The sequence below is a fragment of the Triticum aestivum genome, chromosome 3B (genome assembly GCF_018294505.1).
Source record: "Triticum aestivum cultivar Chinese Spring chromosome 3B, IWGSC CS RefSeq v2.1, whole genome shotgun sequence".
Taxonomy (NCBI): Eukaryota; Viridiplantae; Streptophyta; class Magnoliopsida; order Poales; family Poaceae; genus Triticum; species Triticum aestivum.
Window position 1 is genome coordinate 240,713,853 of NC_057801.1, and position 72,089 is coordinate 240,785,941.

Here is a 72,089-nt window from a genome sequence, read left to right on the forward strand (position 1 = left end):
AACTCTTTATCACCTCCATAACCGAGAAATACTTCCTTGGGCCTCTTAGGTAACTAAGGATAACTTTGACCGCTATTCACCTATCCACTCCTGGATCACTATCGTACCCCCTGCCAAACTCATAGCAAGGCACAGAACTGGTCTGGTACATAGCATGGCATACTTTATAGAACCTATGACTGAGGCATAGGGAATGACTTTGATTCTCTTTCTTTCTATCTTCTGTCGTGGTCGGGCTTTGGGTCTTACACAACTTTACACCTTGTAATACAGACAAGAACTCCTTCTTTGACTGGTCCATTTTGAACTCTTGCAAAAACTTGTCAAGGTATGTACTCATTAAAATTTTTTATCAAGTGTATTGATCTATCTCCATAGATCTTGATTCTCAATATGTAAGCAGCTTCACCGAGGTCTTTCTTTGAAAATCTCCTTTCAAACTCTCCTTTATGTTTTCCAGAAAAATTTATGTCATTCACATATACTTATCAGAAAGGTTGTAGTGCTCCCACTCACTTTCTTGTAAATACAGACTTCATCGCAAGTCTATATAAAACTATATGCTTTGATCAACTCATCAAAGCGTATATTCCAACTCCTAAATGCTTGCACCAGTCCACGGATGGATCGTTGGAGCTTGCACACTTTTTTAGCACCTTTAGGATTGACAAAAACTTCTTGTTGCATCATGTACAACTCTCCTTAGATATATCTATTTAAGGAATACAGTTTTGACATCCATTTACCAGATTTCATAAAATACGGCAATTGCTAACATGATTCGGACAGACTTAAGCATCGCTACGGTTTGAAAAAATCTCATTGTAGTCAACACCTTTGAACTTGTCGAAACCCTTTTGCGACTAGTCGAGCTAGATAGTAACACTACCATCAGCGTTCGTCTTCCTCTTAAAGATCCATTTATTTTCTATGACTTGCCGATCATCAGGCAAATCCACCAAAGTCCACACTTTGTTCTCATACATGGATCCCATCTCATATTTCATAGCCTTAAGCCATTTCGCGGAATCTGGGCTCATCATTGCTTACTCATAGTTCATAGGTTCATCATGGTTTAGTAACATGACTTCTAGAATAGGATTACCGTACCACTCTGGTGCAGATCGTACTCTAGAAGACCTACGAGGTTTGGTAGTAACTTGACCTGAAGTTTCATGATCATCATCATTAGCTTCCTCACTAATTGGTGTAGAAATCACTATAACTGACTTCTGATGATGAACTACTTTCCAATTCGGGAGAAGGTACAATCACCTCATCAAGTTCTACTTTCCTCCCACTCATTTCTTTCGAGAGAAACTCCTTCCCTAGAAAGGATCCATTCTTAGCAACGAATATCTTGCCTTCGAATCTGTGATAGAAGGTGTACCCAACAGTTTCCTTTGGGTATCCTATGAAGACGCATTTCTCTGATTTGGATTTGAGCTTATCAGGTTTAAGTTTTTCACATAAGCATCGCAGCCCAATACTTTTAGAAACGATAACTTTAGTTTCTTGCCAAACCATAGTTCATAAGGCGTCGTCTCAACGGATTTTGATGGTGCCATGTTTAAAGTGAATGCAATTGTCTCAAATGCTTAACCCCAAAATGATAGTGGTAAATCGGTAAGAGACATCATAGATCGCACCATATCCAATAAAGTGCGGTTACGATGTTCAGTCACACCATTTCGCTGTGGTGTTCCAGGTGGCGTTAGTTGTGAAACTATCCCATGTTGTTTCAAATGAACACCAAACTCGTAACTCAAATATTGTCCTCCACGATCAGATTGTAGAAACTTTATTTTCTTGTTACAATGATTTTCCACTTCACTCTGAAATTCTTTGAACTTTTCAAATGTCTCAGACTTATGTTTCATTAAGTAGATATAACCATATCTGCTCAAATCATCTGTGAAGGTAAGAAAATAACGATACCCGCCACAAGCCTCAACACTCATTGGACCGCATACATCGGTATGTATTATTTCCAACAAGTCAGTAGCCCGTTAAATTGTTTTGGAGAACGGAATTTTAGTCATCTTGCCATAAGGCACGGTTCGCAAGCACCAAGTGATTCATAATCAGGTAATTCCAAAACTCCATCAACATGGAGTTTCTTCATGTGCTTTACACCGATATGACCCAAACGGCGGTGCCACAAATAAGTTGCACTATCATTATCAACTTTGCATCTTTTGGCTTCAATATTATGAATATGTGTATCATCACTATCGAGATTCAACAAAAATAGACCACTCATTAAGGGTGCATGACCATAAAAGATATTACTCATATAAATAGAACAACCATTAGTCTCTGATTTAAATGAATAACCGTCTCGCATCAAACAAGATCCAGATATAATGTTCATGCTCAACGCTGGCACCAAATAACAATTATTCAGGTCTAAAACTAATCCCGATGGTAGATGTAGAGGTAGCGTGCCGACGGCGATCACATCGACCCTGGAACCATTTCCCACGCGCATCGTCACCTCGTCCTTAGCCAATCTTTGTTTAATCAGTAGCCCTTTTTTCGAGTTGCAAATATGAGCAACAAAACCAGTATCAAATACCCAGGCGCTACTACAAGCATTAGTAAGGTACACATCAATAACATGTATATCAAATATACCTTTCACTTTGCCATCCTTCTTATCCGCCAAATACTTGGGGCAGTTCTGCTTCCAGTGACCAGTCCCTTTGCAGTAGAATCACTCAGTTTCAAGCTTAGGTCCAGACTTGGGTTCCTTCTCTTGAGCAACAACCTTTTTGTCGTTCTTCTTGAAATTCCCCTTCTTTCCTTTGCCCTTTTCTTGAAACTAGTGGTCTTGTCAATCATCAACACTTGATACTCTTTCTTGATTTCTACCTTCGTCGATTTCAGCATCACGAAGAGCTCAGGAATAGTTTTTGTCATCCCTTTCATACTATAGTTCATCACGAAGTTCCAGTAACTTGGTGATGGTGACTAGAGAACTCTGTCAATCACTATCTTATCTGGAAGATTAACTCCCACTTGATTCAAGCGATTGTAGTACCCAGACATTCTGAGCACATGCACACTAGCTGAGCAATTCTTCTCCATCTTTTAGGCAAAGTATTTGTCAGAGGTCTCATATCTCTTGACACGGGCATGAGTCTGAAATACCAATTTCAGCTCATGGAACATCTCATATGCTCTGTGGCATTCAAAACATTTTTGAAGTCCCAGTTCTAAGCCGTAAAGCATGGTGCACTAAACTATCAAGTAGTCATCATACTGAGCTAACCAAACGTTCATAACGTCTGCATCTGCTCCTGCAATAGGTCTGTCACCTAGCGGTGCATCAAGGACATAATTCTTCTATGCAGCAATGAGGATAAACCTCATATTACGGACCCAGTCTGCATCATTGCTACTATTATCTTTCAACTTAGTTTTCTCTAGGAACATATAAAAAACATAGGGAAGCTACAACGCAAGCTATTGATCTACAAATAACTTGCAAAATACTATCAAGACTAAGTTCATGATAAATTAAAGTTCAATTAATCATATTACTTATGAACTCCCACTTAGATAAACATCCCTCTAGTCATATAAATGATCACATGATCCATATCAACTAAACCATGTCCGATCAACACGTGAGATGGAGTAGTTTTCAATGGTGGACATCTCTATGTTGATCATATCTACTATATGATTCATGCTCGACCTTTCGGTATCCAGTGTTCCGAGGACATATCTGCATATGCTAGGCTCGTCAAGTTTAACCCGAGTATTCTGCGTGTGCAAAAACTGGCTTGCACCCGTTGTATGTGAACATAGAGCTTATCACACCCGATCATCACGTGGTGTCTCGGCATGACGAAATGTAGCGACAGTGCATACTCAGGGAGAACACTTATACCTTGAAATTTAGTAAGGTATCATCTTACAATGCTACCGCCATACTAAGCAAAATAAGATTCGTAAAAGATAAACATCACATGCAATCAAAATATGTGACATGATATGGCCATCATCATCTTGTGCTCATGATCTCCATCACCGAAGCATCGTCATGATCTCCATCATCATCGGCAAGACACCTTGATCTCCATCGTAGCATCGTTGTCGTCTCACCAACTATTGCATCTACGACTATCGCTACCGCTTAGTGATAAAGTAAAGCAATTACATGGCGATTGCATTGCATACAATAAAGCGACAACCATATGGCTCCTGCCAGTTACCGATAACTTTGTTACAAAACATGATCATCTCATACAACAATTTATATCTCATCATGCCTTGACCATATCACATCACAGCAAGCCCTGCAAAAACAAGTTAGACGTCCTCTACTTTGTTCTTGCAAGTTTTACGTGGCTGCTACGGGCTTCTAGCAAGAACCGTTCTTACCTACGCATCAAAATCACAATGATTTTTCATCAAGTGTGCTGTTTTAACCTTCAACAAGGACCGGCCGTAGTCAAACTCGATTCAACTAAAGTTGGAGAAACAGACACCCGCCAGCCACCTTTGTGCAAAAGAACATTGGTAGAACCAGTCTCATGAATGCGGTCATGTGATGTCGGTCCGAACCGCTTCATCCAACAATACCGCCGAATCAAAGTAAGACGTTGGTGGTAAGCAGTATGACTATTATCGCCCACAACACTTTTGTGTTCTAATCGTGCATATAACATCTACGCATAGACCTGGCTCCGATGCCAATGTTGGGGAATGTAGTAATTTCAAAAAAATTCCTACGATCACGCACAAGATCTATCTAGGTGATGCATAGCAACGAGAGGGGGGTGTATCTTCATACCCTTGAAGATCACAAAGCGGAAGCATTTATCAACGTGGTTGATGTAGTCATACACCTTCACGATCCATCCCAATCAAGTACCGAGCGTACGGCACCTCCGCGTTTAGCACACGTTCAGCTCGATGACGTCCTTGCCTTCTTGATCCAGCAAGACAGACGAAGTAGTAGATGAGTTCCGGCAGCACGATGGCGTGGTGACGGTGTTGGTGAAGAACAATCTCCACAGGGCTTAGCCTAAGCACTACGGAAACTATGACGGAGGATAAACTAGAGGGGATGGGGTTGCCGACACACGGCTTGGTGTTTCTTGATGTGTCTTTGGTGCTAGCCCTGCCCCTCTATTTATATGTTGAGCCTTGGGGTCGAAACTTGGAGTAAAAGCCTCCACAAAGTTGGTTTCACCCGAAAGGCAAGAGTCCTTCTCGGACTCTAGGGACAGACGCTAGGGTTCCCAACGTTTGGAACCCAGACGCCAGGGACCCTGGCGTCTGGCCCCTGGACTTCGCAAAACTTCCTTTTGCGCTTTCCAAAAACCTTATGGGCTTTCCCTTTTGGCCCAAATAAAGTGTTCTCGTACCCAAACATTTTGGGAAACATCCAGAAACCCTTCCGGTGAATTCTGAAACCCTATATATCAATCTTTATCTTCGGACCATTCCGGAGTTCCTCATCATGTCCATGATCACATCCGGGACTCCGAACAACATTCGGTCACCAACATACATAACTCATATAATACTATATCGTCAACGAACGTTAAGCGTGCGGACCCTACGGGTTCGAGAACTATGTATACATGACCGAGACACTTCTCTGGTCAATAACCAATAGCGGAACCTGGATGCCCATATTGGCTGCTACATATTCTACGAAGATCTTTATTGGTCGAACCGTTATGACAACATACATTATTCCCTTTGTCATCGGTATGTTACTTGCCCGAGATTCGATCGTCAGTATCTTCATACCTAGTTCAATCTCGTTACCGGCAAGTCTCTTTACTCGTTCTGTAATACTTCATCCCACAACTAACTCATTAGTCACATTGCTTGCAAGGCTTACAGTAATGAGCATTACCGAGAGGGCCCAGAGATACCTCTCCGAAACACGGAGTGAAAAATCCTAATCTTGATCCATGCCAACCCAACAAACACCTTTGGAGACACCTGTAGAGCATCTTCATAATCACCCATTTACTTGTGATGTTTGATAGCACACAAAGTGTTCCTCCGGTATTCAGGAGTTGCATAATCTCATAGTGTGAGGAACATGTATAAGTCATGAAGAAAGCAGTAGCAATGAAACTGTAACGATCATAATGCTAAGCTAATGGATGGGTCATGTCCATCACATCATTCTCCTAATGATATGATCCCGTTCATCAAATGACAACACATGTCTATGGTTAGGAAACTTAACCATCTTTGATCAACGAGCTAGTCAAGTAGAGGCATACTAGGGACACTATGTTTTGTCTATGTATTCACGCATGTACTAAGTTTCCGGTTAATACAATTCTAGCATGAATGATAAACATTTATCATGATATAAGGAAATATAAATAACAACTTTATTATTGCCTCTAGGGCATATTTCCTTCAATTCGGGGCTCTTCGGAGAGATAATATCCTGCTCCTGCATGTCTGTATATATGTGGTATATGTGAAGTACAGAGTGCTTCTGGAGCTGTATCATGGATGAAGCAGTAGCAGAGAGCTAGCTAGCTAAAGTGGCATGTGAGCCTAGGTGCCTGATGGCCGAATGGCTCGTGGCCGTGGGAGTCCATCCTCCTAGATGGATGGATGTGTGCTAGTATATATAGGTGTGGGCATGGGTGGCTTGAGATGTAAGTTACAGTGAGTAGGTTACATCTCAAGTCATGTGTAGCTTGAGAGCTAAGCTATGTGTGATGCAGGCTACAGTATGACACTATTGCTCAATAGTGTCGGGTACATCCATCTTGTCCGTCTTGTCGGTGTCTTGTCGGATGGGACGTCGTAGTTGACTTCGCATAGCAGGTTGGCTGGAGCAGCCGGACGGGGAGCCGGCCGGGCAGCCGGGTGTCGAGCCGGCCGAGCCAGTCGGACAAGGGGCCGTCTGAAGCGGCCGGATCAATCAGACTGAGGGGCGTTGGCCGTCCCGGTGTCTTGAAGCGTTGTTTCGCCGTCTTTGGAGTACTTGGGGTCATTCCACCGACAAGAAGTACAATGGAATTAAAATTTCAGAGAAGAGGACAACATTTCATAAAGTAGAAAGGCAAGTTGGTTTCCGTAACTAATATTGCATTCTTTTGCTAAAAACATTATGCAACACACCTAATTAGAGCCAGGTAAAACCTGCTAAGGGGCCAAGGCTAAGACATGAGTTTTTGATGGTGCAAATTGCTAAAAAAAATATCTCATCCAAGCCCTCCCTCAAAAAATTCCTTCACGTTCAAATTTGGGAGAGGAGGGCGGGGGGCACAGCCCCAGAGTTATACATAGCTCCGCTAGTGCGCCCAATATTCCACCTCAACAAGGAACAACCATTGTGGCAAATTAGGTTGACATGGATATATTTGGACCAAAAATGAACGGTTGCCAAGGTCAGTGATCCGCTTTTCATGATTTGCCAATTGTTGTACATATATAGCTACCATTTTAAAAGGACCGACGATTCAGTTTATTCGCAACGGCAAGTACGACATTTTTCTAATGCATTTCACACACCAAAATAAAATAAAGTTTCATCCATTTGGTGAGGTTTTGACCAGAGTAGTTGCACAAGGGGGGGTGCTATTTCGCCTTAGTTGCGACTCAAGGGATTTACCATGCAGAGTTTTTGTTCTTAACGAGGTGGAGGGGAGGGCATTATTGAAAAGTCACAAAAAATGCTTTTGGAAACATTCATATCTTTAAACCCTAATTTCAAATCTAACATATTATATATGAAAATGCCACACAAAAATATGTACATTCCAAATATGCCATTTATCTTGCATGTTAATCATTTTTAAAATTACGATTTGGGTGCAACCTTAATTAATAGTTTAATACCTTCTTTATATGGGGTACTTAGGAAATGTCTATTATATATGTTTTGAGTAATTTATAGCAACTTCCGAGGTATTTTTTTGAACGGACGAACAGAAGCACTATTTGCTTTATTATTAGGGGTAGAAACAAAAAACAACTCGTACGTCAGCACCTTGGCCCATTGCTGTAATGGCCACATCAATGGGCCTCCTTGGCTTCCAGGCCAGCGAAAAATAGTTTCATGGGAGGGGATGATCGGTTTCGCTTAGCAGTTAAATGTACCACGTTGCTCCATCATAGCAAGTCACATAGGTTTATTTACGCTCCAAGTTGTCCAGAGAATCAACAAGGTGCCTTTGACAAATAATAAAAGAAGAATGAGGCATGGGTTCGGTGGCTGCATTTGCAAATAATTAAGAGAACCAAGGTTAAGTGCCTTGAGAAATTTATATAAATAACAAAAAGGGGATGCTACGTTGGTTCGATGGTTGCACTTGAAAATATAGGGAAATAAAGAGAGTCGAGGTCTCTCAAGAGCTGAGGCACAAAGGCCCATGACGTTGTGTGAGGATGTGCAGCCGTTGCAACACACGGACATTTTTGCTAGTATATATGTAAGTATGTAACATCTGATCTTTGGGTTTATGAGATGCGGGTGTTATTTTGGCATGTCAACAATTTTCTCATGTGTGATCTCCGTATGGCAATTTTTATGACTATCGGTTCTAAGGTTTCTAATTTTATCTTGATGTAATAGATTTGTTCTCGTTCTCAAAGAGATATAATACAACTTTATTTTTCTGGATTTGTTTTAGTCTTTTCAGTGATGTTCGTTCAATGGAAGGAGATGCTTCCGTCGACTATGAAGGCGTCTGAGATGACTTCGTCAGCCTCAAGATGATGTGCTGGTTCAATCTCTGAGAGGTGCTCATAGGATTAGGGTTTGCATACATATGTTTACAGGGATGAGTGCATATATGTGCGTATGCATGAAGGTGCTCATAGGATTAGGGTGTGCATGCATACTTTCACAGAAATGAGTGTATGCGCGTATGTATGAGCGTGTAGAAGATGAGGTTTGGGCCGTGCAACTCTCAATGCATTAATCGGGTGCACTAGGCACGTATATATGATGTACAAGACAGGGCCACAACCTCAACTATACATGAAAACTAGGAGGTGGGCCTGCGACTCAATATACATGCACAATATATTCAACGCCCCCCCCCCCCACAGTCGAAGCGTCGCCAGAGACATAGAGACTGGAACGAAACTCCTCGAAGGTGGAAGTAGGTAGTCCCTTAGTCATCGCATCAGCGAACTGTTGTGCGGTCGGAACATGAAGAACCCGAATGCGTCCAAGGGCTACCTGTTCGCGCACAAAGTGGATGTCCAGCTCGATGTGCTTCATCCGGCGATGATGAACGGGGTTGGCGGAAAGATACACCGCGGAGACGTTGTCACAGTAGACAACCACGACCTGTGAGATGCCGTGATGCAACTCCTGAAGTAGTTGTCGAAGCCAGGTGCACTCGGTGACTGCATTAGCCACTGCTCAGTACTCGGCCTCCGCACTAGAGCGCGACACTGTAGGTTGTCGCTTGGATGACCACGAGACGAGGAAGGGACCGAGGTAGACGCGGTAGCCGGAAGTGGAGAGACATGTGTCGAGGCAGCCATCCCAATCAACATCAGAATAGGCCACCATATCCATAGAAGTGGACGCCGTGAGGGTGAGTCCGAGGGACATTGTGCCACGGATATAGCGGAGAATCCGTTTCACGAGCGTCCAATGAGAGTCATGAAGGGCATGCATATGGAGACACACCTATTGGGCAACATACTGCAAGTCTGCTCGGGTGAGCATCAGATACTAGAGAGCACCAACAATAGGCCGGTAGAATGGAGCATCCAACGCTGGTAAAACCTCGAGAGTAGAAACATTGGCCTTCGTGTCAACAGGAGTAGTGACAGGATGATAGTTGAGCATGCCGGCACGCTCAAGTAGCTCATGCGCATACTTCTGCTAATGAAGAAAGAAGCCGTCGGGTTGCCGAGCAACCTCAATGCCAAGGAAGTAATGGACAGCACCTAGATCCTTGATGTCAAACTCATCACGTAGCCGGAGGGTAATCTGCTGAAGAAGAGTTGCTGAGGAGGCCGTCAGGATGATGTCATCGACATAGAGCAGCAAGTAAGTAGTCATGTCGCCATGGTGATAGACAAACAATGAAGCATACGAGCGAGTGACACGGAAGCCCAGTGTCTGAAGAAAACCGGCGATACGTTGGTACCAGGCACGAGGAGCTTGCCTGAGGCCGTAGAGAGACCGAGACAACAAGCACACATGGCCAGGATGAGTGGCGTCGACAAAACCAGTGGGTTGCTCACAGTAAACCCGCTCCGCAAGGTGACCATGGGGGAAAGCGTTGGAGACGTCCATCTGATGAACCAGCCATCCACGAGAGACCGCCAGTTGGAGAACAGTGCAGATCATGCCCGGTTTGACAACCGGTACAAATGTCTCGGTGAAGTCAACACCAGCACGCTGCCGAAAACCACGGACCACCCATCGAGCCTTATAGTACTCAAGAGTGCCATCCGAGCGGGTCTTATGACGAAACCCACTTGCCACTGTCACTGATGACATTAGCGCGAGGAGGCTAGGGAACCAGTGTCCAAGTATGGTTCCATGTAGAGCATTGAACTCTTCCTGCATCGCAGGAAGCCAGTGAGGATCACGTAGGGCTACTCTGGCGGATGCGGGAATAGGTGACGGCTCAGCGGTGGAGGCAGCGAGGAGGTACTCGTCGCTGGAGTACCGCAGGCTCAGACGGTGGACGCCGGCCCTGGCCCGTGTGAGAGGGCAAGACGGCAACTCCGGGACTGCGACGGGCATAGGTGGTGAAGATGAGCCAGCTGCGGGGGAGGAGGCCACACCAGAGGCCGAGGAGGCGGCGCCGGCCCTGCCCGAGGTGGCGCTCGAGGGGGCAGCCACGCCTGAGGCCGAAGCAGCCGGCGACGAGGCGGCCGACGCCTGGCGTAGTCGACGAGGAGGGCGTGGGGGACTCCGAGGGCGTCAAGGGGGCACGACCTGAGGCAGGAGGCACAGCTCGTCTCACGGCACGAGGAGTGCCAAATCCTGGGGGCAGTCCGAGGACCGAGTGGGGCCGTCCACCAAACGGGGTCGCCGGTGGCGACAAGACGGCAGAGAGTACCTCTGAAATGGAAACACCTTCTCATCAAAGTAAACGTGTCATGAGATGAAGACACAATGTGAGAAGGGATCGTAACAGCGGTATCCTTTGGTGTTAGGTGAGTAGCCGAGGAAGATGCATGCAACGGAGCAAGGTGCATGCTTATGAGGCGCGGTAGCGGCGATCCTAGGGTAGGAGAGACAACCGAAATGCGAAGCTCATCATAAGAAGGTGGTGCACCGAAGAGAATATGATGGGGTGCAAAGTTCCCGCGAGTACGACATGGGCGAAGGTTAATGAGGAGTGATGCAGTGGCGAGGGCGTCAGGCCAAAAGCGCTGAGGCACATTGGCATGAAAGAGAAGCATACGAACGCAATCATTAAGAGTGTGAAGAACGCGTTCAGCGCGACCGTTCTGTTGCGAAGTGTACGGGCAAGTGAGATGAAAAGTTGTGCCATGTGTGGTGAGGAGAGTGCGAATAGCTATGTTGTCGAATTCCTTCCCATTATCTGTTTATAATGCGAGGATGGGACACCCAAGCTGTGTGAAAACATAGGAAGCAATCTTGGCGGGACGATGCTCCAATTGCTCCTCAAGAGAGAGTTGAGGAGCGGTAACTTGATCATCATGAGCGTCGTCTTGAGCTTGTTCTTGATCTTGAGCTTGTTCTTGATCTTGAACTTGCTCGGTAGCAAGAACTTACCTTGGGCATCAATTGGTGGATCACCACCATCTTGAGGTTGATCTTGCCCTTGATCTTGTTCATTTGGTTGAGGGCCTTCACTTTGTTCTTCGGAAGCGTGTGGGTCTTGGGTTGGTGATGGTTCCACTTGAGTAGAACATTGTCCTTCTCATTCGGCCACAAGGGGTTCCTCAATGGGTAGGATATGGCCAACACCCATTCTTCTTATGGCTTGGGGAGGAATTTCATCACCTACATCACAGTACCACTTTGCTCCTCTTGGGAGCCGTTATTCTCATCAAACTCCACGTTACACGTTTCCTCAATGAGTCATGCGGACTTGTTGAGGACACGGTAAGCATGAGAGTTTGTAGCATAACTAACAAATATGCCCTCATGAGCTCTAGCCTCAAATTTAGACAAACGAACACCTTTCTTGAGAATGAAACACTTACAACCGAACACCCGGAAGTACTTGAGGTTGGGCTTGTTGCTGTTAAGTATCTCATATGGAGTCTTGTTCAAGCCTTTGCAGAGATAGAGCTGACTGGATGCATGACAAGCAGTGTTGATGGCTTCGGCCCAAAAGTTGTACGAAGACTTGAACTCCGCCATCATGGTCCTTGCCGCATCCATCAATGTTCGGTTCTTCCTCTCTGCTACACCATTTTGTTGAGAGGTGTAAGGTGTGGAATATTGATGCTTGATCCCCTCATCACTAAGAAACTCATCCAAGGTGTAGTTCTTGAACTCGGTGCCATTGTCACTTCTTATCATCAAAATCTTTGTATTGTGTTGATGTTGAGCTTCATTTGCAAAGTCGATCACGATTTGTTGGGTCTCACTCTTCCTCTTGAATAAATACACCCATGTGTATCTTGAATAATCATCCACAATCACCAAGCAATACTTTCTACCCCCAAGACTATCAAAGTATGGAGGCCCAAAGAGATCCATGTGAAGGAGCTCCAAAGGCCTCGTCGAGTAGATGACAGTCGTGGGAGGGTGAGCCTTCTCATGTAGCTTTCCTTTGATACAAGCACTACAAGCACAATCTTTGGCAGAACTAACATTTGTTAGTCCATGGACATGGTCCTCCTTGAGAAGACTTTGCAAAGATATCATATTGACGTGGGCTAAACGGCGATGCCAAAGCCATGCCACGTCAACTTTAGCCATTAGGCATGTCGCGGTCTTAGTGGGTCGCTCCGAAAAGTTAATCACATAAAGACCATTCTCGACATGCCCAACAAAGGCTACTTTAAGAGTCTTGCTCCACAAGAGGGCCAAGAAATCAATATTAAAGAAAGTGGCAAAGCCCATGAGTGCAAGTTGACAAACGGAAAGTAAGTTGTATGCAAGGGACTCAACAAGCATGACTTTCTCGATCGTGAGATCATGAGAAATGACAACCTTGCCAAGACCCAATACCTTATAAGATGAGGCACCACCCCATTCGACATTGGTGGGCATAGATGAAACCTTGTGCACGTCCACCACCAAGTCCTTGCTTCCGGTCATATGATTTGTGGCTCCACTATCGAGCAACCATGATCCCCCACCGGAAGAAAACACCTACAAGAGATCAATCCTTCATTTTAGGTACCCATTTTGTAATGGGTCCTTTGATGTTAGCAACAAGGGTCTTAGGAACCCAAATAGACCATTCAATGCACTCATAAGAAGAACCAACAAATTTGGCATAAACATGCCCATCACTAGCACGACATAACACATAAGAACGGTTAAAGTCGTCAGCTTTGTTGGAAGGAGTGGCATTGCCCTTCTTGACACCACCACCCTTCGCATTGTTCTTCTTCTCCTTAGGAGTAACCTCTCCCTCCTTCACAAACGTTTACTTGAGAAGAGGAGGTAGTTTGGTCTTGTCATTCTTCTTCTTCTTCCTGGACTTGGGTGCGAACCCAATCCCCTCCTTGCCCACAACTTCCTTTTGATTGCTCAAAATGTCCTTGAGGTTCTTCTCACATTGAATGCAAGACACAAGGCCTTTCTAAAGTTGCTCCTTCAACTTGGCATTCCCTTCCACAAGATGCACATGCTCACAACATGGGTTAGTAGCATTTGCAGAAATGTGGCTTTCTCCTTGGTTAGCTTCACTTGGAGTTGATCATGAGACTCTTTGAGGCTAGCATGAGCACTCTTCAAGGCCTTGTGAGCCTTGTCAAGTAGATCAAACTCCTCCTTGAGTCTAGCATGGTCGATCCCAAGTTCGGCCTTCTCGGAATTGAGCACACGAGAGACAACAAGAGCATGATCAATATCTTTATTTAATTTATCATGATCATCATTGTGTGACTCCTCAAGAGCCAAACGATGACCACACTCTTTATCAAGCGCATTAGAGAGATCCAATATCTCATCGGCTTTGTCATGACTATGCCCTTCCATCTTAGAGATGGTCTCTTCATGAGCCTCGATCATGTCATTGGCTTCACCAAGTTGTTCCAAGAGAGCAATAAAGTGCTTCTTGGTTTTATCTTTGAGCTTACTTATGAAAGACTCAAATTCATTCTCCTCCTCCTTCGCCCCCTCACTTTTGTCAATGCAATCCACCAAGGAAGGATTAGTAGTGATGGTAGACTTGATGTTGGGGGTTACCTTGTTGGTGGCTTTAGCCACGAGGCACTTGGCGGTGATGTTCTCGTTGGGTGAATCAAAGAGGACCCGTGGAGTTGTTGCAATGACAAAGCAGGCCATGACAACCATCTCACCATCTTCATCATCATCATCATCCTCATTGTACTCTTCTTGTGCCACCAACCCCTTGGGAGGAGTCTTCTTGGTGAAGTTTGTTCTTGTTGGGGAAAGACTTGGCCTTGTCTTTTCGGATAAGCTTGCCACCACTGTCTTCCCTCTTCTCGTAAGGGCAATCCGCAACAAAGTGACTCACATTGCCACAATTATAGCACTTCCTCACACATTGCTTGCCCTTGGCGCCACTTGAGTTGTTCTTGTTGAAGTTGGGCCTTGAGTTCTTCTTGTTGCCCCAAAATTGCCATGAAGCAAGAGCCATGTGCTCATGATAGGCATATTTGGTGTCTTCGGGGCAACTCTCCTCTTCTTCCTATTCATCCTCTTCTTCCACACTAGCCTTGGCCTTCAAAGCAAGGTTGGGCTTCTTTGATCGTTGAGCAGGCAACATCGCATTGTCAGCGGTCTTGTCCAAGATCCTCATTGCAACAAACTCATCCAACACTTCACTTGAGGACAAGGCGTAAGTCTGACTGTCGGTGTCAAAACCGGCGGATCTCGGGTAGGGGGTCTCGAACTGTGCGTCTAGGCGGATGGTAACAGGAGACGAGGGACACGATGTTTTTACCCAGGTTCGGGCCCTCTTGATGGAGGTAAAACCCTACGTCCTGCTTGATTAATATTGATGATATGGGTAGTACAAGAGTGGATCTACCACGAGATCAAGGAGGCTAAAACCCTAGAAGCTAGCCTATGGTATGATTGTTGTAATGTATGTTGTCCTACGGACTAAAGCCCTCCGGTTTATATAGACACCGGAGGAGGCTAGGGTTACACAGAGTCGGTTACAATGGTAGGAAATCTACATATCCGTATTGCCAAGCTTGCCTTCCACGCCAAGGAAAGTCCCATCCGGACACGGGACGGAGTCTTCAATCTTGTATCTTCGTAGTCTTGGAGTCCGGCGGATAATGATAGTCCGGCTGTCCGGACACCCCCTAGTCCAGGACTCCCTCAGTAGCCCCTGAACCAGGCTTCAATGACGATAAGTCCGGCGCGCATAATGTTCGGCATTGCAAGGCGGGTTCCTCCCTTGAATAATCCAGAGAAGATCATGAACACCAAGATAGTGTCCGGCTCTGCAAAATAAATTCCACATTCCACCATAGAGAGAATAAAATGTACACTTAGTTCAATCTGCTGACGTATTATGCGGCGTGACATCACACCGCTACCAGCCACTGTTTGAATCGTTTTTTACTATACCACCTCAGCACGTTTAGCGAAGCGGTTTCCTTGGCACGTCTTGTCGAAGCAGAGATCGTGTTCCCCTTATTCCGGGATTCTCATCAATACGTGCGTGGGTAACCCAACCGTTCCCGTCGCCACGCCTCCTCTATCGAAGGTGAATCCCAAACGGTCACGGAGACGGCTCTTGGTATTTTTTCCTCTTTATAAGAGGACCAAGGCTTGTCCTTGTTCTTCAATCTCGCATCGAATCTCCTCCTCGCTCCCAGTTCCAACACCCAGAGCCTCAGATTCGAGCGCTTCGGATCCTCAACCATGTCCGGCTCCGACCTCCAGGGCCGGTGGATGCCCTCCTCCGTCACGGAGGAGGACATATTGAAGTTACGTGAGGCCAAGTACCTGGCCTACGAGGTTTCGCACAGGTTGCCCGCCCAAGGGCAGGCCGTGCCCGCCCCCGAGCCCGGTGAGTTCGTTGTCTTCGTATCCCACCTCCGTCGGGGTTTAGGCTTCCCGACGGACCCCTTCGTGAGAGGGCTCATGTTCTACTATGGGCTGGACTTTCACGACTTGGCTCCGGAGTCCATCCTCCACATCTCCGCATTCATTATCGTCTGCGAAGCCTTCCTCCGCGTCACTCCCCACTTCGGCCTGTGGCTGAAGACCTTCAAGGTGGAGCCGAAGATGATCGGGGGGCATCAAGCGGAGTGCGGCGGGGCGGCCATAAGTAAAAAGGCCGATGCCCCGTGGCCCGAGGGTTCCTTCCAAGAGGAACTCGGACTGTGGCAGCAGGAGTGGTTCTATATCACCGCTCCGAAGGGCAGCAGGCAAAAGCCGCCGCCTTCATTCCGCCCGGGACCTCCACGCCAGCTGATGTCGTGGGTCAACCAAGGGCTCAATTGGGGGCCGTCCGAAGACGTGCCCTCACTGCAGGGCCGGATTCGAGACCTCCAAGCGAGGGAGATCGACCTGATCGTGGTGATGCAGGTTATGCTAATCAGGCATCTTCTGCCCTGCAAACGCCGTCCTCTCCGTCTATGGGAGTTCAACCCAGAGGGACCTCGGATTCTCCAACACTTTATGGGTGCGACACCCGTGGAGATGTACAAGTTGTTCTTCGGACCGCAGGTGGCGTGTCCGGAATTAGCCGAGGACGCAGGCCTAAGCCGCAATCGCCCGGATACTCAGGTAAATAGCTCAGAGTCCGGACATTCTGTTTATACGCCTTTTTAGAGTTCGCCTCCTGACCCATCACTCTTCACAGGAATGGGTGGCGTGATCACGGCTGATAAGGTGTCCGGCCCCCCTCCCAGAGACCGCACTGGAGCCCGTGCTGGTCAGAATGTTGGAGGTCGCACCCACAGAAGGGGGCGAAGGGGAAAATAGAGGGGCTAATATTTTGCCCAAAGGGGCATCGGAGGGGGGAGTCAAGAACCCCTCCCTCTAGGGGGAGAAGAGGACCGCCTCCGAAGATCCGGAGGCCAAAGCCCCTAAGCGTGGGAAGAGATCTTCACCGGGGGGTCTGGCGTCCGGAGAGAATCCGAACGCACAATCATCGCCAAAGGATCAGCCCTCCAGCGAGCCATGAGTATGAAAAAGGGAATTAATTAGTAAGGAAATACCTTCATTTTGTGCTTCTGTGGGTAACCGAAATATTTATATTGCAGTTCGGATCTGCAGCCTTCTCAGATGAGTTCATCTTCGGGAGACCTTCTTCCGGAGATGATGGAGAGTGAAATGCCTCCGTTTGCAGCGCCGTCAGATAAGGCGGGCGAGCCTGAAGTATCGTCACGGAGGGTATCCCCAAGTCCGGAGGGGCCAGAGAGTTCGGCACCCACTAGTATCCGGCCGGGAGAACTAAAGAATCTGCTTGAGAGGGCGTCCATTTCAGAAGATCACCGTGCGTTGATGCGTATGGTGATTGGAAGGATTTCGTCCGCCGAGAGCGGATTGCGCAATGCCGCCATGAGTTTGCTGGTGGGATTTGAGGTATGCGAGAATGACGCACCCTTTTGTCTTTTAACAGCTTTGCACATAAAAATGCGCCCTGTATAGATAGTAGCCCCTGGGACTCGGTAGGCTGTCGGGAATGACAGTGTGCCGAGGATCGAAATCGCAAGTAATGAATGTCGCCGTTCCTATGCAGGTGGCGGATAGTCCGAGGGATAGCCGGACTAATGAGTTTGCCGAGTTAAGTCAGCAACTTGACATGGCGGATGCGGACATCGCACTTGTCAACAGGCGACTTGACGAGTCGCAAGGTAAATGAGTTCTCCGTAGTCGCTTTATTTAAGGGGGTCGAAGCCCTCCTCTGATAAATTTTACGCTGTTGTGCAGACGGTGCTGCTGCTGTGGAGAGCCTTCGGGCCGACCTTGCTCAAGCTAAGGAGCAAGCCCGAAGGAGTGACGCGGCTGCCTCGAGGGCGGCCGAGGAGTTGAAAGCCGAGAGGGCTGCGCACTGCCGAAGCAGGGCAGAGGTGGCCGAATTGGCCATGAAAGTAAAGGATGCTGCCGACCGCAATGAGGCTCTTGAAAAGGAGCGCTTATCGGAGCGGGAAGACCTGAAGAAGGCCACCGCCGAAGCCAAGGATGCCCGCTCTGCAATGCGGGCTATGAAGGAGGAACTGCGCCAGGCCGGAGATATCGTGGCTGGCAAGCCTTTTCTGCTGCGTCGCCGGTTTATGGATGGAAAGTATGCTCAATTTGAGCGGCTGTGGAGTCCGAAGGATCCGTATATGGACTTAGCTGCAAGTGCGGCTGATGCCGTTGAGCACTTCCGGAGCCAGGAGGATCACAAGACGGAAGAGCTATACTGGTCTCAATTTCATAGTCCGGATCGCTCACTTTCGTTGACAGACCGGTTGGCCGAATGGGCCGAGCTAAATAGATTGTCCGGACTTGCCATGACTGACATCGTGGCCCATGTCTGGCCAGAGAGGCCCAAGGCGACGAGCTACTTCGGCTTACTGCAGCAATTCCTTGGAGCGGTGCCGCATATAAAGGAGATGAAGCGGTCGGCCTGCATCGAGGGCGCTCGGATGGCTCTTGCCCGTGTGAAGGCGCACTGTCCGGAGATGGATGCCACCGCTGTTGCCGCCCAGGGTTCGGATGAAAGCCGGCTCCCCGCCGAGCACTATTTCGGGGAAGTTATGCGTGGCGCTCGTGTAATAGAGTCGCAGTGCTCGAAAAATGTCACGTTCAAATGAACGTATTAGCTTGTAAAACGATGATTATGCTATAACTGCTTTTTATACTTGTGCGTCCCAAGTAGTAAAACTTCTCCTGTGCGGCCGTTTACGTATACATTTGTATAACTTGAAAGATTGCAGTCTTCGGCTTCAGCCCCCACGCACAGGGTGCGGGGGTGTTCGCAAAAATAGCGCGTTTCCACACTTAATCCGACGTCTCGGTCCTGTTTAAGGAGGTGGTAGCGTAGCGAACGAGGCAATCCGGACTATAATGCTTTATCACTTTCACTTAGCCAGTGGAGCTCGAGGGTGGGGCTACGATATAGCCCCTGGTGGCACCGCACATCTCCGAATTCGGGGTGCGTATGTGCCTGACCGGGAAACGGTCCTTCGTCAAAGCGGGGAATTCTAAACATTCCGGTAGTCGATCGAGTGGTTGACCAGTCTCTCGCTGTATCATGACAGTCAGTTTTCGGCTTTCTCTACTGAGGTGCTCGCCCAGCCGAACTGGGGCACAATCGCAGTAGTTCTCCTGGTGCCGCGTTAGCCGGTGATACGGAACGTAAGGCAGCAAAACACAGGAGCCGGGCAAACCCAACATTTGACCAAAGACATGATTCGGAGCTGATGCATATAATGCCTAACTCGAGACGCCGAACACTCCCTAAGGTGTTCGGTCTTTATAATAATGAGCAGAGATGCCCTAAGCCCCTAGTGTCCAGGTACGGGTATGGTCTTCTGACGCGGCCGATGCCAAAACGTCAGGCTCCGCTTTGGCTATAGGAAGAAACCAAGGGAGAATAGCAACAAGAGACAGTAAAAAAGGTTTACGCAGGGTCTTAATCTGAAAAGAATCCTCACAACGGGTCCCTACTGCACGTCTGCGCCTGTGTCTCCGTTGTGCCGTTTATCTTGGACGGGTATGCACGTTGTTCATCTGTAGAAAGAGGGGAACGTTTAGTTTGAAAATAAACGTGCGAAAAATATGTGTAAAAGAAGAAATATAAATAATTAAAGCGGGGTTTTGTATGAACCCGCGGCTGTTTGTGCGCGCAGCCCCCTGTGAAGAGGTATGCGGCTAGGGAGCCCCTAGCCTGCTGAAGCCGGATTCGTCTATCCGAGTCCGGGGTCTTTAAGTGACGCTCGCACTGAAATGACGCCACGCGGACCGGGCATCTTGAGTGTAAGAGACGCGTAATGCGGTATTGGCGTTGAAGCGGACAAAAGCCTTTCGTCCCAAGAGTGCTTGATATTCACTTTCAAATGGGACGATGTGAAAAATTATTTTTTCGCGTCAAAAATTGTTCGGCGATCCGAACACGACTTCTAGTAATATAGAGCCTGTGCACTTGGCGTAAGGGCCTGGCGTCACTCCTTTGAGGGAAGTGCAGCTGTGTCGGATTTTGGCAGGGTCTACCCCCATCCTTCGGATTGTGTTTGAATACAGCAGGTTTAAGTCGCTGCCTCCGTCCATTAGGACGTTAGTAAATTGTAATCTGTCTATTATGGGATTCAATATCAGGGGAGTCCGTCCCGCGTTTCGAACGCTTCTGGAATAGTCCAGGTGGTCGAAAGTGATTGGCTTTGATATCCAATCTCTATGGTTTGCTGGGTTGGACCGCGCGAAGCTCTTTTTAGAAAGTGCCGCACTGTTTTTCCGTATTATCACATGAAGTGAGTTTACTATTTTGACCCCTTGTGGGAAAGTCTTTTGTTTTCCGGTGCTCTGCTGGTGGGGTTTATCTTCTTCGCTTGACGCGTCGAGCCCCTTGTGTTCGGCATTTAGTCGGCCGGACTTTTAAAAACCCAACAATCCCTGTGGGTGTGATTTGCAGGCCTTCCGGGGGTACTGTGGATTTGACATATCCGACCCAAAATCTTGTTTAAGTTGGACAATTCGTCGCTGTCATCCTTAAGAGGCTGTGTTTTGTTGTTGGGCCGCGAGCTTTTGAATCCGGCGTTGACTGCCTTGCTCTTTGGGCTTTTCTCTTTATTCCGGCGCTGCTCTTTTCTGCGCCGTGATTTTCCGTTGCCATCTCTTATCTCGGATGTACTTGGGTCGCTGGTGCTGCATCTTGCTAGCCAGCTATCTTCTCCCGCACAGAAGCGGGTCATGAGGCTTGTTAGTGCGGACATTGTCCTCGGTTTCTCTTGACCGAGGTGCCTGGCAAGCCATTCGTCTCAAACATTATGCTTGAAAGCTGCTAAGGCTTCGACGTCCGGACAGTCGACTATTTGGTTCTTTTTGGTAAGGAACCTGTTCCAGAATTTCCGTGCTGACTCTCCGGGCTGTTGAGTTATATGACTTAGATCATCTGCATCCAGAGGGCGGACGTAAGTTCCTTGAAAATTCGCTCTAAACGCATCCTCGAGCTCTTCCCAACTTCCAATAGTGTTTTCTGGGAGGCTTTTAAGCCAATGACGGGCCGGCCCTTTGAGCTTGAGGGGTAGGTATTTTATGGCGTGGAGATCGTCTCCTCTGGCCATGTGTATGCGCAGTATATAATCTTCTATCCAGACTCCAGGGTCTGTTGTTCCATCGTAGGCCTCTATGTTTATGGGTTTAAATCCTGCTGAGAATTCATGGTCCAGCACCTCATTGGTGAAACATAGTGGGTGTGCGGCGCCCCTGTATTTGTGTGTGCCGCTATCATCGGACACTTGACGTGTTGCCTTGCTTCTTGGGGTCTTCTTCTTTGGCCCGTAGATTGACCTGGCTGGTTTATGTGTGGCGCCGCTGTCAGAATTTGGCCTATCATCTGGCCGTCTATCCAACCAGGCAGCCTCTTTATTTTTGGACGGCGGAGGCTCTATGGCCTCCTCGTCGAATTCTGGTAGCAGCTTGCGCTTCGGGTAGCTCTTTGATTGGTGGCCATTGCCGTACTTATCTGCGGTTTTGAGCACTTTGCTCCATCTCATTCTGAGTGTGTCTTTCGCTGTTTTGAGCCTCCGTTTTTCCTTCTTCAGGCTTCTTGCAGTACTGACGAGTCTTTTCCGAAGGTTATTGCTCTCCGGCGGCGTGTCCGGCATGAGGTCGTCCGGGCTGTTGTTTTTACCGGGCCTGGACTGATTATCTGACTCGTCGTGTTCGGACGGTTGCCTATCTGCATGTTCGTCGTCCGCTTGTGATCCCTGCCGTATTGCGGGCTCCTTGGGAGCGTTGTTGTCGTCGAGTGGGACTTAGGGCGGCGTCTGCGCCGCCGTTTTGGTCATTTATCGGCGGGGTCGTCTTCTGCCGCAGCCCTTTGGTCCTCGTTACCGCTCTCCTTTGGGGTGTCCACCATATATATGTCATGCGACGAGGTGGTCCTACCGTGCTGTATAAGCTCTGTTTTTTGTTCGTCTCCGGCATCGTCGTCCATAGCGTCGATGTCTTCGGAGTCGTAGTCTAGCATGTCGGTTAGATCGTCGACAGTTGCTACAAAGTGGGTGGTGGGTGGGCTCTGAATTTCTTCGTCGTCCGTACCCCAACCATCCTGGCCATAGTCCGGCCAGGACTCTCCTGATAACAAGAGATGCTTTAGTGAATTCAAGATATCGCCGAAAGGCGAGTATTGGAAGATGTCCGCGGCGGTGAATTCCATAACCGGCGCCCAATCCGGATCGATTGGTAGGGGCGCGGGAGGTTCGGAGTCCGGCGCCTCGGAATCACGAGTTTCGCAGGGGACAAGATTAGTGTTCGGCTCCATCGCCGTGGATGTTGAAGCCTCCAGGGCGGCGTCTATCCACCGGCCCTCGATCTGGGCGATCGGCTCCGGGCTAATGGCCGAAGCGGATCCGTGTGCGGCCACCAAGGCACTATTCGGTGGCAGAGCTAAGTCATGCCCATCGTCACAGTGCGGCGCGCTTGGCTGTGGCTCGAGTCCGTCGAAGATCAAGTCTCTGCGGACATCGGCCGTGAAGTTTAAGCTTCCGAATCTGACCTGACGGCCAGGGGCGTAGCTTTCGATCTGCTCCAGATGGCCAAGTGAATTGGCCCGCAGTGCGAAGCCGCCGAATACGAAGATCTGTCCGGGGAGAAAAGTCTCACCCTGGACAGCGTTGTTGGTTGAAGATGCCATCAAGCCTATCGGTGACGACACAGAGGAACTCTCAATGAAAGCACCAATGTCGGTGTCAAAACCGGCGGATCTCGGGTAGGGGGTCCCGAACTGTGCGTCTAGGCGGATGGTAACAGGAGACGAGGGACACGATGTTTTTACCCAGGTTTGGGCCCTCTTGATGGAGGTAAAACCCTACGTCCTGCTTGATTAATATTGATGATATGGGTAGTACAAGAGTGGATCTACCACGAGATCAAGGAGGCTAAAACCCTAGAAGCTAGCCTATGGTATGATTGTTGTAATGTATGTTGTCCTACGGACTAAAGCCCTCCGGTTTATATAGACACCGGAGGAGGCTAGGGTTACACAGAGTCGGTTACAATGGTAGGAGATCTACATATCCGTATTGCCAAGCTTGCCTTCCACGCCAAGGAAAGTCCCATCCGGACACAGGACAGAGTCTTCAATCTTGTATCTTCGTAGTCTTAGAGTCCGGCGGATAATCATAGTCCGGCTGTTCGGACACCCCCTAGTCCAGGACTCCCTCACTGACCTTTGACGGATGACGAAGGACATGGCCTTATGGTAAGGCATCATGGCCTTGAGAAACTTGCGCTTGATCCAAGTGCCGTATCCTTGCTCACATGATCTAGGAGTGAGACCCTGAGGGTAGTTAATCTTCGATAAATCTCTCGAGGTTCTTCATCTTCAATCATGGCAAACTCATCGGCTTCATCTTGCACCACTTCAAAGTTTGAGCGTTGAATGCTTGCGCTTCCCTTGAACAATGAAACAACATGCTCCCATGCTTCCTTGGCCACGGTGACAGGTCGGAGATGCGCAATATCTTCGGCAGGAATAGCTTCTTGGAGAATGAAGAGAGCGGACTCGTTGAATTGATGATCCGCGACTTCTCTAGGAGTGAAGTTGCTTGGATCGTGCGGGTAGAAACCTTGCTCAATAATTCTCCAAAGATTAGTAAAACTATGATTTAAATGACGTTTAAAGCGATACACCCAAGCGGCAAAATCCTCATTTTTCACAAACTTAGGAGGAGGACCAACATGATTCATATGCGTGGAGGGAACCGGTCCTCCATAGGTAAGGGGAGGTTCAACATGGGCAAAGATGCCACTCCCACTCTTACCAGTAGGCAAAGGAACTTGGCCACTACTAACTTCCTCATTGGAGTTAGCATCCGCCACCTTGTTAGCGGGATCAACCATTTCCAACAGTCCGGAGGATAATTTAAGGCCTTCAAGAAACTCCTTAAACATGCCTTTAACCTCGGTCATCATGGAGGTTTTCAATGTGTCCAAAGCCGCATTGAACTCCTCATGAGAGACCGAGGATTCCCCCATCGACCGTAGACAAGGACGGATTCACACCGGAGTGCTTCTCCCCCTCGTCTACGGTGCCAACCATACTCTTCGAACGGTGAAGTCCTTAATAAAGAGACGAGGCTCTGATACCAATGGAAAGGATCGATATGGTTGACTAGAGGAGGAGGGTGAATAGGCAACTAACAATTTTTAGCTTTTCTTGACCAAATTAAACTTAGCATCAACATAGGTTGTCTAGACGTGCAACTAGGTGAGCAACCTATATGATGCAACAACAACAAGCTCACAAGCAAGCAAGGGATACAACACAATAAAAGCTTGCACAAGTAAAGGTAAGAGATAACCAAGAGTGGAGCCGGTGGAGACGAGGATGTGTTACCATAGGTCCTTCCCTTTGAGAGGAAGTACGTCTCCGTTAGAGCGGTGTGGAGGCACAATGTTCCCCAAGAAGCCACTAGGCCCACCGTATTCTCCTCACGCCCTCACACAATGCGAGATGCCGTGATTCCACTATTGGTGCCCTTGAAGACAGCGACTGAACCTTTACAAACAAGGTTGGTGCTATCTCCACAACTTAATTAGAGGCTCCCAATGACACCACAAAGCTTCACCACAATGGAATATGGCTCCGAGGTGACCTCAATCGTCTGGGGTGCTCAAACACCAAAGAGTAACAAGATCCGCAAGGGATTAGTGGAGGGAATCAAATTTCCCTTGGTGGAAGTGTAGATCGGGGCCTTCTCAACCAATCCCTAGAAAAATCAACAAGTTTGATTGACTAGGGAGAGAGATTGGGCGAAAATGGAGGTTTGAGAAACAATGGAGCCTAGGCAGGGAAGAGGTGGTCTTCTTGGGGGGAAATATGCCCTTACACACATGAATGAAAAACTTCAAAGTATATGACGAAGGGTGGTGGGGTTGGGATGACCCAAGCGAGCATGGCAAAGGTCCACACAAGTGGCGAGGGCAACAGGGAGCTGCAGAGGTGGTGGAGGCGGTGGAGTGGACTGGGCAGGCTCGTCAGGGCTGTCACATCGTTGGAGCACCATTAGGGTATGAGCATCCTTAAAATAAAAACCACACTCGTCAAACTCAACGGTAACAGGATTTTCACGTGTAAAAGAACGAACGGAAACAAGATTTGTAATAAGATCAGGAGAGACTAAGATGTTAGATAATGACAGTGGAGTAGACGTAGACGGAAAAGATGCATGTCCTATGTGAGTAATGGGAAGTGAGGAACCGTCGCCGACGGTGATGCAAGTGGAAGTGTACACGGGATAGGAGGTGTGGAGGTTACCGGGATGAGCGGCCATATGCGCGGTAGCTCCGGTGTCAATGTACCAGTCGCCGCCGCCGGTGTAGGTGGATGGAGTGAGAGCAGAGTGCAGGGTCGGGTCCCAAGGCACGGCGGGGAAAGCGGGACCCGACGATTGTGGCGGGGCCGTCAGGGGCAGAACGACAACCCTCCTGGCTGCGACGACTGTCCATAGGAGAGAGGCCCATAGGGCGCCGCGTAGGGCTGCAGCGCGGCGTATAACGCCTGATGCGAGGGAGGCCGCGGCCAAGGATGCCAGGAGTAGGAGCACGAGGAACCAACATGAATATGCATGCACAACACTGTTTCCACGGATTCTGGCCGGCGTACCATGGGGCCGGCTAAAGCTGCTGTTGAGGGTGGGCGGCTCCTCCCTGAGCACCGTTGGCCTGCTACTGCTTGCGCCCACCACGGCGATCCCCGTTGGCAGCCGACTACGGTGGCGGGAAGGGGACCGGAGCCTGCGGGAAGGCTGGCGGGGGCGGGAGGGCCAGCCGGGGCGCGGCTGAGGCGGTGCCGGGCTCCCGCGGGTGCCGGTGGTATGGGCGGTGTGCGTGGCCCAGGTCCGCGCCATCTTCATCCGCCTCTCCTCCAGCTTGAGGTACGCCACCACCTTGGCGAAGGCCGGCTCCGGGATGAGAGTATGGTTGGAGGCAGCGTTCCCAAAGTTCTCGTTGAGATCGGCGGTGAGGGTGCTGATGAGGAGCTCATCGCCGACCGTCTCGCCGAGATCACGGAGCTCATCGGCGAGCTTTTTGAGGCGCATGCAAAAATCGTCAATGGACGAGTCGAGCTGCTGGCACCCATAAAACTCGCCGTGGAGGAGGACCTTGCGCTAGAGCTTGTTGTCGGTGAAGAGACCGTTGAGTTTGGTCCAGACGGCATAAGCATAGCCGTCGTCGTCCACCACCGTATGGAAGAGGTCCTTGGAGATGGTGAGGTAGAACCGGCGGATGATGGTGGCATCGAGGATCATCCACTCCTCGTCGTTCACCATGAGGCTGGAGTCCACGGTGCCATCAACGTGGCCATGGGGAGCAAGTACTCACGAAACACCAAGGAGAAATATCGCTTCCAAGCGGAGTAGGAGGCAGTGGATCGATCAAGAACCACCGGGACACGCTCGTGGACGTTGAGATCACGAACGAGGGTGACATCCAGACCGGCAAATGGATTGGAGGCGGTGGAGACAGAGGAGCTCATGGTGATAGTTAGGGTTACGGGTAGGATAGTGGTGGCAGAAGCGGGAGAGGGAGGATGGCGGTTGTAGGGAGCGGCGGCGGCTGCGACGCGCGGTGGCGGCTAGAGGGTAGCGGCGGCGGCTATGTGTGGCAGCATGGGGGAGCGACGGCGGCGGCACAGTGGAGGCGCAGCGGCGGCGGCGGCTAGAGTTAGGTTAGGATCATGAGCAAAACTAATACCACGTAGAATATGAGGTTTGGGCCGTACAACTCTCAATGCATTGATCGGGTGCACTAGGCACGTATATATATGATGTATAAGACGAGGGCACAACCTCAACTATACAGAAAAACTAGAAGATGGACCTACGACATACTCCCTCTGTTCCAAAAAATATGACCCAACTTTGTAGTCGAGGAAGTAATATATATGTACAATATATTCAGCAGAGCGTTTGCGTTTGTACTTTTTTTTTGACGTTTTATAAGGTGACACGAGTAGTAGACGCGAGAAGCATGGAAAACACCTTCAGCATTGAAGAGAGCAATTCAATAATTGTTGCAGGTAAGCATGAATCTGGCGTGTTAGAAAAAGAGTTAAAAATATGGGCGTATTTCAGCCTTTTTATTGAACCTGTATTTAAAATTTCTTAGGGAATTTAAAAGAGTTTTTCAAAAGTATTTCGAACTTTTTCTCAATTTACAGCGTGCCGTCGTCCCCACTCCCCCACTAACCTCCCACCTCCCCCATCCACTCCCCGCATCGCGGTCGCTCTCGGTCTCAACCAAAGGCAAACCAACCAGCACCCCAGCAGCGCGCGCGCGGCAATGGCGGACCCCGTCGAGCTCGTGCGGCGCCTCTGCCTCCGTTTCCCGCCGCGTCGCTCCAGAGTGCCGTCGCCACAGCCGCGATGCCTCGTCAGGGCTCGCCTCCGCCTCCCGGGCTCTGTCCTGTCGCTCCGGTGCCGCGCGCTCGACGCCAGCAAGCCGTCGGCAGTCAAGGGGGAGCCGAGCGAGGAGTACGACGACGATGAGGAGCCGTACTTTTCCGTGACATCGTCGAGGCTGTCGGAGGTGGACTACCTCGGGGAGAGCACCAAGGGGGATTTGAACGTGCGCAGGAGGCACCTCGACGCGCTCGGTGAGCTCCGACTTCCCTAATTCTGAGCTACTTCCCCCTCTCTGCTGAGCGGATGCCATTATGTTGATGAAACTATTGTGGCGACACCACACGATCATTTGTCTGCCAAAAGCATCAGGCATAATATACTCTTTTTCCCGATGGAACGCACCGTAACAGTATCAGAATTATGCTAGAAATTTGCTCTAATTACTCCTAAGTTCTTGAATTTCAGGTGGGAATGGACAGTCAACATTGCATGGTCCTATAGAGCAGATAGCTTGGAAAGAAGCGAGACAAGCTGAAACGTTGCTCAGTGACCTGGGAATTGCAGTAATATTCTACTCCGTACCCCATTAGCATGATTTTCACCTTGCTGATGTTTGGTATGCTTCTTCTATTCTTTCGTGTTATGTAACATTTATTTTATAGAACTCTTACTAATGTTTCGATCAATGTTACTTAGAACTTCCGCCTAGAATCTTCCTTTTTTATAAAAAGTAAAAATAGAAATCTGCTTCCTGGACCTCAGTTTGTGATGAAATAGAACTTTCATGGATTTTCTCATTAATTGCAATAATATCAACCGAGAAAGTAAAATAATAGTAGTATCAAGCAAAAATGATATGGTGGTAATAATATTCATAAAGCCTTTAAAGCTATATGTAATGTAATTCGATTGGATTATCTATAGTGGAAAAATTGTTTCATGGCTGTTTTTTCTAGTGGATTGATGATTAATAAAATCCATATGTTTCTCTTTAAACACATACCTAATTTATTTGCAAAAAAGGCTACCTAATTGCACTTCACTTATGTTTCTCTTATTTAGAAGTAGTTTGAAATTGCCCAATATTTACTCATTTAGTGAATAGTAACTGCAGCGGAAACATGATAATGGCAAAAACAAAAAATATTACAAAAATTGACAAATAGACGATACTCAAGTTGCAAGTAAACGTTTAACTTTAAATTCTGGACAGTGGAACAATAGATTTGTTTTGCGGTTATTCTATGACTGCTAATGTTTTATTCTGAACTTCCATTGTTTTCCTTTTTCTTTTGCCAATCATATCTTGATCGAGCATCATGATGATGGAGAAATTAGTCACCCTTCCAGTGACACAAGATTGCTGTCTATTTGCTAAATGCAGGATCCTTTAACAGTAAGGAACTCTCCTCGTGGAATTTTCTGCACCAGGACACTAAATCTTCGATCTATCAGTGTCATTGGCTATGACATGGATTATACATTGATTCATTACAACGTGATGGTACTTCAACATCCATTTTCTTGATTTGTCTACTAAATGCTCTGAAAACGAGGGATGCATATGTAGAAAATTAACATATTTGTTGAAATGATATGGCATGTATAATTCTGAAAATTACATATGCAGGACAGTATGAGTGCTAACTGCTAACTACGAGTTATCCTATTTGTAGTTTTTTCTTCTCTCCATAGAGCCTCAAATCTTGGATTAGATGAAGTGAATGTTCTTTGTGTTTTTCACTATATTATTATGGTAAAAATTATATAAAGTAACGACGTCTTGTGAAATTTGTGTAGGCCTGGGAAGGGCGTGCATATGATTATGGGATGGCCAACCTGAAGAGCATGGGTTTCCTAGTAGACGACCTTGAATTTGATCCTGACCTGGTAAGTGTACCTGTGTGTACTTTATCGTAATACCGCAGAAGGCATACATAACCCTTAGTGACATGACTACTTTTCCACAGGTTATTAGGGGTCTTATTATGGATAAAGTAAAAGGAAACTTGGTAAAAGCTGACCGTTTTGGGTACATCAAGAGGGTCATGCACGGTACCCAAATGTTGCCCACTCGTGCTGTGAGGTAGACATAGATGAGGTTTTTTTGTCAATTTTGTTGCTGCTGGAGAATTATAACTTGTGCTTGCGTGTAGTGAAATATATGGACGAGAGTTGGTGGACCTGCGGAAAGAAGATACATGGGAGTTCCTTAATACCCTTTTCTCTGTTTCAGAAGCTGTCATGTTCATGCAGGTCACTTACCTTTTCCTTAATCTGTTAACTATCTTGTGTGATGCCACTTGATATGGAGGTATTCATTTAAATAAACAACTATCATTCACATTTACATATGCTACCATCGTCAGTTGATTTCTCTCTCAAATATAGATCATTTCATTAGAAGCAGAGTATTTGTCAATGTCAGTAAAAGACTTGGTAAGAATTGCAAAAGGTGGTTTAAAATAAGGGGAAAATATGATACCAATCCTAGCTTGACAAAAGTTCTTCTTGCTATTTTAATGTGCTCTTCTCTTTCATCCATGAAAATGTGTCCTTGTTTTCTGGGGGAGCGGATTATGACATATGTTACATTTTAGGCTCGTACATTAATTTAATGTACAGAATAATTTGCAGAAATGATGACATGTGAGGATACCAGGTTGTTATTCTTTTCGGTTGTAGTGGGGTTTGTAGCAGTAATGAAAGGGGCTACTTGGTATTTACTGTGTAGTGTCAAAAAACGTCTTACATTATGGGACGGAGGGAGTAGTTTGCAGTGGGCATTTGATTAAGCATTTCCTTGAAGAAGCTCATCCAGCTTACCGTGTGTTCACAAATAGAACCGTATTTACCCCCAAGACATATACATTAACATGATTAGTCCTGCTTTAATTCATTCAGGAAATATTTGCTATGTTTTTAAAGCAAACACATAAATAAATAACAGGGTGATAACCTTGAGCCTGTCATGATAAACATTTTCTCAAGCTTAAATTGAATGATATTTTTATAATTTTATAGACATGAATGACATGTCATTCTTATTGTTTCAGATGGTTGACAAGTTGGATCAGGGGTTGGTGCCTGCTGAACTTGGGCCACTGGATTACAAAGGGCTGTACAATGTAAGAGCATTGCTGCTTCTTTTGCATGACCGTGTTTGTTGTGTATAACATTCGGAGTATGTTGATTTCAGGCTGTTTCCAAAGCACTTTTTCGAGCACATGTAGAAGGTCAACTCAAGGTAACCTTTTGTCGTTATATATTTACTTATGACTGATACTGGTCTTAAAATTTCTTTAGCTGGTTGAAATGTAGAGCGAAATAATGGCTGAGCCCGAGCGGTTTGTCGAGCCTGATCCAGAACTGCCTCTAGCTCTTCTAGATCAAAAGGAGGTTAACATATTGTCACCTTAACAGCCCATGATCCATTTGAATATTTGAGCCATTATACTACTATACTAAATGACTTATTTTCCCTTTTCAACTCATCAGGCTGGAAAAAGGTTGCTTCTTATTACTAACTCAGATTACCACTATACAAACAAAATGATGAATCATGCATTCAATCGCTTTCTTCCTAATGACATGGGATGGAGAGATCTATTTGAAATGGTGAGTATTTATGTCCCTTCTATGTTGATAACGTTGAAGGTAACTGTGTCTCAGTCTTTGCTTATCATCATACTCAAACTTCATGAAGACTAGTCGATTCTGTATTAATGTAGGTTATAGTCTCCGCGAGGAAACCAGAGTTTTTCCAAATTTCACATCCATTGTACGAGGTTGTCACTGACGATGGTTTATTACGTCCCTGTTTTAAGGCAAATTCAGGTGAAAATCTCAACATTGTTACTGCTGTGATCTAACTTCTATATTTATATTCTTAGAATCTCGACTTGTTCTGTTCTTTTTGCACTGTAATGAACCACATTCAAATTTTAGACTGCCAATATGCATGGTAATAATTGATTTGTAAGCTCAATTCTTTAAAACAAAATAAAGTATTGAATGAAATATCATATGAGTACTAGTAGACATATTTCAGATTGACCGAGAAATAAATAAATAAAAAAGGACAGACCCAGTGCATAGAAGCTCCCACACAAGGTGGGGTCTGGGGAGGGATTATAGGAACCTAGTCTTACCCCTGCAAAGTGCAATGCGGAGAGGCTGGTTCGAACCCAGGACCTCTTGGCACAAGTGGGGAGAACTTCACCACTGCGCCAGGCCTGCCCTCTTGACCGAGAAATAAATACTTGTAAAAATAAAATAACACTTCATGATAAGATAGGAATAAAAAAATTATGCATACCATTTATAAAAGCTCTAACATATGAATTTATATGATCTAAATGCAAGCTGACCATTTTATAGCCACTAAGACAAAGTGCATGTGCCAGCAACCACATAAGAGACATGTACATGTAGTTGTTTTGGTATTATAACGTGAGTCGTGAGGTTTGCTTCACTACACCCTTCTGCAAAATAATTATGGATCTTAAAGATGATTTGCAGTTATAGTTTCATTGTTCATCTTCATCCACAGATGAGCTAGCTCCCTTCCTTGGCCTTTTTATGCTTACGTAGCTAGATCCTGCAACTTTGATGTCTTGTTTCTTTTCTGTTCATGTGTCTGTTTCTGATGTGCCGGCTTGACCAGGATTTTTTGTGTGTGTTGACTGACTTATTACTCTTCTCTTAATTGGGTATTTAGGTGGCTTGTACTCTGGTGGTAGTGCTCAGATGGTTGAGAAGTCACTAGATATTCATGGAGATGAAATATTATATGTGGGGGACCATATTTTTACAGATGTGAGCCAATCAAAGGTTCATTTACGATGGAGGACAGCATTAATATGCCGAGAACTGGAAGATGAGGTTAGGTTGCTTACTTTTCTCACCAATTAATACAAAACCGAGTTCCAAATAGCATTTATAATTACTATATCACATTCTAGGTATACGAATAGGAGGTAAATAAGCTTTTTTTAATCAAAAGTTTATTAGTCTATCACTGGTAGCTTCCCTGTATTGCATTTTATTTCTGAACTCATTTTAACATAATTTACTTGCTTGAGTAAATTGCACCAGAGGTCCTTAGACTTTTCCCATTGCCCCACTTAGGTACATAAATTCGTCACCTTCTTTGGTCCCTAAACTCAGCATAAGCATGAAGCATGCTACTTAGGTCTATCTATTTTGAACTGATGAAATCACAATTTTAGAGGGATCTAAGTACTTTGCAGCATGTTGATTTGGAGGGACTGAGTTCTGATGATGCAGTTACCTATTAACCATGTCGATTTGAAATATTTTGCATCTGTTGATCCTGAATTCTCTGAAACAGAACCCAGAAAAGGATTATATTTAGTTTTAATGTTTGTGCCATATTGCTGATAAAAGTATCTTTGTTCTAGCTACCAATTTTCCCCCTCCTGTATTGCAGTTTGACGCACTAATCAAAAGCCATGCTCAGAAAGAAAAGCTTGTCACACTTATACAACAAAAGGAAATTGTTGGAGACCTTTTCAACCAACTTCGCCTGGCTCTGCAGAGACGCACAAATTCACGCCCTGCACAGGTAGTAGGGTGAAGAAATGCCTTTGTAAGATTTAACATGTTCAATTTTCTTTCCCTCGTGTAGCTTGAGATTTTACCAATTAACAACACAATTTCAGCAATTCACTGAACACTGGTGCAGCATAGAAACTACCTACAGCTTAAGCCAAAAACAAAGATAGTCTCGTGATTTTGTTTCTGCTTGCAGGCTCTGACGATTTTGTTGAGTTCTTAATATGCGTGCGCTAATATCTCGATTTCACTCTTTTCCAGACGCTTGCTGCAACTTGTATGAATGATCAGGAGCTTACAGAAAGTATGCAAAAGTTGCTCATTGTTATGCAGAGATTAGATGAAAAGATCGTGCCATTGCTGGAATCAGATGGAGAACTTTTCAATAAAAGGTATAACAATCACTACTGCCAAGTTCCTATGAGCATGTTTTATGTCAAAGACGTACATCAAATGTGTCGTTTCCAGCATATCTTCCACATCAAATGTGTTCCTTGCAGAAGAAATGGCTGTTAAGTTTGGCAGCTGTAAAAATTTCAGGGCATAACTTCTATTTTGCTTCTTATTTCTAATGTCTACAATTCCCGTCACTCTGGAACTAATGTCCTATGTCGTTCATATATCTCCTGGTTCGTTGCATACGATCTAATTGTAGCAAGATAAACTAAGCAAATGTTATTTCCTCTTTAAGATGGGGTTGGCTGTCACGCGCTGGCCTATGGGACAAGAGTCATCTAACCAGGCAAATTGAGAAGTGAGTGGTTATGTTTTCATATTGCTGCATATTTTACAGACCACTGGCTTATTTGTGTAAATGCAACTATTTTTCCTTTGTTGTAGATATGCTGATATATACACTTCAAGGGTTTCAAACTTTCTACACTATACTCCATTCATGTATTTTCGATCACAAGAACAGGTAAATGCACAGATCCATATAATATTGTGTCCTGTTACCTTTTGTCATTTTGCATTGTGCTCGAGTTTATTACCTGAGCCTTTAGAGTGGCAATTCTCCACTACAATCACTGAAGACACGTTATAGCAGTAAAGGGATGACACAATCACTCCTGCAAATGCCTTGGAATATGTAAAAAGAATGTTAGACATGGTTTTAGGAAAGGGCATTCTGTTGATTTGCCTAGTGAAGTTATTTTCTTTGCCACTTGCCTTCAAGTAGTTCTCCTCTTGCTAAGAGCGTTTTGTGCCAATGGGAGTAGGCAGAGGTAGAATATACTCCCTCCGTCCCATAATATAAGAACGTTTTTCAAACTAACAAAGCTTGAAAAACGTTCTTATATTATGGGACGGAGGGAGTACTATTTATCATATCTACTTGATGTCGTGAAACTACCAACGCAGCACATTGAAAAGTACTCCAGGTCACTTGAACAATCTGCGTACCTGAAAATCACCACAATAGCTGTTACTGTGTTACAAATCTGTAAAGAAAAACAGTAAAAGAACATCGACATGAGCACACTATTTGTACTCCCTCCGTTCCTAAATGTAAGTCTTTCTAGAGATTTCAATATGGACTACATACGGAGCAAATTAGTGAATCTATACTCTAAAGTATGTCTATATACATCCGTATGTAGTCCATATTGAAATTGCTAAAAAGACTTATATTTAGGAACGGAGGGAGTACATGCTATACTAACTATGTGGCCTCCACTTAAATTTGTTGAAAACAAGCCTAGGGTACGTGCTACATTGACATTGGTTGCATCGACGAATTACTCTGTTGTATCCACAACTGTTCGTTGTTTCACTATGAATTGTTGCTAATCCTTTAAGCACCTCTTAGACGCTTGCACACGACGTCCATTCTTATTCCGGCGATCAATAACATTGGTGTCAACGAGTTCCCTCTATGTCTAATCACGCGCGGAGACTGGGCGATGGAAATAAGAAGAATTGCAAGTTGGTAAGGACTGTGTGGCCGTAGTTGCTGGGCTGCACCAAGCTCCTGGATACTGGGCAAAGACTGCTGATTCGCGATATGTTGCGATGTGTAAGTATTATTTTTTGCGGGAGTGCAAGTAATTTATATGGCCGTGTGCCAGTACAGCTAAAGTCATTAGCTAGTTGTAAGTTTTTACACGATTAGATTCTTACAGTAAGCGACTGTCGTGGTCGTTTGTTTTGGTTTGGTGAGGAATAAGAATGATGACCAGTGTGATTTTTAGCAGACCATGTGAAGTGTTACACAGCGGAGATCCGGCAGTTTATGTAACTTAATTTGTGCAAAGCTTATGTATAATGAACCGATGGAATCTCTATTCATGAATGAAAGATTTCATCTTCTCGTTGTAAGCCTATGTTCTGCATGCCGCCGGGAGGTCCTTGGTACGTGCGGTTTTCCTGGATTATTTGTGGGAATTGCCTGTTTTCAGTAAAATTCTACTGAATCCAGGCGTTTTAATTTCGCTGTATATAGGAGCATTTTTCACTGCTTGGAAAGAGTGGTCAGCTATATATAAAAAACAATAAGAAAATAGGAGCATTTTTCCTACAAAATTTGGGCTTACAACGGATTGATGTTAGATCCAGTACCAGTTTAATCATATTTTGCAAAAAGGAGAGTAATCAGCACCTATTTGCCCAGTTTACTTGTGGTGGGTTCTCTAGCAGAAATGGACGAGGCTCGTTGTTTTTTTCTGAAAAAAAAAGACCCAGTTTACATGTTATTTGCCACGTAGGCAGTCGCCATGCTCCGTCACAGCCAGCGTGGCTCGTCACCCCCCTATCTTTGGGACGCACCGCAACAGCTGCAACACTCGGACGCAGCACAAAGCGAAAGAACAATCCGAGAAAAAGCCCGGCGAAAGCGGCGTCGGCGGCGATGTTGCGGCAGATGCGATGGCTGACGGACAGGGAAGGGAGGTGGGAGCTGGACGTGGAGTCCCCGGCGACGATGGAGGGCACGGCGCGCCCGGTCCCGGGCGACCCGCTGCCCCTCGGTCTCTCGCGGGGGCCCCGCGTCACCCGCACCAAGCAGCTCGACTTCTTCCACCGCTTCATGGCCTCCCCGCTCGTCCCCTCCTTCTCCGCCTCCCGCGCCGGCCTCTCCCTCCATCACGCGCACCTCCTCCATCTCGCCCACAACTGGTAACCCCCCTCCCCTCACAACCTAACTCACCAACAATCCTGCGGGAAACGGTCCTACTTACGTATCTGCACCCTTCCAAGGATTGCCGCGGTTGATAGGTAGTGAAATGTGGTATACCAGGTGCCGATTCCAATACTGGTTCCACACGTACCAGCCCCATCCGAGTGGATGGAACATTAGTCGTAGATTTCTTAGGTAGTTGTTTCTGAATGCCTTGTGTCTGGTTATTGTGTTCGTTTATTTGAACCTTGCCTGCTTGCACGAAGACGAACTGTATAATTGCAATGATTTTAATTCATGTGTAACAAGTACTACCTCTGTAACTAAATATAAGACATTTTTGCAGTTGATCTGACCAGACTCATGTTCACTAACAACTTAATGTGATCTGTGCAGGTCATTTACTATCTTGGAGCAGCTTCATGTACAGAAGCTCGTGACAGCCGTGAAGGAGAAGCTGTCAAATCATCGACAAGGGGTTCCCTGGTCCAATGATCTCGAGAGGCATTTGCATGACGTCATTTCTCTAGGTGTTGGCACGGAATTCTTGATCACACCAGACACGGCATTGCTGCTGGAGTTGTACAATATCAACAAGGGGGACCGAGGCAAAGCGATTATTCACCACAAGGCAAAACACCTGGATGCCCTTAGGCTCTTCGGCATATAGTTAGCTACTTGCGTGTATTCTGTTATGTTTGTGCTGCCATTTCTCACTAAATCTTATTTTCTTCATGCATGCCGATTAGGACATGTAGTCATCAATAGGTTGTGATGGATTTATGGAATACTTGATCTTGCTCTGTTTTGGGGATGACTGGTTTACTGAACTAATGCTACTGTTGCTGTTCTGAATGCTTGGATGAACTGAACCATTCTTTTTACTGTTTGCAGCTTCCTCAACAAAATATTACATTAGCAGCATCTTGGCCTGGATTATTTGTTGATAAACAGGGGGTGTACTGGGATGTGCCTTTATCATTGTCAGCTGATCTTGCTTCAGTCGGCTCCAGTTCTGGATTGAGTTATCATCTATTGTTACAACAGAATAGTGGGGAGCCAAAATGTTTTGGTGGTGATGAAACCAATGATGTTCCTCTCGCTCTGCTACCTGGTTTGTGTGCTAAAGCAGCTATTTCCATCAAGAGAAGTATTGATGCTTGGAGGAAGAAAGAAGACAAGCTAAAAATGGTTCAGCCTTATGATGCATTTCTCTCAGACCCTCATGTTTCATTCACTGGAATTGTTGGTAAGAATCTTACCATGTTTTACAGTTTTAGTGTTGTGCTGATAAGCTGATTACATCTTTGTAGTTGTAAAATCTGTCCTTGAGCTTCAGTGACACATTCTGTAAGCTGCTTTCAAGAAAAGTTCTTGGGTCTACTTGCTTAGAGGTTATGTTTTTGACAACATTTTCACTCACATGCCATGTCCTGCTCATTGTCACATTTCAAGAATATATGATAATATGACCAACATTTTCCCTAGTGTTCCAATGTATCACAAGATTTTGCAAGTCAAAAATGGATATATTATCGCGAACTACTTTATAGCCCTGTATTGGATTTATAGGTCGCCAGCACCAAATTGTTTACTGTTTTCTGCCTCATTTTATTCATTCAGGTGCTGTAGCCAGTGGTTCTTTGGGAGATTGTTCAAAAAGAATTATAGTGCCGGACGAAATGCGAAAAAGCAATGCCTTCAGAGTATTCCACGAGAGGAATAAGTTTGCTGCATTTGCAGACCTCTTTGCTTCTGTTACTTTTACAGCTCAACATGGAAATTTCCAGAGGCTTTTCCTGGATTTGACCAGGGTCAGTGCCCGATTAGATATATCCTCAGGATCTTTGTTCTTACGTGGTGCTTCTCGATTAGCGCAAGATTTTTTCTTCTCTAGACGGCCTGATTTAGAGACATTCTGTGATGTTTGTCCAGATGTGATTGTTTCTCTTCAACAACAGGTGAGTCATATTTTTCTTCCATTTCACTTTGTGCTCTGTTACCTAGAACTAGAAGGTCATTCTGTACGCAGACTGTCATGCCACAAAGCAAGATACTCTTACTCTCTTTTTTCAGATTTGATCTGTCAAATCATTTCGATATCTTTTTTAGTTCAGCCAATAACCCTAAGGTGGAAGAAATTTTGTCTGACATGCTTTGCTATTTGATTAATCAAGGTATCGAAGAGCTTAGTTATACTGTCACTTTCTAGCAGGAATAGGTTGACACAATGCTATTATATATCAAACAACATACGTGCATCTCTATGTTTTCTTTAGGAAAACTTGATTGGTGTCCTTTTTTTTTTTGACAAAGAGGGCTCTCCCTCCGATTTCATTTAACAGAAACCACAATGTCTTACATCTACCAGACAGAAAATATAAAGCAGCATATGCTATATATGACCTAGAGCACCTAGATATATCAAGGTGATCCACGATCATCTGAAGATCCACCAGGGGCTTCAGTGCACCATCAGAAGGCACCCAGGACGATGAGAAGCAATGCTTTGAGACATTGCTTATGCTAACATAGGGGAGTTTTTTCCACTTCCTAACTACATAAAGAAAGGAGCAGAAACAAAGTGCACATGTTTCATCTATTACAGGTTAGTACATGAGCAGACAGAGACGGTAGAACAGCAAAAAGGCCAAAAGTAGCTCCTTCGTCATCTTGCACTTCCACGGATCTTCATTGTATCCTGAGCACAGCAAAATGCCATCCCTCGACTGCACGAAACACTTCACTTGCTGTCTGCTCAAGCATTCTTACCACCCACTTCAGCTTTCTTTGATTTTCCTGCTTTTTCTGCAAAACAATCCAATCACTAAGTCATCTAGCAACCATATTAACAAGGACACAAGGGGGAGGCGGACGCTTGGTCTATGAGGACATTTACACCCTATATGGAAAAAAAAGTACTTCAATAAAAAGTCAAAAAATTCTGAAAATATTTTTGAAATAAACTTGATCTTCCATTGTACTCGTGAGAAAAATTCCACAAAAAGAAAATCCCCCTTTGACTTCTTTTCAAAAAAGACAAATTTTTGGCCAACATAGTGTGAATAGTGACCTATAATAGCAAATAAATGTTGTCTTTTTCGCTATGAAGTCAACATTGGTTTTTTTTCTTGAAAACTTATATACTTGCAAAAGTAAGTCAAGTTTATTCTAAAAATAGTTCTTAACTATTTTGACTTTTTGTTTAATTATTAAAAAAATCCCCATATAGGGTGTATATACAACCAGGTTCTGAAGTGTATTTCCCGACACAAGGGTCGGTAATTTTTGCAGTGTCAAAGATAGTACTATTTCTTCTTTTCCAAATGGTCCAAAAGACCACAGCCACTCCAGTAAACATCAGATGTTTGTCATCAGCTCTAAAATTATTCAACCAACTATTGAGTAAAGCATCAGTATTGTCAGGTAAGTCAATCAAATTGAAAGCACATTTTAAAATATTTCACAGCATTCTAGCCAAGGAGCCTTTCATGAACATATGATCAATAGATTCATCTAAACTACAAAAAGGGCAAGCCCTCCTACCAATCCATCCTCTTCTAATCAAGTTTCTTTGGATAGGATACTGTTTCTAAGAACTAGCCACATGAAAAATCTTTACTCTCTGTGGAATTTTAGTTTTCCACATAAAGCGATTGGTGTCCTGTAATATGTTAATTTTATCTGGGTACTACCTCCGTCCTGGTTTATTGGTCCTCATTGTATTTCGTCCTAAATTTTGACCATAAATTTAACTAACAAAATGTTCATGCATGTCACAAAAAGTTATATCTTTGAAAACTATATTCAAATATGAATCCGGCGATATAATTTTCATTGACATGCATTAACATTTTGTTAGTGAAATCTTTGGTCAAAATTTGGCACAGATTACAAAGGGGACTAATAAACCAGGACGGAGGTAGTACCATTTTTCTTGAAAGCAATAAGCAAATTGTTAGGAGGAGGTATCCAGTAATTGAACTCTGCTAGTTACCATTAGTTTTCTGACTGATGGCCGGGATACTGGTTCTTTCCTCTCTCTTTTTGTTTTCTTCTATCGTTTCAGTTATTTGTCAAACTGTACACAAGGATTGGAAAAGTTGGGCACTGAGGACTAACAAGTACTTAGCAACAAGTATTAAGGGAAGCTAGCATATATTGATCTATTGCTAATGGATGCATCGCATGAGAGCTTAATCATGTTATCAGTTAGGACTAGGTTATGGTTAGATGTCGAACTCCAACTCCTTAGCTATTACTGTAAGGTGGATACTGACCCTAGAGCCTTAGAGAAAGTACGTGGTAGCTGGTACTATGGGTCTATGGCTTGTATTGCAAGTCCTATTGCTTATGACTTCTCCCACCAGTTACTCTGTTATTGCGGAACACATTTCATTACTGAAATCTCAGAAGCTACAGGATAATTATTTGCCACCACATGTCAGTCACACATGGAATGCCATGTATGAATACCATTTGTTTCAAGTGGCAAATACTGTTTTTTCCCCTGTGTATAGTTACCTTTTTTGGCTTGATGGTTTTTATTACTGTTAGATGGTATCACCTTCCTAGAACTTAGGAATCAGTATTGGTAAGTACTTTTTGGTTATTTTTCTCCTGTTGCCTTACTTCAATATATTCCAAGCAGATGAATTAACCAGACAGTTCATAAAGAGTTAAAAACACTCAGTAAAGCTATCCTTTGTTCTATGCGCAGATAGTTGGACCATTCAGCTTTCGTGTTGAATCTTCTGTTGCCATTGACCCAAGAAGTCCAGACCATTTTGTTCGAGTGGGCGACTCGGTCTTCGCCATTGATTGGGCCCTGAAGGTTCTGGGTTCAGCAAAGGCCACAGCTTGGTATTCGCCCAAGCATCAGGAAGCAATGGTGGAGCTTCGTTTCTTTGAGGTCTGATGAAGCATATAAAGGTTCCATCTCACGTCGAAGGTCACAAGCATAATCATGTGGGTTTATGGTCCGTTCATATAGTGCCACATGGTGTATCCCATCATATGAATGGTCGATGCTGCGTTTATCAAGCCTATGCATACAACACCACTGGATTTATCTGGGTTATATTACTTTAGACATATTGGATCATCGGTCCTGCCATGCTGCTCATCGGGTAAAATAGTTTCTGCTATAGAGTAATCCACGGAGGAAATTATTATTTCAGTTCTAGGACAGTTGTTATGTATTCACATTGTCCGTCAATTGAGAATACATTCTAATTGTATATCGTACTTTCACTGGCCACATTTGCTCTTGTTCATCAATTCATTATTACTATATGGTTTGAGAGTTTCACCTTACTCACTACTTGTTCTCAATGAATATTTTTTGGCTAGGCATCATGCCTAGGATTACTCTTTGTGACCTTGACTTTTTAAGACAATCAAAACAAAGAATAAGTTATCTTATGAAATTACCAACCTTCACTTAGCAATTGATACTAGCGACGTGAAAGACTATAATTATCAGAAAGTAATGATGCAGTAGCGTTCATACTAATCCATGCATCTAGATAAAATAGCAATATGTTGCAATGATATCTCGCATCATAAAAATCCGCTTGTCATTGGATAGTGACTCTTTCCTTGTTCATGAGGAGCCAAGAACTCTAATTTATTATGCAAAGGAAAAGTAATCGTGTAAGGGCAACTCCAATCGGCTGATGCAAACGGACGCAGTTTTTGTCCACTTTTTATCCGTTTGGATCGGCTGAGTGGACGCACTTTGTCCAATTTGGATTTTGGGGCGTTGGTGCGCCCAATGAGGCAAGTGCATTAGTCCGCGCGGTCTAAAAAAACTAAATAGGCACGTAAAACATTTTAATTTAAAACATGCATATTAATAAAATATAATTAAACATATTAAAAATGCCCGCCAAAGTCCACTTCAAACATAATTAAATATAAAACATTGAAAAAACTAAAAAAGAGACGCACCCGCCCTCGCCCGCAGCCCTAGGGTATGAGAGCAACTCCAACGTGCCGACCCAAACGGACGCGCGGTTTGTCCGTTTTTTGTCCGTTTGGATCGGCTAGGCGCTCGATGTCCGCCTGTGTTCGACCTGTGCGCCCAAACGGCCGACGCAATTTTCATCAGCGTGGAAAGCAAATGAACTAAAAAGTTGCGAGTGGTCATGCCAGCGCCCACAGTTCATATCGGCGGCCGTACTAGCCTCCAAAAACAACAGAGTTCTCCGCCATGCCAGCAACCGACACACTGCCAGCACATAGTAAAAGGGCGGGCGTCTCGACTGTCGCCATGCTGGCACACTTGCCGGCATAAAAAAAGATGGCGCTCTCTGCCATGGATCAGTCATCAAGCTTGAGCATCTCCCTCTGCATTTTTTTTGAACTAAGGCCTCTTTCTCGGGGACACTGCTCAAGTCCATGTTCATGATCTCCACCTCCTTCATCATGCACGCGAGCGCCACTTCTTTTGGTTTAGTCTTGCCTTTGGTAGCCTCAATCTCGAACTTCTTCGCTTGCATCTCCGTCTCCATCTCGAGCTTCTTCCCTTATATCTCAATGTAGGTATCTTGCTGGCGCTCCTCCTCCATTGGGTCATCATGCCTTTCAAAGTTTCTTGCAAGGCAAATGATGCCGCATCACGCTTCTCCTTTTTCTTGGAGTTGGTCTTTCCCCGCGGACATGGCTTCCTTCTATCACCATGGTCCTCGACGGCTTGCGGACCTCCATTCTTCCTGAAGAGAATTCCTTATTTAGCCCTTCCTAAAAATTTGCTTCCCTATTTGGCCCTGAAAAATTATTTCTTCCTTATTTGACACTCAATCTAAATTTTGTTCCTTATTCGACACTTCCGTCAACTTTTCCATCTGAAGATGTTAAGTGAGACCTAAAACGACCAAATTACCCTTCTGTTCAATGCTGAGAAAAAGGAATAAAAGCAAACGAACCGCCTCGATGTCGAAAACTGATGGCTAAAATGCATTCGCGGGCTGAAAGGAAGCTTCCACCATGTCGGGTGGCAAGAAGCTTCATAGCTGACGGCCGGCTTGACGTGCATTTCTGGCTCAATTTTTTTCCTGGCGAGAGTCCAACTAGCATAAAATCCGAACGTTTGGATTTTAAGCATTTCATCCCGAACGTTTTTACATGGCAACTTGACGCGAGGTGGCAACTTTAGTTGTTAAGACATGACAACTTTGTTCCTGTTTGTTTTTTTATCAGAAAATTGCAATGTTTGCCAACCTCACGTGAACTAAAGTTGCCATAAAAAATATTTGGATTGCCATGCTTAAAATCCGAACGTTCGAGATTTATCATTGCCGTAAAGTAATTATGCATGCCTGGACTGGCAGCTACACAGCCAACAACACAGAGTCACGTGTGCATCTATCACAGTATCAGTACAACTTATAGCATCTCCAGCCGCGCCCCCAACAGGCCTCCTAACTTAGAGCCTCTACAACGCCGACGGCCGCCGCCTGTGGTGGGGCGTCCCCGGGCAGACGCTGCATTTCGTCCTCGAGCACCTCGAGGGCGGCAACAAACCGCCGCTCCAGTACCCGGCCGCCCCGGCGCCTGTCCCCTGCCGGAGCAGCGGCATTTGGCTGCCGAGGCGCATGGCGGGTTCGTCGTCGTCCTCCTCCTCCCTCTGCTCCGGCTCGCCGGCACTCGCCAGCGTCAAAGGTCGAGCCTGTGGAGACGCCGCTCGGGCGGCGCACCCACGGCAGCGCCCTCGTCATCAACGAGGTCGGCTGTGGTTTCTCCTCCTCCTGCCTCGTCAAGCCCAAGACTGAGTCGGGGCTCGCCGCCCTCAAGAACGAGCACGACGGCATGGCCGCCGCTGCCGAGGTCGCCCTCAAGTGGGCGCGCGAGGACTACGCCAAGATGGAGATGGAGCGCTGCGTTGCACCCTCGAGGAGATCGCCGCCCGGTGCCGCGGCCGCGACGAGGGCGATGTCATCGTCCTCGAGGACAGTGACGACGACGCACCACCGCCGCCAACCAAGCCCTTCTGCCAAGGCGATGCAGGGCAGGGGTGCAGCAACGACGGCGACAACATGTAGAAGGAGAAGGGTGACGACGGCGGTGACTACAGCGTCGAAGCAGCGCCTTCGGCGCGTTCTTCGGCCTGTAGGAGGGGCGGTGGAAGGCGGCGCAGTGTTTTTTAGTTTTAAAATTATGTTTTAAGTTTTTATGTACAAACATTAATGAATTCGCGTACTTTCGCCGAAATGTATCGTGTTTTGCTGAGTTTTATATTTCACAAAAACGGCGTCTGGGTTGGAAAGCAGATCGCCCCCACGCTGATGTTAGCGCCGGTTCACCCTCATGCGGCGATGTTTCAAGCCCGCAAGTGGGGGGGGGGGGGGGAGGGGGGGCGAACGGCTGAAGATGCTCTTGTGTGTTTCTGGTCCAAGGGGTCGCCGGCGAGCATGCATGAGGCCACTGTCCTTGTCCTTGTACACGACGGCGAAGACATGCCACGTTTTTGTGGCATGTAAGCTAGCATCCGTGCGTTTTGTGTGTTTCTGGCCGCGGGTAGCTATAGTACAATGGATAAGGTTGATCATTTTACCAGCTAGCTTTGGCCATCACCGAGCAGGTAGACGATTCTGAACAGTTCTTCTAGGCACGGTGTGCTATTTTTCTTTTAACACCTCACGATGTGCTAGTTATGCACGTACGCTTCTGGTCGGTTTTCGATCACTTAATTTAAATCATATGCCTCGATATTTTGAACATTTTGATCTAGTGTAAAATATACTCTCTCCCTCCGGAAATACTTGTTCTAGAAATGAATAAGATGGATGTATCTATAACTAAAATGAATAAGATCATTTGTAGGACAAGTATTTTCGGACGGAGGGAGTAGCATTTATCCAGTAATTTTAATCACATACGGCACCAAAGGTACAATTGTCTTTTCTCATTTCACTTAACGGAAGAAATAATTTTTCGGGGCCAAATAGGGAATCATTGTCGGTGTTAAAACCGGCAGATCTCGGGTAGGGGGTCCCGAACTGTGCGTCTAAGGCTAATGGTAACAGGAGGCGGGAAACACAATGTTTATCCAGGTTCGGGCCCTCTCGATGGAGGTAATACCCTACTTCCTGCTTGATTGATCTTGATGATATGAGTATTACAAGAGTTGATTTACCACGAGATCATAGAGGCTAAACCCTAGAAGCTAGCCTATGGTTATGATTGTTGTTGTCCTACGGACTAAATCCTCCGGTTTATATAGACACCGGAGGGGCCAGGGTTACACAGAGTCAGTTACAGAGAAAGGAATCTTTATATCCTAACCGCCAAGCTTGCCTTCCACGCAAAGGAGAGTCCCATCCGGACACGAGACGAAGTCTTCTATCTTGTATCTTCATAGTCCAACAGTCCGGCATACGCATATAGTCTGGCTGTCCGAGGACCCCTAAATCCAGGACTCCCTCAGTAGCCCCTGAATCAGACTTCAATGACGATGAGTCCGGCGCGCAGATTGTCTTCGGCATTGCAAGACGGGTTCCTTCTCCGAATACTCCAAAGTAGATCCTGAACATAAGAATCGTGTCCGGCTCTGCAAACCAAATTCCACATACCATGGTAGAGAGTATAATATCCCACGAGTCCAATCTGCTGACAACTCATAGCGTGACATCACGCCACGTCTTTATTCGAACCGCTTTTATCCCGCCCCTCCATACTTCGAGGCGCAGTTTTATTGGCACGTCTTGTCGAAGTAGAGATCGTGTCCCTTTATCACGGGATTCTCATCAATGCGGGCATGGGTAACCCAACCGTGCCATCAGCACGACGCTTGGGAAATAAGCGAGTTTTAGGGTGAGCGGGGAGGCGCACGATTTTTTACTGCCTTTATAAAGGGATAATGACTCCCCTCTTTCACTCACGCCCTCTTCTTCCTCTGCTCATTCATTCTCGAGCTCCAACGCCCAAAAAGCACTCCAATCATGTCCGGATCTGAAGCTGGAGGCAAGTGGATGGCCTTCTCCGTCAAGAAGGAGGACATCAAGAAGCTCCGGGAGGCCGGGTACTTGTCCAAAGACATCGCCCATCGGCTTCCGGCCAAGGGACAGATCATCCCTACCCCGGAGCCCCAAGAAAGGGTGGTGTTTCTCTCCCACTTCGTCCGCAGGCTGGGATTCCCCCTCCAACTGTTCGTCCGCGGACTGATGTTCTACTATGGGCTGGACTTCCACGACTTGGCCCCCAACTCCATTCTCAACATCTCGGCATTCATTGTCGTGTGTGAGGCCTTCCTCCGCATCCCACCTCACTTCGGCCTGTGGCTGAAGACCTTCAATGTGAAGCCAAAGGTGGTGAGTGGCCAACAAGCGGAGTGCGGAGGTGCCATGCTGGGCAAGATGCCCAATGTAACCTGGCCCGAAGGCTCCTTTGTGCAGACCGTAAATGGGTGGCAATCAGGGTGGTTCTACATCACCGAGCCGCGCGACACCAACTGGGCGGCGACCCCCGAATTACGATCCGGAGTCCCCATGCGGCTCACCTCCTGGCAAGAGAAGGGTTTAGCCTGGGGCTCAGCGGAAGAAGTGACTGGGCTCCAGACATGTGTCCAGAACATTATTGACAAGAAAATCAAGTTTGTCAACGTGGTCCAGGTCATGCTCTTCCGTCGGATTCTTCCGTGCCAGAGCCGGACTTGTAATTTGTGGGAGTTCGACCTGGCCAAGCACCAGACGCTGCTGGAGCTCTTCGATACGACACACGAAGACATGTGAAAGGTGCTTTTTAAGGCCGGCGAGGTACCACCACCCACGTCCGAAGATTGCGGGCTCAGCGCGAAACGCCGGGCTAATTCGGTAAGTTCTTTTATGTTTGCAAGGTATATCTTTTGCCGACATATCTGCGGGAGGAACCTAAGCCCCCCTGCCAATCTTTCAGGCCTAGGTAATGACAGCGGAGCAGATCGAATGTCCGGCTCCGCTGCCCAAAGATCTAGAAACGCCTCTTCTGACGAAGATGATGTTTCCGGCACCTTATGAGGTGTCGGAGAAGAAAGCCAAGAAGGCGGCCAAGGGGACCAGAGGTGGTCTCCGACGCAAGGGTGTCTCGGACGTGACGTCCGAAGACGCCGAGATGCACTCCTCCGCCGAAGACGACGAGGAGGATGAGGAGACCCCCCCCCCCACTGGGGAAAAAAGAAAAGGAAGGCCTCCACACATGGGGAGGCCGAGGCGCCCAAGAAGGGAAAGATCTCCCTTCCGGACTACTCCGCCGCAGCCACCAACAGCAGCGAGGAGTGGGGACCCAGGGTCAAGCCCCTGGTCAAATCGTAAGTATCCGACACGGTAATATTTCTGGGTTTTTCACTTTATTACTTTTTAATGTGTTAGCCCATGCATCTGCAGTCCGGCCCAGTCCAACATCGAGCTATCCTCCTCTTCGAAGGGGTTGCTGGACCCGCCGGCGATGAACAACGGGTCCCTCCCAATGGCCTCCTCCCATAAGGCCGCGAACAACACCGAGGTGTTGTCTCGAAGGATACCGGGCCAAGGGGAGGCCATTCCGGTGATGCCGGAGGAAAAAGACCCGGTTGCCGAGCACATGGGGGGAAGGACCCCTACAGACCCTGACGATGGGAGCCGCGTCCAGTTCGGCCCTCAGCTGGATACAGCTCCTGAGACCCAAGTGGCTCTAGATTCGGGCAGGCAGCCTCTCCCGAACAAGGGGGGCAAGGCACCTCCATTGGTGACCTCCGTCCATTCAGAGGCACCAGATAGATTGCTGGAAGCGCTACAAGGCGCTTCCATAATGGAAGAACACCGCACTCTTATGAGTACGGTGATTGAGAAGGTCCAATCCGCCAAAAATGGACTGACCAAAACCTGCATTAGCCTTTTATAACAGGCTTTGAGGTAAGTAATATAGTTGTAAAAGAATATCACCTTGTAGACAGTAGCCCCTGATGCTCTATTCGGTGTTCGGAAAGAAAAACCAAACAGAGGATCAAAGTAATTTTCGCAGGAGTCTAACATAATATGTCTATGTGAATAACCAGGCGTCGCTGCTAGCCACTGCCGCTCATACTGCGGAGGTCTCCGGCTTGACGCAGAATCTGGAGCGGGCCGAGGAAGAACTCGGCCTCATGAAGAAGCAACTGGAGGACAGCCAAGGTATGCACTAACCGGTGCTTTATATTTAGGAAGGATGAAAAGTTCGTACTGACTGAAGTGTCATGAACTTTATTAGGGGCCGCGACCGAAGTAGCGGCCCTCAAGAAGGCGTTGGCCGAGGCCGAGGACAAATCGGCTAAGGAACATGCCGCGCGCGAGAAGCAGGAGGCCCGAGTCAGCGAGGTCCAGCAAGAGCTCCGGGGCGCCGTCAAAAAGTACGAGTCCTTGGAGCGTGATTCGAAGACTCAAGAGTCCGAACTTGCCAAGGCCCACCAGAGCATGCAAGATGCCCGAGCCGAAGCCTAGAGCGCCCTCCAGGAAATCCAGGCGGCCGAAAAGATCGCGGCGGGTAAGACTTTTATTATGCAAAGCAAGTGTGTGAGGGAAACGTTCCTTTTACTTACCCAAATTTGGAGTTCTCCAGGAGCGTTTGCAGATCTACCGCGCAGCATATCAAATGCTGCAGAGTTCTTTCGAGCCGAAGAAGGGAGTTCTACGGAGAAGCTGTTCTGGTCTCAGTACCTTGGATTAGAACATCCGGTGCCCCTTAGCGACCAGTTAAAACAGTTGGTCGAGCTGCACAAGGCGGACGAACTAGCCATGAAGGACCTAATAGTCCGGCTATGGCCTGCCGAGCCCATGCCCAGTAGTTACTTCGGACTCGTGAAGCGGCTAGTCAGTGCTTGCCCTCGGCTTGATGCTATCAAGCGGTCGGTCTGCATTGAAGGTGCGCGGATGGCTTTCGCCCGCGCCAAGACGCACTGGGGGAAGATGGATGTCACGAAGTTGATGACCGAGGATCCGCCCAAGGGCAAGGAGCATCGCAAGCCTGAGAAGTACTATGACAGTGTCATGGAGGGATCCCGCCTTGTGGCGGAGCAATGCGCTGATGTAGGACCTTGAAGTATGTCTAGAGGGGGGTGATTAGACTACTTGACCAATTAAAAACTTAACCTTTTCCCAATTTTAGAGTTTGGCAGATTTTAGCTATCTTAGGACAAGTCAAGCAATCATCACACAATTCAAGCAAGCATGCAAAGAGTATATAGGCAGCGGAAATTAAAGCATGCAACTTGCAAGAAAGTAAAGGGAAGGGTTTGGAGGATTCAAACGCAATTGGAGACACGGATGTTTTTAGCGTGGTTCCGATAGGTGGTGCTATCGAACATCCACGTTGATGGAGACTTCAACCCACGAAGGGTAACGGTTGCGCGAGTCCACGGAGGGCTCCACCCACGAAGGGTCCACAAAGAAGCAACCTTGTCTATCCCACCATGGCCTTCGCCCATGAAGGACTTGCCTCACTAGCGGTAGATCTTCACGAAGTAGGCGATCTCCTTGCCCTTACAAACTCCTTGGTTCAACTCCACAATCTTGTCGGAGGTTCCCAAGTGACACCTAGCCAATCTAGGAGACACCACTCTCCAAGAAGTAACAAATGGTGCGTTGATGATGAACTCCTTGCTCTTGTGCTTCAAATGATAGTCTCCCCAACACTCAACTCTCTCTCATAGGATTTGGATCTGGTGGAAAGAAGATTTGAGTGGAAAGCAACTTGGGGAAGGCTAGAGATCAAGATTCATATGGTAGGAATGGAATATCTTGGCCTCAACACATGAGTAGGTAGTTCTCTCTCAGAAATGGTAAGTTGGAAGTGTAGGTTTGTTCTGATGGCTCTCTCCACGAATGAAGAGGAGGTGGAGGGGTATATATAGCCTCCACACAAAATCTAACCGTTACACACAATTTACCAAACTTGGTGGGACCGATTCAACAGACTCAGTCGGACCGATTTAGTAAACCTAGTGACCATTAGGATTTTCGGTGGGACCGACATGCAACTCGGTAAGATCGATTCGGTTAGGGTTAGGGCATAACATAATCTCGGTAAGACCGATCACACAAACTCGGTGAGACCGATTTTGGTAATAAGCTTTCCAGAGAGTTGGTCAGGTAAACTCGGTGGGACCGATTTGCTCTTTTCGGTGAGACCGAAATGTTACAAAAGGGAAACAGAGAGTTTACATTGCAATCTCGGTGGGACCGATCGCTCACTTCGGTTAGACCGAAACGTTACGAAGGGAAACAGAGAGATTGCAATCCCATCTCGGTGAGACCGAGATCCCTATCGGTAGAACCGATTTGCTTAGGGTTTGTGGCAGTGGCCATGACATTAGAACTCGGTGAGACCGAAACGTTACGAAGGGAAACAGAGAGCATCCCATCTCGGTGAGACCGAGATCCCTATCGGTGAGACGGATTTGCCTAAGGTTTGTGGCAGTGGCTATGACATTAGAACTCGGTGGCGCCGGATAGAAAGAATCGGTGTGACCAATTTTGGCTTTAGGTTTAGGTCATTTGTGGATGTGAGAAAGTAGTTGAGGGTTTTTGGAGCATATCACCAAGCACATGAAGCAAGAGGCTCATTAAGCAACACCTCATCCCTCCTTGATAGTATTGGCTTTTCCTATAGACTCAATGTGATCTTGGATCACTAAAATGTAAAATGAAGAGTCTTGAGCTTTTGAGCTTGAGCCAATCCTTTGTCATTAGTATTTTGAGGGATCCACTTTCATCATCCATGCCATGCCATTCATTGAGCTTTCCTGAAATAATAGTCTTGGAATAGCATTAGCTCAATGAGCTATATGTTGTTATGAATTACCTAAACCACCTAGGGGTAGTTGCACTTTCAATCTCCCCCTTTTTGGTAATTGAAGACAACATATAGATTAAAGCTTCGACAAATGATAATAAGATTGAAAAACATCGTCGCTTTGAGAAGTATGTGATAAGCAAGAGATCCCCCTAAAATTGTGCATAGGTTAAGATTTGCTTTGGACTGCAAATGCACAAGGAATTAGGCTCATGGGTTACTCTTCCATGTCACATACATCTTGGTGGAGCGCTCAAAATAATAAAGATTGAATACATGCACTCATCACCAAGCAAAGTGAATGATCATATAAGGATAAGTAAGATAATATCATCAAACATGCATAAGTGTAGCTTATGATCAAACACATGATCATCAATTTCTCACAAAACAGCATAGTATCTCAAGCAATCAAAAGCAAACAAAGTTTAACCACCAAAGCAAGAGAGAACAAAAGCAACATTCTCTCTCTCTCTCGAAGCCTATGATCTATACATTTTTCTCCCCCTTTGGCAACAAGTTACCAAAAAGTTCATAGAAAAAGCATAGTGCTAGATCGACTCTCAGGCTTGATCTTCAGGTGGTGGTGTCCGGATAACTCCAAGAACGAAGGCTTCAGTTGAAGTGGATGGAGCTGGAGGAGTTGGTGCTGGAGCTGGTTGCACTGGAGCTGTAGGAGCTGTAGCTGGTGCAGATGATGTGTCTCTGGTGTCTGTCACAGGCACTGCAGCTGACCTCTGAGCTCTAGGCACTCTGGCAAATACATTAGTGGTAGTCTTGCCCTTCTTCTCCTGCATGTCATCCTGTAACTGCCCCACAACTGACTGAATCTCAGTTACTTTGACATCTAGATCATGGAATTTTTGTTCCATGATTCTTTCCAAGCTCTCCTGATTCTGAGTGAGGGTGGCCAATCCCTTCTCAATCCTCAATGTTGATGCTATCAAGTAACCAAGCTGCTCCTACTTGTTCTTCAAAAAGTACTCAGATGCCTCCTCTTGAGTTGGCATCTTGGCAGCCTTCTCTTTCCTTGCCTTCTCCTTCTTCTCTTGAGCTTGTACTGATGATGGTTCATTCTCATTCATGACAACCTGATTGTCCTCAAAGTCTGGATAGAGAGGAAATGGTTCCTTATCCAATAGATATTTTCCTGTGCCCATCTTTGAGTTAATCAACTCCTGAATCTGAGGGGCTTATCCACAACTTCTCTTTTGGTCTGCTGCAGTCCTCTTAATGGTCTCTACCATAAGGCTCATGACCCTGAATTTTTGTGGCACATCAAACAAATGCAACATGTTGATTGCATCCCTCTAATCATGTTGTGGTCACCAGACTTAGGCAACAGAGTGTGCCTTAGGATCCAGTTGATTGTTGGCAGCCCTGACAGAAGAAAGTGGACTGACCCAAACTTATATGTCTCTATAGCTTTGTCTGGGATCTCCTTGTACATGCGTGCCATGGAATTGTGGTCCATCTTCTTCTTGGCATAAACATCCAAGTCATCTTCATTTTCCTTTGGGGCATTGATCAGTTTTGCCCATTCCTCAACTGTTGACTGGTACTTTGTACCTTCAGACACCCAAACTATCCTCCCATCTGGATAGAAGTGTGCTGTGGAGTAGAATTGCATAATGAGTTCATCATTCCAGTTGGTGAGCTTTTGCCCAACAAAATCTACAACTCCACAAGCAACAAAACTATCTTGCACTCCAGGATAGTGTTCTTCATTTTCTTTCATGTAGGTCCAGTCGACCCACCTCATATCACACACTATGGGCTTCTTGTCCAACAAGATTGTCTCATAGAAGTACTGTTGTTCCTTTGTATGGAACCTGTAATCAACAGCAACCCTTCTCCTTGTGGCATATGGATCTGTCATCCTCCATAGCCTCAATCCCGAGTCTCTTCTGATCTTCATGTCCTCAGCCACAGGATGGGCATCATTGTGGTCTGGTATCTTGGGCTTGAGCTTCCTCAGGACTTGTCCTTCTTCATCTTCCTCATCGGCAACTTCAGGCACTGGGGCCTTGTTCTTCTCAGCAGCTGGAATACTCCTGGTATTCCTTTTTGGTGCAAGCTTGGGCTTGGGGGAAGCTTTGGGTGCTTCCTTGGGCTTTGATGTTGCAGCCCCTGATCTAATAGCATCACCCATCAGCTTTTGTGCCTTGGGTGCTGGTGCAGCAACCTCTTCTTCCTCTTCAGAGTCTCTCCTCATTGAGGGATTTCCAAGAACCTAGGCAGTAGTGGTTCTGGCTCTCTTCTTCTTCTTATCCCGAGCAGCTTCATCTTCTGATTCAATGGTAAACTTCATAGTTTCTCCAGTGGGAACTTTCTTGGGTTTGGAAGTTGTGACTCTTTTTGCAGGTGCCTCTTTGGGTTCAGTCTTTTTAGGCACTTGAGTAGATCCTCTGACCTTCAGCATAGGTGTCCTCTTGGCAGGAACCTTCCTATTGAGTCCAGGTTTAGTGTTCTGTGCCGAGGCATACTCCTTTTTGAGCACTACCTTCTTGGAGGTAGCCTCATCCTCTTCTGCTCTATAATCCTCATCCTCAGAATCTGAGGTTCTCTTCTTCCTTGTCCTGGTGGCAGCTTTAGACAGATTGCTTGGGGTGCTCCTGCTGCCTTCATCTGAAGTGCTAGAGGGACTAGTGCCCTCACTCATGTGATTGTGCTCTTCTGACCTATTCTGACTATCACTTTGGTCTAACATGCTGTCACTGACTGCTGACCCTGTGAAGAGTTATAGATGAGATAGAGTGGATGAGCATCACAAAATGTAGAGATTTTTGCAAAAGAATGATTCAAAAATTCAGTTTTAGTTTTCCACAGAAAGCATTTCGGATCAACCGATTTTCAAACTCGGTGATACCGAAGCAGTTTTGGAACCTAAACTGATGAACTCGGTTGGACCGAGTCACAGTTCGGTGGCACCGAAACTGCTAGGGTTTCACAAAGTCCTAAAATCAGTCTCACCGATTAGCAATTCTCGGTCAGACCGAGAGTTACTAGTGCAATGGCGTTAGCCAAATCGGTGGGACCGAGTTTTTCAACTCGGTGGGTCCGAGATGGTTTCGACGGAAACCTAACCCCAAATTTTCAAATCCCATCTAATCTAAGGATTGCATTGACTGGATAGGAGTGTTTCAATCGTGGCAAGAATCAATAAGAACACAATGTGCTAGGAATCGGACAAGGATAGCACTGTGATCGAGTCCATACCCTAGCTTGGCGATGAACTCTCTACGACGGCAACGGCGGGGGTGAAATCCGTTGATGGCGGCGGAGACCAGCGACAGGAGGCGGCTGGCGACGAGGAGACGATCCGAAGACCCTGATGGCAGAGCGAGCTATTGCGCGGGCGAAGAGGTTCGGAGGAATTTCCAAATTTGTGCCCGTGACTATATATAGCCCGACCCTGTCGGTGTGACTGAGTGGAACAACTCGGTGGCACCGAGATGCATAACTGTGTACAGTTACAGCAACTCGGTGTGACCGAAAAGTTCAAATCGGTTGCACCGAGATTGAAAACCTAGATCGACTTAGTGATCTCGGTAGGACCGAAATGGAGGAATCGGTCAGACCGAGAATCACAAAGAAGTTTTGGAAGTTTAAGTCTATGACGAATCGGGGACCCTGAGTGCTCCTCACACAGAGTGGTTCGAATCTGACTTGATCAAATTTTGTGATGTAGCATGAATAGAGTTTGAGACGAGAAGAGCATAGATAGCTAGAGAAGGTTCTTAGGCATTCTTGTCCATTCACTTGGCAAAAAGAGAAAGAAGCCAATCACTCAAAACAACAAGTGGATGTCCTTGAATGAGTAAAATATGCACCAACATGCTCACACAATAAGATGGCAAATGAAATATGTGGCAAAACATGCACAACCTATTCTAGCATCTATCAAACACTTGGCGATGACTAGGTCATCTATATATGAGTATATTGACTTAGGAGTCAAATGAAAACATTTGATCATAGGTCATACTCATCGTATAAGCTCAAGTGGGGTTACCACTTTTACATAATGCATTGATGTGTTCACACCATTAGAGTTGCTTTGACTCAATTCTTAGAGTTAAGCTCCCCCTAGATGTGAGATCCCCTTTTAGAGGGATGAACTAACCTTGGGTTTTGTCGATGATGACTTCATGTAGGTGTTGAAGATGTGGATGCTCAATGTTGATGTAGATCATTTGGAGCAATCCTTTGGAGTGAGTTGCACTTTCAATTTACCTACATGGGTTAGTCCCACAAGGAACAAACAAGAATATCCATAGACATAGAGTGATGCACACACAAGATAATTTCCATGAAATCATTAGGTTACCTTGTCCCTTGCCTTACCAACATGAGGGTTTGTGACTCCTTGAACTAGTGCAAGATGTGGAAGTTGATTGCACTTGTTCTTGCCATAATGATATGAGTGAAGAATGTTGGCGGAGTCACCCTCAAGAACTCTCTAGTTCTTCTTCTTCGGGATCCATATCATCTTGATGGGAATCCTTGGAGTTGTAGTTGTACTTGATGAAGTAGAACTTGACGTAGTCTTGGGAACCCACTTGACCGAGACCTTAGGTGCTTCTTCAAATGCATCAATCTCTTCTTGAAGCTTGTCCTTGCCTTTGTTCTTGTGGTCTTGTGGTGGAAGATCATCTTGTGCTTGTGTTCCTTTGAAGGAAGTAGGATCATACTTCTCTTGTTGAGGAACAAACTTCATCTTGGGGTATTGATCTTCTTCCCGCTCAACTCCATTGGCATTGAACTTTCGTTCAAAACAAACACCTTGATTCTTCCGGTGCCTTCCTTGCTTGCGTACAATTTCCTCGAATTGCTTACTCCCGGCAAGGCTCTTGTAAACACCTTTCTCTATAATTCCCTTCAATAAGCTATTTTCTTGCTCAAGTGTAACTTGGCTAAGAGAATCATTAGTGGAATCGAGAGAACTACTAGAAGCAACAATATTGGATTTGACATAATCATTGTTACTACTAGTGGAAGGATCTTTCTTGTACTTGTTACTAGACTTGACTTGAGGCATGTAAGTAGATAAGAGTAAACGCTTGGCAATGTAAGAAGAACTTTTCTTATGGAGATCATCATTGATTACTTTTAAGAACTCATGCTCTTGCTCAAGATTGAGATTTTCAAAGCGTAACTTCTCATGAGCCCTTAAAAGTTCTCGATGATCTTCGAAGATAGTTTCATGAGCCAACTTAAGAGTGTTTAGTTCTTTAGTTAGAAGCTCAATCTTCTCCTTATCATTGTCATTCGTTTTATCTTGATTAGCATGATTAATTGACGTTTCATCATAGTATTCATCACTGAGTTGTCAACAAGTAAATAATCATCCACAAGTAAGTCATCTTCATCACTATTGAAATCAACATACTCGGGATGTGTTACCTTTGGACCTTTGGCCATGAAGCATCTTCCAATTCCTTCATTTGGTGAATCAAATATGTCGTAGGAGTTGGTTGACACAAGTGCTAGACTGGCAACACCTTCATCTTCAGTAGATTCGGAGTCAGAGTGATAGCTTCTCTCGGAGTGATTGTCGGAGTCGGAGCCGGATACCGATTCACCAACATGAGCTTGATGTCTTTGTTTTGTGTAGCTCCTTGATGACTTGTCCTTCCTTTCCGAATCCTTGCTTCTCCGTGAGGGTCTTCGTTCATAACGATCGTCTCTACTCCTCCTCTCTCTCGGTGGTGATTCTTATCTTTTGCTTCTTCTTTTTGGAGAATCTTCTCTTCTTTTGTAGGGTGCCGTACACTCATTGGAGTAGTGTCCGGGTCTCCCACAATTATAACAATTTCGCTCTCGACTAGAAGATCTCTTGTCATTGTAAGACCTTGACTTGGAGCTTCTTTCTTTGCTTCTACTCTTGTAGAATTTGTTGAAGTTCTTCACCATTAAGCTCAATTCTTCATTGAAGGTTTGTTTCTCACTTGATGATGTGGGGGCTTCACTTGAGGCTTTGTAAGCACCACTTGACTTGTTGTGAAGTTCCTCCTTATCCTTAAGTGACATCTCATGAGCAACAATTCTCCCAATGACTTCGGTTGGCTTGAGATCTTTGTAGTTTGGCATCATTCGGATTAATGTGCACACGGTATCATACTTTCCATCCAATGCTCTTAGGATCTTCTTGATGATGAATCTGTCGGTCATCTCTTCACTCCCTAAGCCGGCAATCTCATTTGTGATAAGTGCAAGCCTAGAGTACATTTCAGCAACACCTTCACCATCCTTCATTTTGAACTTGTCAAGCTGACTTTGGAGCACATCCAACTTGGATTCCTTGACGGAGTTGGTACCTTCATGCATATCAATCAAAGTATCCCAAATTTCCTTTGCATTCTCAAGACGGCTGATTTTGTTGAATTCTTCGGGGCACAATCCGTTGAAGATGATGTCACAAGCTTGAGCGTTGTATTGCAGCATCTTCAATTCTTCCGCATTAGCTTCACAGTTCGGCTCTCTCCCATCAAATAATTCACCTTGCAAGCCAATACAAATAATTGCCCAAACGGCGGGGTATGTCCGAGAATATGCATTTTCATCTGATGCTTCCAACTAGCAAAATTAGTACCATCAAAGTAAGGACCTCTACGATGATACTTTCCCTCACTAGTCGCCATACTCTCCTAGGTTGTGAAACCAAGGCTATGACCACCAAAAGCTATGGAAATCAAAGCAAATGGAGACCAAAGCTCTGATACCACTTGTAGGACCTTGAAGTATGTCTAGAGGGGGGGTGATTAGACTACTTGACCAATTAAAAACTTAACCTTTTCCTAATTTTAGAGTTTGGCAGATTTTAGCTATCTTAGGACAAGTCAAGCAATCATCACACAATTCAAGCAAGCATGCAAAGAGTATATAGGCAGCGGAAATTAAAGCATGCAACTTGCAAGAAAGTAAAGGGAAGGGTTTGGAGGATTCAAATGCAATTGGAGACACGGATGTTTTTGGCGTGGTTCCGATAGGTGGTGCTCTCGAACATCCACGTTGATGGAGACTTCAACCCACGAAGGGTAACGGTTGCGCGAGTCCACGGAGGGCTCCACCCACGAAGGGTCCACGAAGAAGCAACCTTGTCTATCCCACCATGGCCGTCGCCCACGAAGGACTTGCCTCACTAGCGGTAGATCTTGCCCTTACAAACTCCTTGGTTCAACTCCACAATCTTGTCGGAGGCTCCCAAGTGACACCTAGCCAATCTAGGAGACACCACTCTCCAAGAAGTAACAAATGGTGCGTTGATGATGAACTCCTTGCTCTTGTGCTTCAAATGATAGTCTCCCCAACACTCAACTCTCTCTCATAGGATTTGGATCTGGTGTAAAGAAGATTTGAGTGGAAAGCAACTTGGGGAAGGCTAGAGATCAAGATTCATATGGTAGGAATGGAATATCTTGGCCTCAACACATGAGTAGGTAGTTCTCTCTCAGAAATGGTAAGTTGGAAGTGTAGGTTTGTTCTGATGGCTCTCTCCACGAATGAAGAGGAGGTGGAGGGGTATATATAGCCTCCACACAAAATCTAACCGTTACACACAATTTACCAAACTCGATGGGACCGATTCAACAGACTCGGTCGGACCGATTTAGTAAACCTAGTGACCGTTAGGATTTTCGGTGGGACCGACATGCAACTCGGTAAGACCGATTCGGTTAGGGTTAGGGCATAACGTAATCTCGGTAAGACCGATCACACAAACTCGGTGAGATCGATTTTGGTAATAAGCTTTCTAGAGAGTTGGTCAGGTAAACTTGGTGGGACCGATTTTCTCTTTTCGGTAAGACCGAAATGTTACAAAAGGGAAACAGAGAGTTTACATTGCAATCTCGGTGGGACCGATCGCTCACTTCGGTTAGACCGAAACATTATGAAGGGAAATAGAGAGATTACAATCCCATCTCGGTGAGACCGAGATCCCTATCGGTGAGACCGATTTGCCTAGGGTTTGTGGCAGTGGCTATGACATTAGAACTCGGTGGCGCCGGATAGAAAGAATCGGTGTGACCGATTTTGGCTTTAGGTTTAGGTCATTTGTGGATGTGAGAAAGTAGTTGAGGGTTTTTGGAGCATATCACCAAGCACATGAAGCAAGAGGCTCATTAAGTAACACCTCATCCCTCCCTGATAGTATTGGCTTTTCCTATAGACTCAATGTGATCTTGGATCACTAAAATGTAAAATGAAGAGTCTTGAGCTTTTGAGCTTGAGCCAATCCTTTGTCATTAGTATTTTGAGGGATCCACTTTCATCATCCATGCCATGCCATTCATTGAGCTTTCCTGAAATAATAGTCTTGGAATAGCATTAGCTCAATGAGCTATATGTTGTTATGAATTACCAAAACCACCTAGGGATAGTTGCACTTTCAGCTGAGGATATCATTTTCCCATGAAAGCATTATTTTATCTTGTCCTGTAATATGGAACGAGGTCTTTATGTAATATAATGCTTTTTATTTAAAATTTTACCTCCTGTGCGGCCGTTTTTGAAATCTGAGAGTTGGCCAGTCGTCGACTTCTGCCCCCACGTAGCTAGTACAGGGGTGTTCGGGATAAATCTAAACACTCTTCATCCAAAATTTTGGTCCTTTAAGGAGGTGTTTAGTGCAACGAACAAGGCAATTGGACTATACAACTTTATCACCCTCACTTAGCCGTAGGAGTTCTATAATTTTAAATTTTGGCGTAGCCCCTGGTATTCGGAAGTCCGAAGTTGGGGCGCTATACACGCCTAATCGGACAAAAACCGATTCCTCGCATAAAGCGGAAAAAAATCTCTAGCGATTTGAAAACCTCTCGAACGGCTGACCTGCTCTCGCCGCATCATGACAGTCAGTTTTCGGCTTTCTCTACTGAGGCGCTCGTCCGGAAGAACTGGGACACAATTGCAGTAGTTCTCCCTTTACTACCCTAGATGATATAGCGGAACGTAAGGTAGCAAGCACAGGAGCCAGGCAACCCAACTATTGACCAAAGACATGATTCGGAGCCGATGCATATAATGCTATAAGTTCGGGGTGCCGAACTATACTGTAAAAGTGTTCGGACTTTCTTGTTGTGTTATGGGGTACAATGAAGCCCCTGGCGAATTAAGGCGTACCAGAATATACGGGTGCAACTGAAAATAGATAGACAAGGAAAAATTTAAGTAATGAGCGGACACTGCAGATTATTTTTCATTGTAAGTTGATTGATACATCAAGGCGTATCTGTACAAAGTAGTGCAATAAGCAAGTAAGGCTATTTACCATGCCACGACCAAGAGCGAGCTGCGTGCGGGTATTTAAAATAGGTATGACGATCGTTAGCAAAGACCACCTGGGTATTCCCTTGTACGTCCGAGCCCCTAGCTTTCTTGGCGTATCCGTCCCGCTACGGGTCCGATGAGCAGGTTTATCAGTAAAGGCCTGGAGAAGAGAAAAGACCTGAAAGAAAGAGAAAAATTGAAAGAATACGGATCCGGGAGCGATTGAGCCGCATTGTGGACCACGGTCTAGCTGTGCCTCCGTCCATGCCCATGGTATTTTAAGTGCTTAATTGTGTACGCGCGGCACGAATTTCACCGCTTTATTGGGGTTGGGATGAAGGCCAGATTGCTAGCCGAGCTCTAGATGAGCCGGATGGTCCTGTTGCAGAGTAGCACGGACCCGCTTTATGGTGTCCGGGGGCATTATTGCCGAATTGAGGTTTTGCTTAAGAAGGCTATTCTGTACTTCTGCTGCAAGAGCTCCTCGATACGGAGGGAGCACTCCGTATTTCCATTTACTGTTATAACACCGCGAGGTCCGGGCATCTTGAGCTTAAGGTAGGCATAGTGCGGCACCGCATTAAAATGATCAAATGCAGTTCGTCCGAGCAGTGCGTGATAACCACTGTGGAAGGGGACGATATCAAAGAGTAATTCTTTGCTTCGGAAATTATTCGGGGACCCGAAGACCACTTCCAGTGTGATTGAGCTCGTACAGCAGGCCTCTACACCTGGTATGGCACCTTTAAAGGTGGTTTTGGTGGGCTTGATCCTTGAGGGATCAATACCCATTTTGTGCACTATATCTTGATAAAGCAGGTTTAGGCTGCTACCACTGTCCATGAGGACGCGTGTAAGGTGGAATCCGTCGATGATAGGGCCTAGGACCAGTGCGGCTGAACCGCCATGATGGATACTAGTTGGATGATCCCTTCGACCAAAAGTGATCGAGCAGGAAGACCACGGATTGTATTTTGGGGCGACTGGCTCCATCGCGTAGACGTCCCTTAGTGCATGCTTCCGCTCCCTTTTGGGGATATGGGTAGCGTATATCATATTCATCGTTTTAACTTGGGGAGGAAACTTCTTCTGTACCCCTGTGTTCGGTGGTCGGGGTTCCTCGTCGTCGTCACTTTGCAATCCCTTTTCCTTGTTTTCAGCATTTAACTTGCCGGCCTGTTTAAAGACCGAACATTCTCTGTTGGTATCATTGGCTGGTTTATCGGGGGTGCCGTGGATTTGACATGGACGATCGAGTATGCGGTCCAGACTGGATGGGCCCGGATTGTTTCTTTTAAATGGCTTTTTTCACTGACCAGACTTGGAGCCACTGAATTTGGCATTGACGGTCGTGTCTTCAACGTTGTCGCCATTATTTCGATGCTTGTGCCTGTTGCATCGGGGCTTGTAGTTGCTATCTCTGGCTTTAGAAGTGCCAAGTTCACTTGAGGTGCTGTTGCTACGAGCTAGCCAGCTATCCTCGCCTGCACAAAAGCGAGTCATGAGCGTCGTAAGGGCTGCCATGGACTTCGGCTTCTCTTGGCTGACTTTTCGGGCGAGCCACTCGTCACGGATGTTATGCTTAAAGGCCGCTAGGGCTTCGGCATCCGAACAATCGATGATTTGGTTCTTTTTAGTTAAGAACCGAGTCCAGAATTTCCTGGCTGACTCTCCGGGCTGTTGGATTATATGGCCTAAGTCATCGGCATCCGAAGGTCGGACATAAGTGCCCTGTAAGTTATCAAGGAATGCGTCTTCCAGGTTCTCCCAACTGCCAATAGAGTTTTTAGGCAGATTGTTCAACCGGTGCCTAGCTGGTCCCTTGAGTTTTAGCGGGAGATACTTGATGGCATGGAGGTCATCACCGCGGGCCATATGTATATGGAGAAGGAAGTCCTCGATCCATACCCCGGGATCTGTTGTTCCATCATATGATTCAATGTTTACGGGTTTAAACCCTTCTGGGAATTCATGCTCCACTACTTCATCAGTGAAGCAGAGGGGGTGTGCGGCACCTCTGTGTCGGGCTATGTCCGGACGCAGCTCGGGTGGAGCCGGTCTACGGTATTCGGCCCGGACAGGTTTATGCTTGTTATATCCGGCATGGTGGCTGTCGTTGCACGTTGGGGCGCACCCCCGTGATCCGTAGATCGATCTGGTTTGTCCTGCTCTGTTTTTCAAATCGTATCGCATGTCATGTGTGTATCCCTGAGCTGTTGTGTTTCTATTTGTTCGGCGAGGCAGTGTCGGCTGGTGTTTGGGCTGAATTGCCGCTTTGCCTCGACCGCGCGGTGGGCGTTCGGCCACATTATGCATTGGTAGTGCTGGCTCCAGCGCCTCGTCATCGAATTGAGGTAGCAATTTGTGCTTTGGATAACATTTGGTTGGGCGTTTGAGTCCATATTCCTCGGCTGCCAGGACCTCGGTCCATCTATCAGTGAGCAGATCTTGATCAGCTTGAAGCTGCTGCTGCTTCTTTTCCAGGCTCTTTGCCGTGGCTATAAGGCGGTGCTTAAAACGATGCTGCTCCACGGGATCCTCTGGCACGATAAATTCTCCGTCGCTGAGGCTCACCTCATCCTCGGAGAGGGGCATATAATTGTTGTCCTTCGAGTCGTCGTTCACGGCCTGTTCATCAGGGCTGGCTCGCCCATCTTCCCATTCAACCTATTCGAAACTTGGCTTGGCGGCGTTTTCGTTGTCTTCGGCATCGTCCGGAGTGCTATTCTCTATAGTGCCGGTATCGCTATTTTTACCATGGCGTGATTTAGAGCAGTGCCGCTGACGTCGGTGTTTAGACTGCTTTTCAGGAAGTTTATCATCAACTGCATCTTTTATGTCATCGCCATTGTCTTCTTTGGGTGTATCCACGATGTATATATCGTATGAGGAGGTGGCTGTCCAGCGCCCTGTGGGCGGTGGTTCATGTTCTTCTCCGGCATTGTCGTCTATACCGTCGATGTCTTCGGAGTCGAAATCAAGCATGTCGGTCAAATCGTCGATAGTGGCTATCAAGTGGGTTGTGGGTGGGCAACGAAGTTCTTCGTCGTCCGCTTCCCATTCAAGCCGGACATAGTTCGGCCAAGAATCTCCTGACAAGGAGAGGGACTTTAATGAGTTTAACACATCGCCTAAGGGAGAGTGTTGGAAGATGTCCATGGAGCTGAACTCTAAGATGGGCTCCCGGTCAGATTCGATGGGTGCGGATACACGCGGTTCAGAGCCTATGGCCGGAGACGAGTTCGAGGTTTCGATGACACATGCCTTGTTGCAGGTCAGATCTGTGTTTGGCTCTAGCGCTGCTGAGTCCGCGGCTTCCTTGGCGAGGTTGAGCCTCCTGTCCTCAGATGGCGTGCTCTGCTCTGGATCTAAGGCCAGTGCGATTACAGGCGCAATCTCCTGCACACAGTCTGATGACAGATTTAGGTCATGTTCATCGTGGCGGCAGGGTGCGGCTCTCATGGGCTCGAATCCGTCGAAGATCAAGTCTCTGCGGATGTCGGTGGTGTAGTTCAAGCTTCCAAACCTGACCTGATGGCCAGGGGCGTAGCTGTCGATCTGCTCTAGATGGCCAAGCGACTTGGCGCGCAGTGCGAAGCCGCCCAATACAAGATCTGTCTGGGGAAAAAAACTTCACCCTGGATGGAGCTGTCGTGGATGATTGAAGGGGCCATCAAGCCTTATGATGATGACACAGTGGAACTCTCAATAAAAGCACCAATGTCGGTGTCAAAACCGACGGATCTCGGGTAGGGGGTCCCGAACTGTGCGTCTAAGGCTAATGGTAACAGGAGGCAGGGGACACAATGTTTACCCAGGTTCGGGCCCTCTCGATGGAGGTAATACCCTACTTCCAGCTTGATTGACCTTGATGATATGAGTATTACAAGAGTTGATCTACCACGAGATCGTAGAGGCTAAACCCTAGAAGCTAGCCTATGGTTATGATTGTTGTTGTCCTATGGACTAAATCCTCCGGTTTATATAGACACCAGAGGGGGCTAGGGTTACGCAGAGTCGGTTACAGAGAAAGGAATCTTCATATCCTAACTGCCAAGCTTGCCTTCCATGCAAAGGAGAGTCCCATCCGGACACGGGACGAAGTCTTCTATCTTGTATCTTCATAGTACAACAGTCCGGCATACGCACATAGTCCGGCTGTCCGAGGACCCCTAAATCCAGGACTCCCTCAATCATATTTTTAGAAGGGGCCAAATAAGGAATTCTCTCTTCTTCCGAGGGTGGCATATTGCTCCTTGAGTTTTTCATCGCTTTTTATGATCATCCAACAATGAGTGATGGTGAATGGCGTGTTCCCATGTTAGACCTTGAATGCTTCCAAAGCCTGGAATACCTACAAATAAAAATACGAATGCATATTCATATGTGCAATCGACACACAAGCATGAAACAAACGGAAACAGAAATGAAGATGGTGGAATGTATACCATGTCTTTGATGCCGAGCCCACTCACGAGACGACCCTCGATGCTCTCAAGGGTGGCACAAAACTTGTTGCACTTTTGTTTTATGACCCCCAACGCGTCGAGAGGGACACCCAACCATGCTCGCTCTCCATCTTGTACGGCGGAAACTTCTTGCGTTCATAGAATTTCCGATGGACCCTCAACCAAAAGGTTGATCCCTTTTGCTCGGCGCCAATCTTGGGATCTTGTCCAATATCTATCCAACATTCACAAAGGAGTTTGTCCCCATCCTTTGTGTGTGCACTCATTTGAATGCTTTGACGCTTCTTGTTTGCATTGGATTGGGAGGTGAGCTCATCGGCAAACAAAGGCTCCCCCTCAATGTCCACTTCATCTTATTCTTCTAGGCCGTAGTCATTCGGGAACTTGTGGCTTTGCGGTGCTTTCCATGCCATCTTGGGCTTGCGTGAAGGTATTGCCCATGCCACCATGGCCTTGCACGAAGGTGTCGGCCATGCCACCATGGCCGTGCACGAAGAGATTGGTTGTGCCCTCGTGGCCTACCGTGAAGGTGCCGCATGACGAGGTCATGTATCTAGGGTAGGGTCTTAGGCCTGACCTAGACACCCCACCCAAGGACACTGACCTACAGTCAAAGGCACTCAAGGACCAACAGAGAATACGAACTGGAATTACCCTGAAGTGCAATACACTCAACAGAAGGTTCCACTCGGATACCCCTATTCCACTCGACCACAACATAGTCACTTGACCATATGAAGAACCACTCAGTGTATAGAAGATCTAAAGTCATCCCAAGATGGCAACGGGCAGGCATTCACTCTGTAGTGTTAATGATCATTTATGGCAGGCATTACCAGTAACGCCCCATCTTAACTCACATTGAACCCTGTGTAACGGAGGTCAGAGAGGGGCCTGGCGCACTCTATGTAAGCCACCCTCCTCCTATGGCACAAGGGTTCGCACCCCTTGTAACATTCACGCATATCCAGTCGCCACAACCTCAGGACACCGAGACATAGGGCTTTTACCTCCTCCGAGAGGGGCCTGAACTTGTAAACTTGCGTGTACAACCTCATCATAGCTAGGACCTTGCCTCCTCATACGTACCCCCTATTCTTACTGTCAGACTTACTCCCACGACAATTGGCGCCCATTGTGGGGCCGGCATCTAAGCGACTTCCGGTGAGGTTGCGAATTCCGTTCTCCGTCAACATGGTTTCCAGCGGTGGTTCGGTGTTGGGTCGCGAGATCCGTCTCGGCGCGCTCTTTTTCATCGCCGACGACTCCGCTTGGTTTCAAGAAGCTCCCCTCGACGTCGAGGCCCTCCCCGTCCGCGGGGCGACGCACTTCCGTGCGAGTGCTTGCGGCGTTCTTCTCCGACAGCCGTCGTGTCACGCCCAATATGCGACCCTATCCTCAAGGAACTCGAAGGTCCCACTAAGGATAGAAGCGCATATTGGAGACGCTTTTGCAAGGTGGATATCATTACATCGTACCATTACATAATAGTTGGGGATACATACAAGAGGCATAGAATGCCACATGAATACAACATCATTATACACAAGAGCATCATCTGACTACGGATGAAACACAAACAGAAACTCAAACGACATCCACCCTGCTAGCCCATGCTGCCGACCTGGAACCTATCCCCTGATCGAAGAAGAAGCAGAAGAAGAACTCCAAAACAAGTAAACATCACTCTCGCGTCATGATCATCTCATAACCTGTACCTGCAACTATTGTTGTAGTAATCTGTGAGCCACGAGGACTCAGCAATCCCATTACCATGGGTATCAAGACTAGCAAAGCTTAATGGGTAAAGGAATGGATAAGTGGTGAGGTTGCAGCAGCGGCTAAGCATGATATGGTGGCTAACATACGCAAATAAGAGCGAGAAGAGAAGCAACGGAACGGTCGTGAAGCTAGCAATGATCAAGAAGTGATCCTGAACTCCTACTTACGTCAAACATAACCCAAAACCGTGTTCACTTCCTGGACTCCGCCGAAAAGAGACCATCACGGCTACACACGCGGTTGATGCATTTCAATTCGAATCTGGTGTCAAGTTATCTACAACCAAACATTAACAAATTCTCATCTACCACATAACAGCGGGCACGACTCTCAATAGTTTATACCCTGCAGGGGTGTCCCAACTTAGCCCATCACAAGCTCTCATGGTCAACGAAGAATATTCCTTCTCCCAGGAAGACCCGATCAGTCACGGAATCTCGGTTTACAAGACATTTCGACAATGGTAAAACAAGACCAGCAAAGCCGCCAGAATGTGCCGACAAATCTTGATAGGAGTTGCACATATCTCGTTCTCAGGGCACACCGGATGAGCAATCCGTACAACTAAAACCATACCTCAAGTTGCCTTGAGGGGGCGCTGCAAAGGGCTCTAGTTTGGACCAACACTCAGAGGAGCACTAGCCCCGGGGGGGGGGGGGGTAAATAAAGATGAACCTCGGGCTCCGGAAACCCAAGGGAAAAAGGCTTAGGTGAGGCAAATGGTAAAACCAAGGTTGGGCCTTGCTGGAGGAGTTTTATTCAAAGCGAACTGTCAAGGGGGTCCCATAAATCACCCAACCGCGTAAGGAACGCAAAATCAAGGAACATAACACCGGTATGAAGAAAACTAGGGCGGCAAGAGTGGAACAAAACACCAGGCATAAGGCCGAGCCTTCCACCCTTTACCAAGTATATAGATGCATTAATTAAATAAGAGATATTGTGATATCCCAACATAATCCTGTCCATCATGGAGCACTCTTCAACTTCACCTGCAACTAACAATGCTATAAGAGGGGCTAAGCAAAGCGGTAACATAGCCAAGCAACAGTTTGCTAGGAAGGGTGAAAAAGGTTAGAGGCTGACATGGCAAATTGGGAGGCTTGAAGAACAAGTGATAGGTAGCGCAACATAGCGATAGAACGAAGCAACTAGCATAGCAATGATAGTAGTGAGATCCAAGGTGACGGTCATCTTGCCTGAAATTCCGCAAGGAAGAAGAACGAGACCATGAAGAAGACAAACGGACATAGTCGAACGAATCCTCACAACTCTCGAACGAAACTGAAGCTAACGAGAGAAGCAAACCGGAAAGGAGGAAATAACATGGTAAACACAAGCATAATCATGGCATGATGCACAATCAAGTATGATGCATGTCCGGTTTAATGAGGCATGGCATGGCAAAGTGCAACAAACAATACTACAAGTTAAGTGGAGCTCAATATGCAACGAGTTGCATATTGACAAAACACCACATGCAATTATTTAGTTTGATCTCGTTACAAGCTACTCAACAATATTAAATGTTGTTAAACATGGAAAGAGGTGAGGCATAAGTAAGCTAACAATTTAGGCAAATTTAAATGAGGCCGGAACAACAAACAACAATTCCGGAAAATCCCCACATGTCGTTTAGCAATTTAAAGCAACAACAAAGTTTAAGCATTTAAATGTTGTTATCATGATGCGGATGACATATACAAGTTATAAGCAATTTTATGAAAATGTTAACATGAGCATGTTATGAAGTATTTGGTCACCATGGCAGAACAAAAGGGGTGCCACGGCAACGAATCCGAAAATGATGCCACGACAACATATTGGTTCCGGTAGCTCATGGAGATACCGGTGCAAAAGGACGTGAGACATGAGCGAGTCATGTAAGGATGGTGGGGTGATCCCGGTAACCGGGTTCCCACGGGTCGACGGCATGGCAAATGAGGAGGGACGTGCAATGACAACTCGGACACGGTGCAAACATAGGGTGCATCTCACACACACATGCATTCGGCGGTCATCTCGGCGGTTATACCTTCGAAGCGTGCGTTTTCGGGGTGGAACGAGTTCAATGCGGAGTAGATGGAAGTAGACGTTCTCGTGACGGTAGTGGAAGTAGTGGTACACGGCGACGGTAGTGTAAGTAGTGGATTCACGTTTCGTAAATGTTCGGGGTCACGGCGAGGAACTTGACGTCCACGGAGTCTTCGAGGGTCGACGGTAGTGGTACACACATTGTCGGGGTACTTGTCGGTCCAGTCTTGGCGACGGTAGTTGTACACAGGTCATAGAGGAACTTGATGCATCCGAGGTCTTCGGGTTCGTAGTTGTACTTGGCGTTCGGAGTCCGGGACTTGTCGGTGGTGTACTTGGTGCATGAGGTTCCGATCCGGGGTTCATGCGTCCACGGTAACACTGCATGGTGCGTAGAAGCGACAACTTGGGCGGTGTTGGGCATCGGGATCAGGAGCGTGCTCGCTCGGGCATGGAGCTAGTCGTGGTCAACGCGCGAGTCTCGTGTGCAGGCGGATCGAGCAGGCAGCAGCGCTGCTCGTCCTCCTCAGTCGAGGCCGAGGCGAAACAGGGCAGAGGAGCATTGCGGATGCCAGCAGTAGCACAGGGCTGGCAGAGGCGACGCGGGTTGAAGGAGAGGAAACAGCGGCGCGATGCAGGGGCTTGGCGAGGTGGGTTCCTCGCTGGAAGGACGGAGTCAAGGAGCATCAGCGAGCGGGACTTGGCAAAGGGAGGCGCGACAAGGGACTTGGCGCTGTCAAGGACGATAGCCTCAGGTCAGGGGAAACTCGGGCGCAGAGAAGGCACTGCTCGTCGTCCTCCCACTTGATGCAGAGGAGGCGACGACACGGGTCGGCGGGTTCGGCGGGAGAGTCTTGGGGCGCAGGGGTGGCGAGTTTGAGCAAATCTGACGGGGACGGGGCACCGGGGAAGGGACGGCGACGGCTTGGCGAGACTTGGGGACGATCTCCCGAAGACGAGGCGTGATGCAGGGGAGGCAGACAAGGCGCTGGCATTGTGTCTCCCTCCTGCAGAGAACGAGCGGGCCAGGCAGGGAACCCGGCGACCGATGGCTTGAAGATGGCACGGCGACAGACTTGGTACAAGGGCCTTGGGGCTCCGGTAGCGCCGGGAACGGCGAAAACGGATGAATCCGGTCGGCGGCTGGTGAGGGGATGTAACGCCCCGAGACCGACGCTCCAGAAGACTTCCAGCGATTCCGAGTTTCGTCGTGTGATTTGTTTTTTTTGTTGCATTCATCCTTGCATCATTTGCATTGCATCATGTCATCATGCCATCATCTCATAAATCTTTTGCATCTCAACTAAAAAAATCGTATGGATCTTCGATCCATTTAAATCGAGGGAAGGATGACTTCTCTTTATAATATATCCTCCCGATATTAGTGGAGCTATTATAAAATAATCCATTCTTGGAATCACCATAACACACTTGAAAAATCCCCACTCCCTTTCTACTTCAAGTTTGGTCCCCAAACTTTGCCAACATTTCTTTTTCCATTTATCGAGGCTCCTCCTAAATTCTCAACAATTTTGGACTCTTCTAAATCCTAGTCCTAGTTCAAACCTATTGAATTAAATTCAAATGATTTTGAATTTAATCTTTCGATCATGCCCACTTCTATTTTTCCTGGATCGAGCTCATTTTTGTGAGTCCGGGAAAATTGTCCCCATGCCCAGATTCCACCCCTACCTTCTCTTTCTCTTCTTTCTCTTTTCTGTTTTTTTTTTGTAAATGGAAAAGAATAGGAGGGAGAGAAGAGAAGCCCAGCCGGCCTCTTGGGCCTGTCTAACCAGGCCGGCCCACTAAATCCCAGCAGCCCAGCCGCCCCACCTTTCCTAACCCTAGCCCGACCTCTCCCTCCATCCTCCTGCGCCGCCACTCGCTCGCATCGAGCTCCCTGCGCCCGATCCACCTCGCCCTTCTTTCTCCCTCGCGCGACCAGCGCCACGCCCTCGTCCCGTCCCCTCGGCCTCCTCCTCGTCGCCTGCATCCGCCGCCCGGCCTCCGCAACACCACCGGGACGGCCAACTCCGGCGGCCCTCCGTCCCCTGCGGCCGTCTCCCTCCTCGCCGTCGTCCATGGCCACCACCACCTCCGTCGCCTGCGCCTGTGCGCCTCCTCCTCGCCAAGGCCCCGTCGCCTGAGCGCTCGAGGAGAGGAGCTCCTCGAGCACCCGTCCCGCAGGAGGCCGCCGCCGCCTTGTACGCCCGCAGGAGCGCCAACGCCACCAGAGTCGTGCTCGTCGCGACCTCGCTTCCCTGCCTCCGGCGACCGTCGCCGCACCGCGCACCCCGGCAATCCTCCTGCTCCGCCGGCCTGGTCCGCCTCGTCGCCGTCCTCCCAGCGCTGCCTCGAGCTCGTCACCGCTTTGCTTCGCCTCCTGGCATACAACAGCAGCGTCCACTTCGTCCCTCGTTGGCCTTCGACCCCTGCTCGACGCCAAGACCGCTACTCCATGTCCCCGTGGACACCAAGTTCTTTTCGGAGACCTCTCCAAGACCAGGATACACCAAGACCGTTCGTGGATTTCGTCAAGTTCGAGCACCGCTAAACGAGGGTTTTTGCCTTGCTCATTTTGGATGCGCCAAGTTCCTGTTCGAAAGTACGTCTACATGGACAAGTACCGTGGCACCGAAGACTTTTGTTGCGTCAAGTCCCTCTCCGACAATTGTTGGACTACCATCCCGTGCATCGCACCAAGTACCACGACATCGTCGGCCCTACAAGTTCAACTATGGTTGCCGTGTACGACTACCGTCGACCCTCGAAGACCCCGTGGACCCCGAATCATCTACGGGACATGAACAACTACTACCACTGCTGTCGCCGTGAACCACTACTTCCACTACGGCATGTGTACGACTACTTCCCACGACGACACGTGAACAACTACTTCCTCTACGACCGCTACGAGAACGTCTACTTCCTCTACACCGTACCGAACTCGAACCGCTCCGAAAACGCACGCTTCGAAGGTATAACCCCGAGACGCCGTCCGTGGACCGAATGCATGTGTTGTATGAGATGCACCCTATGTTTGCACCGTGCCCGTTTGCTTCATGCACGTTCCTCCTCGTTCGCCATGCCGATGAACCGTGGGAACCCGGTAACCGGGATCACCCCACCATCTCTAGCATGTTCCGCACATCCGCACGCCTCCTTTTGCACCGGTATCTCCATGAGTTACCGGGACCGGAACGTTGCCGTGGCATCATTTTCCGTTTCACCGCCATGGCACCTTTTCCCTTCCGCCATGGCGACAAATGCCTCGTATCATGATCATGCCAACATTTTCATTAAAATTGCATAAACTTGTATATGTCATCCGCATCATGATAACAACATTTAAAATGTTTAAACTTGTTGTTGCATTAAACTGCTAAATGCATATGGGGATTTACCGGAATTGTTGTTTGTTGCTTCCGGCCTCATTT

General features: G+C 46.9%; 2 protein-coding genes across 2 annotated transcripts; both read left to right on the forward strand.

Moving 5' to 3' along the window:
• Window positions 1-27,470: 27,470 nt before the first annotated feature.
• LOC123069522 (5'-nucleotidase domain-containing protein 4) lies at window positions 27,471-35,514 on the forward strand. Its single transcript, XM_044492400.1, has 17 exons — window positions 27,471-27,869; window positions 28,084-28,181; window positions 29,003-29,122; window positions 29,419-29,508; window positions 29,589-29,704; window positions 29,775-29,874; window positions 30,675-30,746; window positions 30,818-30,865; window positions 30,940-31,017; window positions 31,117-31,236; window positions 31,350-31,455; window positions 32,339-32,502; window positions 33,071-33,205; window positions 33,457-33,587; window positions 33,887-33,949; window positions 34,036-34,114; window positions 35,006-35,514. Exons 1-17 carry the CDS (start codon window positions 27,557-27,559, stop codon window positions 35,045-35,047), a joined length of 1,875 nt encoding a protein of 624 aa, XP_044348335.1. The 5' UTR covers window positions 27,471-27,556; the 3' UTR covers window positions 35,048-35,514.
• A 445-nt stretch (window positions 35,515-35,959) lies between these two features.
• LOC123069523 (protein TRIGALACTOSYLDIACYLGLYCEROL 4, chloroplastic) lies at window positions 35,960-41,626 on the forward strand. The gene is made up of 5 exons (XM_044492401.1): window positions 35,960-36,309; window positions 36,707-36,941; window positions 37,205-37,559; window positions 37,934-38,271; window positions 41,031-41,626. The coding sequence occupies exons 1-5, from the start codon at window positions 36,044-36,046 to the stop codon at window positions 41,226-41,228; spliced, it is 1,392 nt and encodes a 463-aa protein (XP_044348336.1). The 5' UTR covers window positions 35,960-36,043; the 3' UTR covers window positions 41,229-41,626.
• Window positions 41,627-72,089: the final 30,463 nt, after the last annotated feature.

Bases quoted from the DNA above. Each gene is read 5' to 3' on its own strand.
- LOC123069523 (XM_044492401.1), top strand. From the start codon at position 36,044: ATGTTGCGGCAGATGCGATGGCTGACGGACAGGGAAGGGAGGTGGGAG. The intron at 36,942-37,204 runs GCAAAACACCTG...TACTGTTTGCAG, and splicing joins AAGCGATTATTCACCACAAG to CTTCCTCAACAAAATATTAC. The intron at 38,272-41,030 runs GTGAGTCATATT...TTCTATGCGCAG, and splicing joins TTGTTTCTCTTCAACAACAG to ATAGTTGGACCATTCAGCTT.
- LOC123069522 (XM_044492400.1), top strand. From the start codon at position 27,557: ATGGCGGACCCCGTCGAGCTCGTGCGGCGCCTCTGCCTCCGTTTCCCG. The intron at 29,705-29,774 runs GTAGACATAGAT...GCTTGCGTGTAG, and splicing joins TTGCCCACTCGTGCTGTGAG to TGAAATATATGGACGAGAGT. The intron at 29,875-30,674 runs GTCACTTACCTT...TTATTGTTTCAG, and splicing joins AAGCTGTCATGTTCATGCAG to ATGGTTGACAAGTTGGATCA.